This window comes from Pezoporus wallicus, unplaced genomic scaffold, assembly GCF_028554395.1.
Source record: "Pezoporus wallicus isolate ANWC-B61680 ecotype Strahan unplaced genomic scaffold, APGP_CSIRO_Pwel_v1 contig_7673, whole genome shotgun sequence".
In the NCBI taxonomy this organism is placed as follows: domain Eukaryota; kingdom Metazoa; phylum Chordata; class Aves; order Psittaciformes; family Psittacidae; genus Pezoporus; species Pezoporus wallicus.
The window spans coordinates 104,408-165,355 of record NW_026639532.1 but is presented as its reverse complement, the minus strand read 5'-3'; the positions used below and the strand labels follow the sequence as shown (position 1 = coordinate 165,355).

The 60,948-nt window shown below is 38.1% G+C and overlaps 3 protein-coding genes and 1 long non-coding RNA gene across 4 annotated transcripts in view; 1 reads left to right on the top strand and 3 right to left on the bottom strand.

Moving 5' to 3' along the window:
• The first annotated feature begins 741 nt into the window (after positions 1-741).
• LOC130602189 (uncharacterized) lies at positions 742-3,048 on the top strand. The gene is made up of 3 exons (XR_008972842.1): positions 742-835; positions 1,369-1,579; positions 1,971-3,048. It is a non-coding gene; the product is annotated as an uncharacterized LOC130602189 (long non-coding RNA).
• Positions 3,049-11,730: 8,682 nt separating this feature from the next.
• LOC130602187 (uncharacterized) lies at positions 11,731-38,512 on the bottom strand. Its single transcript, XM_057414812.1, has 9 exons — positions 38,168-38,512; positions 36,300-36,401; positions 32,256-32,366; positions 30,404-30,582; positions 17,523-17,680; positions 16,628-16,670; positions 13,674-13,860; positions 12,731-12,866; positions 11,731-11,992 (listed from the first exon to the last, which is right to left on the bottom strand). Exons 1-9 carry the CDS (start codon positions 38,340-38,342, stop codon positions 11,893-11,895), a joined length of 1,191 nt encoding a protein of 396 aa, XP_057270795.1. The 5' UTR covers positions 38,343-38,512; the 3' UTR covers positions 11,731-11,892.
• A 1,859-nt stretch (positions 38,513-40,371) lies between these two features.
• On the bottom strand, positions 40,372-48,527 carry LOC130602181 (uncharacterized). The gene is made up of 4 exons (XM_057414791.1): positions 48,290-48,527; positions 44,825-47,284; positions 42,458-42,640; positions 40,372-40,388 (listed from the first exon to the last, which is right to left on the bottom strand). The coding sequence occupies exons 1-4, from the start codon at positions 48,525-48,527 to the stop codon at positions 40,372-40,374; spliced, it is 2,898 nt and encodes a 965-aa protein (XP_057270774.1).
• Positions 48,528-59,011: 10,484 nt separating this feature from the next.
• The window catches only part of NUDT12 (nudix hydrolase 12), a 12,895-nt gene continuing 10,958 nt past the window's right edge, over positions 59,012-60,948 (bottom strand). Inside the window, exon 7 of the mRNA XM_057414811.1 lies at positions 59,012-59,237. Coding sequence (XP_057270794.1) covers positions 59,127-59,237 — 111 coding nt within the window. The 3' untranslated portion in view covers positions 59,012-59,126. The remainder of the gene's footprint in view (positions 59,238-60,948) is intronic.

Here is a 60,948-nt window from a genome sequence, read left to right as displayed (position 1 = left end):
ATTCTGCAGCGTGGCCTACCCTATCACCTTCTTGTATGTCTTCCCTGGCATTATACTTCACTTGTACTGTGCTTCCCTGCCATCTACAAATTCTCCATTTACTTTTATTTTGCTTCTGTTCCTTGGTCTCTCTCTGCTCCTGATGCTTCTTCCATTTTGATATGCATCTTTGTCTCCCAATAGTCTTTGATGACACTTTCTTTTATGCAGTCCCTTTGCCCAGGATAGGTCCCTCCATCTACCATGTGCCCTAGTCATCACTGAATCCCTTACAATTAATTTTCTCCAAGGAGCTGTTCTGATTTATTTGCCTCATCTGTAGTCTTGCTTCCTTGTTTTATTTGGGTGTCTGTCCTCTCCCTTTTCTATTTGATATTTGCTGTGGGCCCACATTAATCTGGGTTTGTGAATCATATGCATGTTACTAAAGGCTGTGGCAGTGTCACGGTGCTTTTTCTGCCCTTGATCCACCAGGGATACAAAGCTAATATAGCTCCAGTCAATATTTCATGGTTTTAATTCTGACAGTTCAGTTCAGTCAGTTGGCCAATGCAGCAGCTGACACACACATATTTACAGCACTCCTGTAATTGCCACCAGTAGCTGTTTGATCATGGAAGAATGTGTTGGTCTAAGCCTGGCCCTGGTGAAGTTGTTATATAAAGTCCAGTAATAATTGCTTCCTCCTCCCACTTTCTTACTTGATCTTTCAGCACACAGGGCCAGAGCAGTCTGTTGTTGTTCACATACTGGGACACCAGAGGAAGGTGGAGGTGCTACTGGGGCCAGAAGGCTGAAAAGCTGAAGCTGACTTGAAAGACTTCTTACTGCATCTGTAAGGTACCTTCGTTTCTTTGAATACCCCCTACCCAATCCTTTGTACTCTTTGAAGCTGACATACAGTTGTTTCATTTAATGATGACAATGCTTATGTTTAGATTTCACTTTCAAAGTTGTGTGTGAAGTTCTGTGTACACAGTATGTGTTTAGACAGTATGTAATAACTTTGAGACTGGCACCCTAGCTAGAACTACTCGTGTGGAAACCATTATGCTTTTTGTTTATAGCATGTATCTGAGTTTAGCTGCTTTTGCTGTATGAAGTTATTTGTTCCTGTCTTACAGTCTGAATGCATTTCCATGAACTACTTGTTCTCTGACATTCATTGTATGTGCCCCACATTTGACTTGAAAGCTTTTTCACCTCTGAGGTGAATCCTTTTCCTGCATGCTTAAGAGAAAAATGTTAAACTGCTGCTGCTCAGAACCTCCAGGAGAAAAATCTGTGGAGATGCTCATGAGTGTTTATTTGTATAAGTTACTTTAAGGTGTGATTTAGTGCTTACTCCTTTCTAATTTTCTCTTGCAGGAGAACAAGTAAGTAACAGGAAGAAAAGTCATGTGAAGGCAAAAAAACCAGCAAAAGCAGTGAGTCTGTGCACAGTTAAAACAAAAAGCTATTCCTGATGCTAATGCAGACAAAAAGAGTGATTTTGGTGAATATGATACATGAGATACTCTATGACCACTATTATGAATAGTGACCCTGAGAAAAAGAGCCCTGGAGGCATGAGCTTTTGGTATGATTGTTTCATGGCTGATGTTGAACCGCACTGTGTTCTCCCATGCTATATTATCATAAAAGATTTTTAAAAGCTTTTGAATTTTAAATAAACGTTTAAATTATTATAAAGTCTGTTGGTCATGAATAGCAGCAAGAAATCAGTTTAGGAAAGAAATTACTCCACCTGTCAGCATTTAAGTGCCATTTGAGAGCCCTTTTAGTGTTTCAGGACACCTTTTATGATTTGACTAGGTGAGCGCTAGCAAATATAAAAAGTTGCAGCATCCTATAAAGCAAATGTTTTAAAATTTCTTTTCCTCTGAACTTCACTGATTACACTACATTACTTGTCATTGCTGAATACTTCTTCAGTGACCAACCCCAATACTCGTTACTTTACATTGCAGTCTTACATTCTTCAATGTGAGAGCTTTATTTTTCATTGCAGTGCCATTTACAAGATGTTAAAAGGCAAGCAGCTGCACACTGTGGATATGTATGGATATTTTTGCTCTTCGCTCTTCCACTGATACAGCAATTAGGCTGAAGCTGCAAAGGGTCAAGAGAAGAAAAGCTCTCCCTATGCAAGTCTATCAAGCTACACATCTCTGAACCTAAATTTCTGGGTTCACTGGTTTTGTAAGAATGCCATTTTGCATTGCAAACAAATGAGCAAATAAACTGAAACCAAACAAATTCACGCTTTCAATTAGGAGTGGTCCAGTGTTCTATTATTATGCATTTTTCCTCTCAGCAGCCAGCATAGAGATCTTCAAAATGTTCCCTTGGGAGTTTCTTGGTTGAGAGTTTTTGTTCTGTTGAAAGGCCCTTTCTGGGCAGTTATCTCCAGAGAAAATCATGTCTGAGCTACTAGACAGTAAACAACAGCACAGACCCACAGGGTACAGAGTGACCTGAAAAGGTTAAAACTAAAGCTAGTGACAGCAGTACAATCCTTCCTGAGTGTCTGTGTACATGTACATGTATAATGTCAAATATAAATATTTTAAACACCCTTGGTCAAACCTCAAGCAAAAGAACTTACAAGACACTATGAAGTATAGGATGTTTTTAGTATCAGTTTATTTTTATGTGCACATATAAAGAAATTTGGTTAGAAATGTTTCAGGGTATGTCTTTATCAGTAGTTCCAAGATTTTATACCACTTAGTCTTTTCATCTGTTCTCCCATTGTATCTAGTGCTCCATAATGTTGATGAATGTGACAACTTTATATATCCAGGATTCAATTATACAGTTACTTACACCTACTTCCTGTTCTTCATCTCTCCTTCCTCCTGTAAGCCAAATAATGGGAGATTTCGCCTATACTGCATCAACATCTACAGCTCAAGCAATTCTCCTTCATTCTTTTTCCCACTGGCCTTATGTGCCTTGGTTGCTGAACAATTTGTTTTTACTAACAAGTTTTCTTTTTACTGCCTGTCAGTTGTCACTACAATGCTCCATAACAGGTTTAATAACTGTGCTGAGTCCATTTTCAGTTTTTAACGGAAGAATCTCATTTATTGAATTTCTAGATGCAGCATCTTAAACCTGTTTTAAAGGAGACCACCTTTCTTTTTGTTAACAGGAAACATGTTTAGCATCTGTTTATAGTGGCCTATAATCTCCTCCCCAAAGAAAATACATTTTACAAACTTTCAATTCTTATAAACACTATTGAAATATACCCAAACGAGCCACAGTGCTACACAAACCAAGCTACAAAACTAGCTCTGGCTAGCCAAGATGGCTTGTAAGTAGTATGCTTCAGGGGCAGCATGGCAGCCTGTACAGTGTATATCCATAAATCCTTTTGCATAGTTAGGGGGATTTCACCACTTGAGCTAAGAAATCAGTGCTTCTTCAAAGCTGTTACCTGGCTATTCTTTGTGGATCACAGTCAATTTAGCAGTAGTAGGCTATTACACTGCTGGAGAAGAATCAGCATATTGTGGTTACTATTGTGATACACATAATAATATATAATAATAATTAATAATAATAATAATAAATAATGCCCCACTCTTTCACTGCTCAAGACTCTGGCAGATAAAAATAGAAAAATATAATATGTAATTGCTATGTGAACCTGAATACAGTGTTCTGTATAAAAGTCCTTCTACAATACAATATCCGCTTCATTCTACTAACTGAAAAAACAAGAAAATTGAAAGAGAGAAAGGTTAAACAAAATGGAAACATGACTTTTGAAACTCTTTTTTTTATACTTTACCTCTCACCTGAAGTCTCTGAAGCTGGAGCAGTGCTCCTGTCAGATCTCAGTAGCTGAGAACAAGTGATGAAATTTCATGCCCAAACGATGTCAAAATAAGTTTTCTGTGAAAGCTGCATGGCCTTCTGTAACAAAGGATGCTGTTCATCTGTACAGCGCTGTTATCTGAATGTCAGAATATTTTTTAAATGTCTTCAATAGACATTCAAAAGCAGACCTTTGATTTTTCTTTTTTCTTTTTTTTTTTTTTAAGTGTAAGAAGGTTTCTTAGTGAACTTGTATGTTAATTTCAGTTTAATCTTAGAATTTTTTTTTGCTAGGCAATGTGAGGAGATACTGTCTGTGATATAAACACATAATTTTCATTTTCTCTCTTTTTTTGTTGTCTTATGGTGTTACACAATACAAATATATCTTTCATATTAGATTCTCTTTGTGTAAATAAGCAGATTCTATGCTCTAAACAGTGTAAAATAAAAACGGACTATACAAACAAAAGGCAGTATTATCTCTGCTAGAAAGACAGAAAAATGAGAACACCTTTATTATTGACTATCCCTAAAATTTGGTTTGGAATTGAATGAAATGCTCTGTTCTCTATTATTACAGTCTTTCTAATACCCATCTCCATACATTCCTTACACTCTACAGGTAAGTACTTTCAGCTGGTCTTACAGACGATTAATAGATAAACACCCTTACTTCTTGTGAGCAGGATTCAGTATGTGTGGGAGCACACACATCTTTGAGACGCCTGCTCTTAGTGTACCAGGGGAATGCCTTGTTCTCCTTCACATAAAATAGTGCCTTTACTAAATTCTTCTTTTTTCGGTGCTACACAATAACTTAAGGGTTTTATTTTTTCAGAGTCTGTTGCACACCATCCTTGTAAAGCTCTCTAAGGGTTCATCATGCAATTAATTTTCTGTCACTCCTGCATATTTGTGCTTCTGTGAAGAGGACAGGAGGGTCTCTTGCTGACTCCACTTTGCCCACTCGGCGAGGGTCCTTGATTCAAATCAAGATCTTTAATCTGACTTACTTTTCTGCTTGACAGAGAGGTAATTGTTCTCTTTCACCTTGAGTGTATTCTGTGGGATTATCTCGCCTGCACTGCCCTGATGTGGGTGGAACTCCAACACGTCCACCCATTGCCACCAGCTCAGTGGCAGCATTTCCTTTTACTTTCCTGTTGCATTTACAGCCTACATTTCTTCACAGAGATGGTTCCTTAGAATGATTTTTAAAAGCATCTGGGCATATTTCTCCACTCTGTTATTACTACTGTGATAATATATATTAATCAAATAATATACTGTGTGGGTTGGAAGTAGATGATCTTAAGGTCCTTTCCAACCCTAACTATTCTATGATTCTGCTATTGTACTTACTGGTAGTACTGGGATTATGCTGTATTTGGCATGCACTACAGATAAAAATGGTAATAACCTAATGATCTAACAGAGTAACTGCAAATAAGAAGTCTTTGCTGTAGTATCTTCTGAATGCATGGCAAAGAGTGATGGTTACATAAATATGTAAACTTTTGCTTTGCTAGCATAGGTATTTACAGTCACAAAGGTGCAGGAAGCTGGAATTCAATTTTTCAGGGGTTATGGGTATTTGTTATGATTTCCAGCCTGTGCAGAGATGGATGCCATCTTGTCTTGTGTCTGGTAATATGAAAGTCAAACTAGGGCAGATTTCCCTACCCCTTGTATAACCACATGTTGTGGTTTAAACCCAGTCAGGTAACTCGTTCACTCACTTCCCCCCCTTCTTGCCCTCCCCCTACTCCTGGAGGGATGGAGAGGAGAGTCAAAAAGAATGCAACTCCCACGGGCTGAGTTAAGAACAGTTTAGTAACTAAGGTATAATACAAATCACTACTGCTACCACCAATAATAATAATGATAAAGGAAATAACAAGGGAAGAGAATACAACACCTCAGCACCAGCCGACCGATAACTCGGCCCCCCCCCCCCCCCCCCAAGCCCTTACATCCTGGGCATGACGTGCTGTGGTATGGAATACCTCTTTGGCTAGCTTGGGTCAGGTGTCCTGTCTCTGCTTCCTCCTGGCTTCCCCTTCTCCCTGGCAGAGCATGAGCCTCACAAGTCCTTGGCCAAACCAAAACATCCTTGTTATCAGCTCTGTTCCCAAGCTGAAAGTCAAAACACAGTGCTGCACCAGCTACCAAGGAGAAAAATGACTGCTACTGCTGAACCCAGGACATTATCCACCCCTTATTCCATACCATTCACGTCATGCTCAGATCCCACATTTTCAATATACCATCACTCTTATCTTAGTGCATGGACCAGTCCCTATAAAGCTGCTGAATCCATCTGGTCCATAATGTCAGGCTCCATCTCTTGTAACAGTCTTCCAGAGCAGGAGAGACTGCGTGCAGTGTTCACACCCGTGAATAACCTGGGCAATAGCGTCCATTGCTAAGTCCACCCCTCGATCATGAGTCCATCTCTATGTTGCATCTCTGCTCTGATGGCCTGAGGTGCCATGGGCCCACCAGGCTTAAAATAATTCACTGTCCCCTTCAGCAGTTTCTGCAGCTTGTTGCTGGGGACTCCATACAGCTGCCTTCCATCTTCAATGCTTCCAAAGCACTGGAGGGGCCCAGTGGACTAGATACTTGCCCATACTGTCCCACATGCCCTGCCACTCATGACTGTCCAGCCTTGGAGAAAACCTCTTGGTCCCCCTATATCATCTAACCCCAGACAAGACCCAAACCCGACTCTGCTTAACTTTTGAGATCAGACAAAATGGTTGTGGGTAGAACACAGTCTGTGTGTGTGCCAACATGCTGATCCCCATCACAGTCAGCAGGCAGGTCCCAAGGGTACCCAAAGGCCATTCAAAACCTTCAGAACTCTCAGTTGATGCTGCTGTACTTGTCACTGGGGCTGGTGTAGCTGCTGTGCTTGCCGGCTCTCCCACCACCAGCTTCTCTTTTCCTGAGTCCAGCTCTTCCTCCTCTGCCTTGCTGGGAAATGCGGCATGGTCTCCTGCATCCTCCTGGGGCTCGGCGGGCAGCTGCCGGGGAATGTTCTCGGCTGTCACAGGGCTCGGCTCCTCCGCGGGGCTCGGCTCCTCCGCCGCCTTCTCCCTCTGCTCGGCAGCCGCCTCCTTCCTCTCCTCGACCGCCCCGACCTCCTCCACCGGCAGCCGTCCCCTCGCGGCCTCCGGCCCCTCTCCCGCCGCCGCTTGGTCCCGGGGTCGCTCCCTGTCGGCTCGCCGCGGCCTCACAAAGACGGAGGCGAGGGCGAGGGCCAGGACGGTGAAGAGCAGCCGGATGGCCAGGTACAAGTCCACTGCCACGTCCGTCCCCCCCTGCTGCTGGAGCCCGCCCGTGTTACAAGTCATTGCCATAAAGCACAGTGAGACAAGAACCTTAGCCCAAGCCCCACACTTGATAAACACCAACACAGCGAATACCAGGGCTAAGTAAGTTACAGCATTCTGAAACTGTGAGATCAAGAGGATCAACTCTGAGAGCCAATAAATCAGCATTGTGACGAGTGACTATTACTCTGGTTGTAATGTGTGGGGTTTGTTCATCAAGAAGTTTGGGGGGAGGGATGCTCTCTGTGGCTCTCGCTGTGTGGAACCATATTCTTTTTGTTTTGTAACTGTTGTACTCCGTGCGTTATGGGGGGCGAGGTCAGTTGTATTATTGCACAGGATTGTGTGAGGGAAAAGAAGGGGTTGGGTGGCTTGAAGTTGTGTCTTGTTGCAACATATGAGGGATGGGGGTTGCAATGGTAAGGAGGCTGGCAGTGGACACTTCTCAAAGCCTCTGGAAGCTTCTCGAAACTTCTTGACGATGAGGCCCCTGCAACAAAGGGAACCAATGGGGAAGAGCCATGTCAACATCCGAGTGAGGAGGGGCGGCAGGATTGGCTGGGGCCTTGAGCCGAGACGTATAAAGGACCACCTCCCAGAGACTGTGTGCGCGTCTTGGGCAGAGAGGAGGACTCCCCAGTGCACCCAGCGCTGTTTTATCTGCTATCGCTTGCTCAGTTTAATAAAATTTATACTTTAAACCCAAATTGGCTCTATTATTGATAACAAATTCGTGCTGTGTCTCAGATGGAGAAATCCTGATGGGACTCACATCCTAGGTGGGGGCGCCCCACTCACAGAGTGGCCCCCTGTTTGTGGTTCATTCCGCCAGCTTCTCCACCGACAAACCTAAAATTCGATAGCAGATAAAAGGTGAAGCCAGCAACCCCTTAATTTTTGTGCACGAAGCCCGAACGAAGAGGACAGAAACGAGGACGTGAGTATATTGCGAAACTGAGATCTGTTCGGTTGGGGTTGGGATCCCGGTGTGTGCATGAGTGAGACGTCCAGGTACGGACGAAGCGAGTGTGGACCTCTTAGTAGTGCGGTTCCCATCTCCCGCGAGGGACTGGGCCACGAGGAGAGCGCCTACGAAAAAATCAACCCAACAAAAAACTAAAGTATTTCCTGGTTCTGTCAGCATGTGAGTTTTTTCTTGTGAAGTATCTGGCTCAGCTGGGATAAATTCCCCTTGAGAATATCATCTTGAGTAAGAGATGCCAAACTCTATATACTGCTGAAATCCATCCTCCCCACTCACATAAAATTAGTATGACATCTTGTAAATAGGTTCAATGCCATTGAAGAGAATCAGCATAAGTGTCCATGTGTCAAGTGAAGTCTGGGTACGAGGCTGACCGATTTCTGTCCTAGAGTGTTGCAAAGTTTTGGCTTTGGCTAATGTGTATCTCGTCATTGCTATATTTGAAAGATGGATTAACTCTAGAAAATTAAAAGATGTTTTCCACTAAAATGAGTTTCAGCTCTTTTAAAAGAGATTCTGAGGTCTGGGAGAAAGAAGGTGAAAAAGTAACCCCAAAACCTTTATCCCTCAGAAACACGCTACAAAAGGGAATTACACACTTTATAAAAATATTTTTGTGGACTCAAAGTATTTCCTGCTAAATAACTCAGGCCTTTGTGGAAAATGCCTTGGTGACCTTCTGCAGCTTTCCCTCTGAAGAATCTTGTACATATTTTCTGCTGAACAGGGCAGAAAATGAGCTCCATTTGGAGTGCAGCAAACCATCTGAATAAATCGTGTTTCAAGTACATGACCCAATTTCTTCTCAGTGGAATATCATACTCTGCTAATGGAAGCTTTCTGTTTTCAATACAGTTGTCTTTTTCTGGGCAGCGAAAGGAAAAACTTTCTCTGGCAATAAAGTCTTCAACGCAAACAATAAAATATAATATCTTAAACGCAAACAACAGAGCCATAGTGAGATATTGGCAAGGTAGTAATTGCACTGCTGTACTGACATGAGACACAGCTTGCCATGCTTCCTCCTTCCATGTTTTCTTTTGAAGGAATTGCAACAAAAACCAAAATGGGGCTAAAACTTTGATTCCCAAGGGGAACTTTATAGAAAGTTTTAAATCTAAATTGCATCATCCTTTCGAGAAATCTGGATTTGGGGATGTCATGGCTGACCGTTATTTCTTTGCTAGCTAACTCAAAATTCTATTTCATGTCAAAATTTGTATCTCTGAGTGGTTTTGTTGTTATTTCTTTTTCTTTTTGTTTTTAAATTGTATTATCTAAGATGTGTCTAATTGCTGGGGAATCTTTTTTCGTGATTCTTCAGAAATATTTCCAACCTACTTCCTTGAGTTCCCATCTGAATTGTTGTAAGTATAAAGACCATTAGTGAAATTACTGAAACAACTTGAAGTCTGGAAAAAGTAACATTCTACTTCATGTTCTTTCAGGCAAAGAGTGTATTTCTTTCTTTCACTCACGGGAAGGCCAAGAAAGACTTTCATTTCTCAGGGTGGAATTGTTTTCTCACTCTTATCCCAGCGCTTTTTCATGTGAAGGTAAAGGTAAAGCTGCCAGCAGTCATTTAAACTATGCCAACAGACTTTGCATGAGAGAAAATGAAGAACTATCACACAATTCTTCTGGATCATTAAATGTGTCATTTTAACATGTATTCCTCAAGTGAGAATGGCAGCAAACACCTAGGGGTAAAAACAGCTAAACTGCCACAGTTTATGCAGTTTACTGCTGCAACTGGAGAGAGGATGCATCAATGACAAAACACAACATTATGATGCAAGACCAATATGTCCTTGGACATTTTTGTTTAATAAATTTAACAATGATGCTCTTTAAGTTCACAAATTCATGTTTTCTGTTGTGCCCTGGGCATCACCAGAAGTGTTTCAGTTAATTACTATTTAAGTATTTTTTTAAAAAAACAAGCACTTCTATTTATGCTCTTAGTGTTAGAGAGATGCCCCTCTGCTCATTTAAATATTTGGGGTTTGGGTTTTGTTGTTGGTTTTATTTATGTGGTTTTTGTTTGTTTGTTCGTTTGCTTTCCAAATGGCAAACTGGGAAACACACTTTCATTATGTTTGCATTTGTTTTTCCTATTGCTTGTTTTTCTGCTTAGCTCTGAACCACCACTCTGAATTGGGTAAATATTCCTTAGGAAACGTTATTAATCTCAAGTCCACAGCATTTGTACTTGACCTACATGTGTTATTTTCTCCACTGTGGAAAAGAGTAAGAAGAAAATTAAGTAATTTATACCTACTTCATTACTTGTTCTCAGAATTGTAGCAGATATACGAATTTTATTTCTGAACACAAAAATTTCAAAATACTAGCAATAGATGTAGAATATGACTGTGATGACTGTTTGTTTTCAAATTCAGTTATATATTTTTGCTCAGAGCACAGATTTATACAAAGCAAGTGCATTAACATATTTGGGGTTGGGTGCCTGTTTTCAATTTCCAGAAAATTGGTTGCACTGTTTAACCAACCATTCTCATTTTTGAACTAAATAACTCAAATCACTGTACGAAACCATTTCAACTGTTTAACAGCTTTCTATTGGTTTGAGCATCTAAAACTAATCAGTCTAAGAAAATACCTTTGTGGTGACTGGGGGAGCATCACTTGCTTTTACCTTTTTATTACGTATGTATAATATTTCCCAGGCTAATAATAAGAGCAAGCAAGTAGTAGAGGTTCTGGTGTGTTCTAATGTTCTTAAGGTCAATGGACTGTGATAAGAAGACCAAGGCTTCATTAGAAAATCTTTTGTCCATGTTGGGTGTGTATTCTTTTCACTTCTGTACCTTGCTGCAGCATTAAATTGTACATTTTTTGGGATGAGATATTTAGTTACCCCATGACTTCAATAAATAAATGAACTAACATTTGTTACTTTATTAAGTTAGTATTTTGGGAAGCTTGGAAACTGAAAACCCAGATTTATTCATGGAAGGGATTATTTTAATGTTATAGAATAATGTTAAGCCCTATCTATATGATTGGCTGCAATAATCACAGATGTATAACCCTGTGATGCCTGATGAAGATTTATGGTGCTGTCTCTTACTGCTACCTTTGGAGGAAACTGTCTTTAATTTGTGAATTGATTTCTCTCCACAACTGTACTGTGCTGTGATAGCAGATGGCTGAATCAGAATTGCTGTAAAATTAAAACTTAAGTGAGAATGTACCAGAACAATAATATTCGTCCAAATCATACAAATTTATTCTGTTCCCCCAGGTGTGCTGCAATATGTATGTAGCTGCTAACCTTTCAGTCGGCCCAGCCTGTCCCAACTTTCAGCCTCACACCATATAAAGACTTTAAGGAAAAATCCACATATGAAATTTCTGGATGAAAAAGCAAAAGTTTTTGCAAAGGCTACAGGTGTAAACCATCAAGAAGTACAAAGTATATGTTGAAATACAGTGCTTTCTCTTTTCTCCATATCAGATAAATGTTGATGTCTGTTCACTGCTCTAAAGCAGACTTTATGCTTAGTCTGAGTTGAAGTAGAAACACAAAATAGAGACAGCCACAAAGAAGACAACGTTGCTTTATGTTTATTTACTAATGCTTACAAAAGTTCTGAATGTATAGCGATGCTAAACATTAATTGCTGCTAGATTATCTTTTGTGATGAATCCTAAGATGTAGCATGGAATTTTTAATGGGAAACAGAAATTGAGGGAAGAAAATAATCTTTCTTCTCACATCCTTGTCTCCTCCAGTGGTCTATTCATAAAATCTTGGATTGCTTGGTGTAGCGGTAACCATTTATTAATTGAAGCTTTCAAAGCTGTAATCCACCTAGAAGAAATGAAAGACCAACAACTGTCCCTGATCAAATGTTATGCAAGCATTTTTATATTCTTTGAAACACACCTTTTATAAATGGTGTTATACGGCTGTGTTACTATGTACACTAATAGTAAGTGGATTGGAGAGGCACAGGAGGTGGAGGAGTTGACTATAACAACAACATATCTTAACACTGATTTCCAGCATACTGAAAAGCTTTGTCCTTTTTCATTAAATTAAACCCCATATCACTTCATTAGTAGGCTTTAGATGAGACTAACACCCACTGAAAGACATAGGATTTGGCTGCATTATGATGAGGGAATTCACCTTCAGAATATGATTTCATAGGCCAATTTTTTTTTTATTTCTAATGGTCTAATTGTTGGAAGTAAATCATTCTTGAGAATGAGAAGAATATAGTTTCCATTTTCTCTCATGAGAGGTACCATAGCTTTTATGTTTACTGTAAACACCCACATATCATTGTGAAAAGCACCTTATTCCTGTTTCTTTCTGAACGTCTGCAAGCTATCCTTGCTGTAGCTGCAGCACTGACAATAGCAGATGACTCACATGTGCCAGCATGCTGTACTGCAGTTTGACTAAACCTACAAGCAAAGGGAAATCTGGGGGAAGAAGTGAAACAGAATGAAAAGTTTTCACTAGATCTTCCCAAGCTGCAGTGTTCCTGCTGTCCTAAAGACTGGCAAATAAAATTGTGTGTGTATGGAAAGTTTGGTTTACCTTTTGTTTTCATTTACATTCTCTGCACATAAGTAGAAAGTTTTAAATTCTTCAGATGGAGGTTTGAGTTCAATTACAGACCTCTTGGAGCCCAGCGACTGTTCACTCACAGTATAACCCTGGAGGTAAAGGCCACCTAAACAGAATAAAATCATCATGTATATCGCAGACACCATTTATGAAATTACTGCCAATTACAAGCAGAGCAACAATTCTTGCAAGGTGGATTCTCAGATGCCTTGTGCTGGGTGTTTCAACAGAGTTGTACAGAGTTTATATGTAAAATAGAGTTGTATTTGCAAGCTCTCCTCAGTGCCTGCAATTCATCTCCTCTATACTTGCAGTTGATCTAGGTAGCCTCATGTTGCTGCTTTCAGAGAGTGGATAGACACCCAGTTCTGTTATGGGGAGAGCAGTTAGATGGGTTCTTCAGCCCAAACCCTGGAGCACCAGCCTCTGCTGGTGTAGGGACATTCTACCTGTTGCTGCATGGACTAGCTTTGCCAAGGCCATGTGAAAACCTGGTAGTTGCAGGGAAACTGAGTTTATGCTGTCCCTCCCTCTGAGAATGCTCCCTGACACACCGGAATTGATAGCTTTCATTGGACTGCCATCAATAGGGCTGGCTCAACCACTGTAAAGTACTTTGGAAGGGTGGATCTTTTCTCTGACACTTGCTCCTGGGGTAATGTGCACAGATCTGAATTACCTCCATTGCCGAAAGAAAAATGCAGACCATGGCACAGAAAAGAAAGAATATTCGGGGGGAATGAAGTGGCTATTTTATGAAAAAAGACTGAGACTGGTCTTCCTTCACTCACCTTCATGGAAGAGAGTGAGTTTGCTAAGAAGAAACAGCCATTAATGGTAAAAGTTCTATTTGGGAAATGCAGTGAAACATTTCCCCTTTAACAATCAATTGGAATCCAGCAGCTGTCCCTACCTTGGGCAGGTGTAGACCGGAGAGTGGCATAAAAATACAAACAGCCATCCTTCAGAATGCAGTAGTGCTGAATCCAGGTGTCTTTGCTTCTGTGCAGCTGGTGGAGAAGCCCCAGGCACTCTGGGTTTTTGATAGCCAAGGGTGGAAGCGTAGTGTTATGCAGTGTGACATCTACCCACACATGGTTCTGTGAAGTAAACATGTAACAGATATTTATGGCAAGGTTTAAGGAAGCCCTGCTGCTTATGGTAAGACACTAGCTCCAGTTCAGTGCTAGGAAATCAGCTTTTGTTGTGAAAATAATTTGAAAAGTGTTTTGATTTTGCCTGTGATAATAAGCTCCTTGTAGTAGCTGGTATGTGGCTGTGTTTTGGATTTGTGATGTAAACAGCTGACAGTATAGGGATTTTTCATTACTACTGAGCAGTGCTTACACAAAGGAAAGGCTTTTCCGGCTCCTCACCCCACCCCACCAGCAAGCAGGCTGGGGGTGCACAACGACTTTTGGGGTATACAGATGGGACAGCTGACCCCAATATATAGGTATTGCTTGCCAGATCATGTCATGCTCAGCACACAGAGCTGGGGGAAGAAGAAGGATAGCGAGGTGTGCAGAGTGGTGGTGTTTGTGTTCCAATTAACCGTTACCTGTGATGGAGCCCTGCTCTCCCAGAGATGGCTGAACACCTGCCTGACCATGAGAAGTGGTGAATGAATTCCTTCTCTTGCTTGTGTGTGTGGCTTTTGATTTACTGTCTTTATGTCAACCCATGAGTTTTGTCACTTTTCCAGTTCTCTCCCCCATCCCACCAGGGCAGTGAGTGAGTGCCTGTGTATTGCTCAGTTGCTGGCTGGAGTTAAACCACAGCAAAAGTCAGTGCTGAAAATGCAATTAGAAGAACCTGTATTTGATGGGAAATGGTGATAATCTACTTTGTTTTTACAATGATAACATCTTTTCTTACATCTATTTTGTTTTTCAGTACAAATTCTGCTGGTAAAAATAGGGTTATTTCAAAATTGTCTGAACAAGCTTTTTTATAAAACTGTCTTGTTGATTTCCAAATTAAAGACTGATCCAGCAGTCTTTACGGTGTGTAGTAGGGAAGACAAAATCCAGCATCCACCCTCTGGGCTCCAGAGCAAATAGTGCCCTATGAAGCCAGAATACAGCACTCAGACTTGGATGGAAGCACTACCACACATAAAGTGTTTAGAGATGCCTTCCCATACCATTCCAGAAAGCAGAGACTTTTTCATTACTAAAATTTTCCCATTGTCATTTAGATGTGAAGAAAAAACTCAGCCCATGAAATATTGCCACTGTATGGGCCATTTGTACGATAAGAGAATCAAAAAAGAAAATCAGAAAAAAACCCAAAACCCTGTTGTTTAGTAAGACCAAATTTCCAATATGAAAGTAAAGCATTTCTTCATCTCCTTAAAATCTGACCGGCGTTAGGAACTCAGACTCTCCTAGTGTGTTTTGCTCATCTGCAATACATATTTTGGGTTCTACATCAACCAGTTTCACTGTCATTCAAAATCCATGGGGAGAATGTGTGCAATATGAATAGCATCCTGTTTGTTTCCACAGCGGGTTTCTTTTGCATTTATTTACGGTATTTGACAAGGCAATGATGAAAAGAAGACCTGGCACAATATAGCTAACTTAATTCTTTGCTATATATAATATAAGCCTTATATTGTTTGATTTATTTTTGCTGCTTTAAAGTATGTGGGTTCCTTTTTATTCTTTTAAGAAAGACTGCCAGGTAGAATACACTTCGAAACAAATTCGTTTTGGACTTACAATCTCATCTGAAAGCTGAAGCCACAAGAAATGTATGTTGGATCAATTTTATTTCAGTGGAAAAGGAATTACAGTAAACACCTCCTTTCACTATTTGGAAACCCATCACTAAAGCACACTGCTGAAGGACTCACTCATGTGTCCTGACTTAAGAGGAGGAAAGTAAATTTCTTTTCATGTATCTATTTACTTACTTACTGCATTAATTCAGGTTATAATTTTTACCTTGTATTTTTTTATTATTGATGATTTTATTTCAAAAAGGGCAGACTTTGATACTTTCCCTGCATTTGTGCCTCACATAATTTCTGCTAAAAACCAAGCTGTTTCAGTAGCTAAACCTTTTTTAAAAAAGATTTTACAGGTCAGCATCATATTTTTATAAAGATGTTCTGCGTATAGGACAGGATAAGAATCATGGGGTCAGGAAAGGGCAGGCTAAAGTGGCTTTGACCCCTATGCTTCAACCCTGGAAGTACTAAAATTAGCTTTGCAGTTCTTCAGGGGCCAGACAGGATTATTCATACTAAATTATGCTGAGGTGAGCAAGGTCTCTCTGGGGCAGCTCAAGATCAATTATGGCTATGTTTCTCCCAGCCATAGGGGCGAGCAGAGTGTATATAAAAAGATAGAGAGATAAGTCAAAGTTTATCAACTAACTTACCTTTCTTCATCTCTGAAAATACACAATAACTCTGCAAACCCCCTCTCCATTCTAATATTCTGTCTGAAAAAGCAGGTAGCTTGCAACCAAGGCAGACTTGCAGAAAATACTTAGAAAGATAGATCCCTTCTCTCACTTTGCTCCAGATAGTATCACCCAGAGAAGATCATGTGGACATGAGTCATTGCTCCCATTCCTGTCTTTCCATTACTGTCATCTTAGGTTATGGTTTTGAACCACCTTAAAGCTGCTGATATCTGGAGAGGGAGCATCTGACTCCGTCTTATGACAGTAAAGCTGAGTCACAATAATGTCTGTATATGGCTTCTAGATTGGAGCTGATTCACGTCCCAGCAGCAAAAAGTATGCAGCTCCAATGTTGCTGTCTGTGCCTGAGCATGCACAAATGTATTTATTGTCTCTCAGTCTTCTGCACAATCTGCTATACACATGCTTTTAATATAAATAAAGCATTACCTGATGGACAGGATGCACTGCTTTATCCATAGCCTCCAGCCACCTATAACATGAAAAAAAAATGAGAACTACTTAGCTTGGTGGAGCAGAATAAATGTGCTTCACTGCCTCTTTTAACTCTTACTGACATAGCATCTAGTGGATGTGCAATTTTCAGGACACATTCAAGGCTTCAAGATAGAAAAGTTGTGTATTAAATCGAAACAAACATTGATAAATCTCAGAAAATAAGTCTCAAAAAAGTTGTTACGTGTGTTTTGGGTGATGATTTAAATCTCTTTGTTTTATCAGCTACAGTTGATAGGAAATGCAAAAAAAGTATTTTTTAGGTCTAACTCTAAGTCAAACCAAACTCACTGACTCTCACAAGAACCAGTACGCTTTTTGGGCATACTTGCATTTTAACATACCAAAACAATAATATGGCAGAATGACAGCAGAATAAATGGAAGATGATATTGTATTTATTTCTAACACTGTCCTTGTTGGGCAAAAGAGAGATTGTTCATGTGAAATGACAGATAAGCAAGTTTACATCCACAAGGAAGATTTAAATTTCCCTTTGATATAACAGTACAGAAGAAGGTATGAGAAGATGGGTGAATTTTTTTTTTTTTTTGGAGGTAAATCAGAAATTCAGCGGCATCTCGAGCAAAGCATGAATAGTAAAGCCTTAATGAAAAAAACCATAAAAATAACTATGAAACTGAAAAACAGTTTTTGAAACTTCTGCAAATTAAAATTAGAAACACTATCTTCCCATAAACGGCTGACAGATTTGTTTATTTTTTTCCTGCTGATAAAGGTAGGTATTCTGAACATCCTCTAAAAATTCAAACTCTCTCTCCCCAAACCAGAATAACAAAACAGACCCTGTAAATGAAAGATCACTTACCTCTTCATTTCTTGGTTGGAAGTTGCACAAAAATAGAAAATCCTGTTTCCACTTTGAGGTACGCATTTAAAAACAAATGGTTTACCTAGACTGGTGTCAACGCCAATTTCTGCTCCTTCCAGCTTTGTTACTTCCAGAGGTCTGCACTTCCCTTCATCCTGCAATTAGAGAGAAAGAGGGGCAAGGTTCAGAAATAACATGAAACTGATGTCTGTTAGATGGGGATAAATTCAGGAAATACTCAAAGATGTAGAAGCTGGTGACAAGCTCTTATGCTTTTGAACTATCATATGCTTCAAAACTGCTCACGTGGTTATATCATACAGTTCATCTCTGCTCTCGTGAGACCTCATTTGGAGTTTTGTGTATATTTCTCGTAATTCTAACATAAGAAGGACATGGAGCTGCTGGAGTAAGTCCAGAGGAGGGCCATGAGGATAATCACAGGGCTGGAGCACCTCCCGTATGAAGAAAGGCTGAGAAAGATGGGGCTGTTCAGCCCGGAGAAGAGAAGATGCATGGAGAGCTCATAGCATCCTTCCAGTATCTGAAGGGGGCCTACAAGGATGCGGGAGAGGGACTCTTCATCAGGGACTGTAGTGATAGGACAAGGGGTAATGGATTAAACGTACACAGGGGAAGTTCAAGTTACATATAAGGAAGAAGTTCTTTGCTGTGAGAGTGGTGAGGCACTGGAATGGGTTGCCCAAAGAAGTTGAGAATGCTCAGTCGATGGTAGTGTTCAAGGCCAGGCTGGACAGGGCCTTGAGAAACCTGGTCCAGTAGGAGAAGTCCCTGCCCACGGCAGAGGAGCTGGAACTAGATGATCTTAAGGTCCTTTCTAACCAAAACCAGCCTAAGATTCTATGATTCTATGGTTTAATGAACCGCAGACACAGAAAATATAATGCAGTCACAAAAGATAAACAAGTGTAGTGGTTTAAGCTCAGCTGTAAATCATGCAGTCGCTCTCTCACTCCCTGCCTTCCTCCCTTACCCACTCCCGGAGGGATGGGGAGGAGAATTGAAAGAATGTAACTCCTACAAGTTGAGATAAGAACAGTCCAGTAACTAATGTATAACACAAACCACTGCTGCTACCACCAATAATAATAATGATAAGGGAAATAACAAGGGAAGACAATACAACCGCTCATCACCCGCTGATAGATACCCAGGCCGACTGAGCAGCAATCTAGCCCTTCCGGGTAACTGCCCCCAGTTTATATACTGGGCATGACGTGCTGTGGTACGGAATACCTCTTTGGCTAGCTTGGGTCAGGTGTCCTGTCTCTGCTTCCTCCCGGCTTCCCCTCCTCCCTGGCAGAGCATGAAGCTCAGAAAGTCCTTGGTCAGAGTAAACATTACAGAGCAACAACTGAAAACATTGGTGTTATCAGCGCTGTTCCCAGGCTGAAAGTCAAAAACACAGCGCTGCACCAGCTGCTAAGAAGGAGAAAAATGACTGCTACTGCTGAACCCAGGACAACTCGTCAAACACCCTCTAAACTTTCATTTCTATTTTTGTTTCTTAATTGTTTTTGGTTCATCAGAAGTCATACCTGCATGTGAAAACCTTGCTAGGTATTTGCAAATATTCCAGCTTCTGAGGGTACAGCTGAGTGAGAGTGCACCAAAGAATTTAGGAGCATGAGTTTCTTTAGTAAGCAATGCTACTTGAGTCCAGGTTTATGCTGAAAACCTCACCTTGTATATACACATAGAGGGAACAATGGCTCACATTCAGAAAATAGCATAATTTTAAAAGATGCATTTCAGTTCTTTTAAGAAGTTGCCCTAAATATCGTTAGAGTCATAAACCTTTCCATTAATTTCAGACAACTTTCAATGAAAAGCATTACAAAACCTTTTTATTTGTTCCTGATTGAATTAAAGCTCTTTGAGACTGAAGGGCATTGTCTGTGTCTTTCTCTGTGGTTAGTTATAAGAAGCCATTAAGCTTCTTAATGTAAATAGGTAGGTAAAGCAGTTCCTTGCCCCACTTTCCCAGCCCAGGTGTCCTCAGGCACATGCCTTAACACAAAATAAAGGTGCACACTTCTGGACAGTGAACTGTAGCAGTGTTATAAACTGTATCTTAGCCTCCTTGCTTTGAAGAGCTATGACTAGAGCTCTAACAATTCTATGAAATTTGGCAGCAATAAAATGGAAAAATGAGTTAATGCTCGGACATAGGAAGAGAGTTAGTGCCATTTGCAAAATACACAGATGGTAGAGTTTCATAGAATAAGATCAGTTGATGATTGGGAACTAATTAAATATTGTCAGTAGGAGCTAAATTGTAAATGCCCCATTTCATTTCTTTATTAGCCCAAAAATCAACATACGTATCCTTCCATGAACAAAACAGGCACCTGCGGCTAATATATAGATAAATACTTTTTTAATGCTATTTGGCACACATGACTATCATAGAATCATAGAATGGTTAGGGTTGGAAAGGACCTTAAGATCATCTAGTTCCAACCCCCCTGCCATGGGCATGGACATGACACACTAAACCATGTCACCCAAGACTTCCTTGTTATACAGGAATATTCATGTACATAATCCCTAATACTGAAAACCAGTATATATAAACATTCATGAATGTATTTCCTAGATTCTTCTGCTTTCTTCTTACTTTTTTTTTTTTAATTCAAAAACTAAAGTCAATACAGAAGATAAAGGCAATTCTAAAGGTCATCAGTGCTGTGACCTACATTACTTATAATAGCTTCAGGCACAAAACCACATTGAAAAACAACATAACCAAAATATGTTTTAAGGCTCCAAATCTCATTCCTAGTGTGAAGCATAATAAGTGCTAGGTTAATGAAGTGTTATTCAGCAACGTCCTGTTCATGGTCTGTGTTCTGCTGACTGTCCTAGCCTGAAGGCAGACACTGTCTGTCACTGCAGACACTGAAATGGCTATGTGACCACTCTTATTGCACATTGCTATGAATTCCTTTTCTAAACACTTTCTGTGCTGTCTGGAATGAATGCAGATACAGCTCTTGCCATCAAGAATTATTCATGTCCATTCCCTTTCAAATTTATATACCTAGGAAAGGAATAGGATAGATTTGAAGCATTCAAAGCGAGATGAAATGTCCTTCATTGACTAATAGGCAGCCATAGACCCCTAATTCTGATGTCAGATGTGAGAGACACTTTGACCATGTGGCTTTCATGAATAACATCTTGAGAGCATTACTTTGGCAAGTATCTCTTTGATACAGAAAGTGCCGAAGCTATATTGCTGGAAAAAAATACAGGTAATTTCTTAAGCCTGTGACTAGAGAGTAATCCACTGATGATACTGTCTCTATGGAACTTAATATAGGTGATGCTGTTTGAGCTGATGATATGTATCATACAGATTTTAAACTCACTCAGATATTACCTACTACTATTCCATTCTCCCCCTAAGTAGAAGAGACTGTTTTCTCAAGGTTTCTATCAACTACTTCATGGATTTTTGGCAGTCTCCAGGATCTAATATGGATGAAGTCCTCTGGGTGGAAGGCAGAAAACATATACTACTTTGGTAACTGTTGTTCTAAGAATAATACAAACATCTGAAGTAACCCTTCCCTTGCTGTTAGTTTTCTTAAGATAGCCTGAGTTTTAGGATAATGGTTCTAAAAAAAAAAGAAACCCCAAAACTCTCCAGGAAAACAAACAAACCCCAGTGTGTCACTTAGTGAGACTGTAATAAAGGAGAAACAAGAATTGAAAACTACACATATCCTTCCTTTATGTATGAAATGGTCATTAAGGTATTTAATGGGGATTCGCCAACCAGGCCTATTTAATTTTGTGCAAATACTTCCAGAAAATAAATGGCATTTGTAGTATTTCCTGAATGATTCATGGTGTTCAAAGAATTTTGTTGAGCAGAGTTATATTTGCTATTCTAGTAAAGCTTCTTTGTCTATTAGAAAGAAGCTGAAAAGATGAACATCTCATGCTATGTGCAGTGAAAAAAAGAAAAATAATATATGAATACCTATGAAAAAAGATTAAAATTAAGCTACACAAGAAACTGCAAGTACTAGGAAAATAGAATAAAAGTAACTTCTCAGAAAACAAGGTCAAATCTTAGACGAAAAAATAGAAAAAAACCCCGTGAAACACAATGTGAAAACTGAGCAGTGCTAGAAACCAGAAATTAAAGACTGGATATCTCAGAAGACTGGCAGTCGAAAGTGTAAGACAGTTGCCCCTAGGTTACTGGCTCAGACTGGCCTCAGGTCAGTAGTGGCATGAGTGAATTTTTGGCTGTCTTCCATAAATGTCTTCCTGAGGAGTCCCTATGTTCTTAAACTAGACATCTCTTAAAAGAGACAGGAAAATAAACTGTTTCTTTTTCCTTCTTATTTCTCATTCACCACAGTTGACACAGCCACAACTGTGTGTCATGGTTTAAGCCCAGTCGGCAACTCAGAACCACGCAGCCACTTGCTCGCTCCCCCCCCGGCTTCCTTCCACCGCTCTCAGAGAGACAGGAAGGAGAATTGAAAGAATGTAACTCCCATGGGCTGAGATAAGAACAGCCCAGTAACTAAGGTATAACACAAACCACTACTGCTGCCACCAATAATAATAATGATAAGGGAAATAACAAGGGAAGAGAATACAACTGCTCACCACCTGCTGACCGATACCCAGGCCAACCGAACAGTGATCTTACTATTCCAGGTAACTGCCCCCAGTTTATACACTGGGCATGACTTGCTGTGGTATGGAATACCTCTTTGGCTAGTTTGGGTCAGATGTCCTGTCTCTGCTTCCTCCTAGCTTCCCCTCCTCCCTGGCAGAGCATGAGGCTCAGAAAGTCCTTGGTCAGAGTAAACATTACAGAGCAACAACTGAAAACATCGGTGTTATCAGCGCTGTTCCCAGGCTGAAAGTCAAAAACACAGCGCTGCACCAGCTGCTATGAAGGAGAAAATGACTGCTTCTGCTGAACCCAAGACACTGTGGCACTCAGGCTTGCGGCATTTTCACCATCTGTTATTTTCTGGTTTTCTTTAACCAGTTTCTCCCTGAAGCTTGATGATGATTGCTTGATAGTATCTCTAAAATATTCCCTTTCCTATTTCTTCTCTTAATCATCATGCTTTGTGGTAGGTTTGTTTAGAAAATTATAGCTAGAGCCTGTTCGGGCACAGTTTTGCAGAGGAGAAACTAAGGCATTTATGTATTTTCCCCTACATCTTTTTCTTTTTCCCTTGAGGAAAAGACCTGCATATTCCAGTAAACAGAGAGCTCTAGACTCAACAACTGTTTGTACGGTATCTTTCGCCAGCAGACCTGAATTATTTATTTTGTTTTGCTTTAAATGATTTATGTCTAAACTAGAGAGAGTAGAAACATACTGAAGAGCTAGATAATAGGTGAAGGAGATGTAAAAGCTCCTCTAATTTGAAGAACATAATTATCCTACACCTAACTTTGTTAGCTGTCAGATGAAGTACAATCAGTTAGTCTTGTGATATGCCTCATCTTCACATTCCAGTTAGTCCTTTCATTAATATTGAGTAATTTACTGAAATTAGTTGCACAAGCAGTGTGTAGGACAAAGCCTCACAGAAAGAACTATTGATTGGTTAAAATCTGGAAGAACTTGAATCAGGTAAAATAATATATCTGAGTATGACTCTTTCTCTGGGTCAGGGTATGCACTCTGTTAGGAGGCCAAAATTAACTTGCCTTAGTACCAGCCAGTGTTGTTTCTTATTTTTAATAGAAGTAATAAAGTGCAAGTATTGGAAACCTTGGACTCAGCACCTCCTTTAATGTAAATTGAAAAATATATCCTGGAGCTATGGGAGTCATGAAAAACATAGAGCAGAATCAGATTGTATAGGATCTCTAAATAATGTGGCAGCTCCCAGACTGTGCTGATAAAGCTCCAAGCACGAATGAAGAACAAATAGAAGTGGTATCTTTATGAGCAATGGCTCAGACCTAAACCTATTTATAGCTAAGCCTTTTACATAAAGTGCTTAGGCTTAGTGTTGAACACAGGCTTGCTCAAGAGAACAAAGGACTAAATGTCTGTCACAGATTGAAATAATGTGAAGGGTCCACACATGGCAGGCAGGGGATTTCTTTCTTGGATAATAACTGGATTGAGTATAGGCCACAGAAATAAGCAATAATTTAAAAGATTTTTTTCCCTCTCTCTTCTATTCTACTTTTATACTAAATTTAGATTTAAGGATGCATACAATCAACCAGAAGCATGTATTGTAGTGTCTGAGCTAGACAATTTTTGTAAGGACACTTTCTGTGAAATGCCCTGTTCCCACGTACAGAGAACACAACTGTAGTAAGAAAAGGGAATATTTAAGTTTGCATTTAAATTTCCTCTTTGTGTCAAGAGAGGGCTTTTCACTTGTTCTGTGGGGCTTGGGTGCACAGTGATGTGTCTTGTCGTGAATAAACGGTAATTAGAAAACTGGTGTCCATCTGGCTATACAAGGTGTGTAAATGTTGGTGTTAAATCTTATTTGGAAAAAAAAGAATTAGCAAATTTTAGTACAGTTTCCAGGCATTCTGAATCAGGCAGAGGGTGAGAAGAGAATAATTTATGAACACAAACATATCCTAATAGAGACAACTATTTTCTTCAGAAAGACATCACTAATTAAAGAACGTTCAATGAGGAAAGTATTCTGCTGTTGAGCAAAAGTGAAGGTTATGGACCACTTTGATTGGTAAATAACACTGTGTAAATTATTTGAGCATTACTTAAACGCCAATGTGCTAGCTGCTTTTAAGTGCAATAAAAAGAGAAGACAAGATTCTGTTGCGCTGTTGAAATGGATTGGTTTCATAATGGAAACAGGAATACAGACTTACATCTGATCATTTAGGTGATGTAATAGCTGTTTACCAGGCTAGGGTCTAATTGCTTTTGGATGTTAAGCATTCCCATTGCCCTCACTTCAGCTTTGAGAAACTTTGCCTTAGTCATTCACACTATGCCTGTGGGCTTCCTAAAGGCATTAAACTTCAGAGCCTAAGAAATGTAAACCATAATTCTTTTTTAAATTGACATTATTATATATAATCACAATGAAGACTGTCAAAAAGCACAAAAGCACAACCCCTCCCCCATGTAACTGCTGCCACTGTGTTCAGTGAGAGTACTTCTCAGGAGTATCCGTTGAAATTTTCTTACAGTGTGTTTCAGAGCATTACAACTTAACTATTACGTCCAACTTAACTGCTCCTACTTCTCTCCTATTACAGCTTCTTCTTAGATTTTCCTACTTTTAGTCCATACAAAATGCTGGCAGCAAACCTGTACCCTTAAGGCTCCTGATTACTATTGTTCCACATCATTCTTAGCAAAGGAAATTGGAGAAAGAAATGGAATACATGACAAATGTAACTTAAGGACCTAGCAGACAGAACTGACTAGACTATATCAGACTGACTTCTGAAAAGGAAGTCTGCAAGGGAGATGTATTGATAGCACTTTCCAGTTAGGAGCCAGTCATCTTTATAGCTTCTCCTAGACCATAATCTCAATGGTATTTGTTTCATATTTTTTCCTTTTCAGATAACAGACTGGTTTATCTGTCTCACTATCTTCTTTTCCAGGGTCCATTTATGGCAAATGGACAGGAAGTAATTCCTAGGAATATAGCAAGACACAAACCAGAGAGGAGCTACGGCATTGTTACAAACATGATCTTCTGTAAATTCTACTTTTTTTTTGACTCTGTCTTCTTTCACCCACAAAATCACTTGTTAAACATGTTTTTTTTAACCAGCCCTACATAGCAAGAAAGCAACAATGAAAGGAAACTAGGAAACTGTGGCTTGGGATGGCATTTTTAGTGGATTTGTAATCCTCAGCATCTTTAATTAGCTGAGGTCCTTACATGACAGATATTTGTAATAAGGAATTTGGGGAAATATGTTCTTGGCTATAATGCTTTATTTACCCTTGTGCTTTCCTCTTGAGCCTGAACACTGTTAGCTCTCTAACACGTATGCCCTCACAATAAAGAACGCATGCTCCACAGCCTTTAAGCTCCTTATTGGTCCATTTGTTCCTAGATTCAGGAATTATATTCCTTCTTTTTAATGGGTTTACAAGACCAGAATTTTTGTATCTTGAAGGCCATAGCATATTGTGAGGTTTCCAAGTTTGCTTTCGGGTTCTAAAAGCAACTTTGTGGTAGCATCTCAGAGATCTATGTGAACTTATTTAACCCGATGAAATGATGCTGTACTGCTGTGGCTAGATGGCTGTTATTATCCTACTGGTCTCATTTTGGAGTAAAGAAGGCTCGGGGTGACCTTATCACTCTCTACAGCTACCTGAAAGGAGGATGGAGCCAGGAGGTGGCTGGTCTCTTCTCCCAAGGAACAAGGGATAGAACAAAAGGAAACTGCCTCAAGCTGTGCCAGTGGAGGTTTAGACTGGATATTAGGAACAATTTCTTCCCTGAAAGCGTGGTCAGGCATTGGAACAGGCTGCCCAGGGCAGTGGTGGATTGTCCCCAGAAGCGTTCACAAACTGTGCAGATGGGTCCTCAGTGACATAGTTTAGTGGTGGCCTTGGCAGTGCTGGGGAACAGTTGGACTTGATGATCTTAAAGGTCTTTTCTAATGTAGTTTATTCTATGACTCAATGATTCTAGGGTTTCTCTGTCCTACACTGGAGTCTTCACCATAGACATTTCGTGGTGACTTTGCAGTCACTTTACTGTGCCGAGCAGCACGTGTTAGTTTTAGAGGAGGAGACACTGCTATCTGTAAAGAAACAATCAATGTTGACTATGTTGATACGCTTTCAGCATTATTTAAGAAAATGTTTAAGCTCAAGCACAAGAAACTTAATTGCTTATACTTGCCTTAGGGTAGGACTTAAGTGAACATCACTGTCTATCACCTCACAATGTCCAGATATTTTTCCTAGGAGAAAAACTGTGCAAATTAGCAAAAGAGGAAATAGCACATCTGAGAGGATCCAATAGTCTGGACAATGGGGGATCAGAACTGTAGAGGGCATAGTGTAACTCTACTGTTCCTAAGTGGAGGCAAAAATGTTATAAATCATTATATCCCTGCTGATCTCAGTAATTCACACAAAAGAAGGCTCTACCCCAATGTGCCCAATATTTCTGCTATGAGTTGGCAAACATAGCCACATGTCCACTCAGGTAAAAAGTGTGTTTTATTTACCTATATGGATTGTGGAATCAAAGTCATTGGCAGTATCTGTTTAAGGGAGAACAAAATTACCTTGTATGTAAAGTGTCTGAACCTGTTGCAACAGCTATCACTTCACCAATGAAGCGATATGATTGGACAGAGGTGAGTCTGAAACAGCAGCATTGAGTCAATATGAAAAAAGCCCTAGAAACAACAATCTCTCTTTTAATGTAGGTGGGAAAAGGAAAGCTCAGGTTGGAGAATTTTTTGGCTGTAAATAGCAATGATGAGGAAATGTATTCACTGTATTTGTTGGTATAGTCTAAAACAGAAGATGAAACACCCTTTCCTTTCTCCATGAAAGGAAAGGTATGTTATATGCACACCTTCAGGCATAAGTAAAAGGCCAGGTTGTCTTCTTGCGTAGGTGGAAATCAGGCATAACCTTGCTGGAGCCACCAGAATTACACCAGTGTAAATTGTTCTTAGCGCCAGAATCAAGAACTGATAATTGATGACTGGTTAGTTTATTGGACACTGACATAGAGATTATACTGAATTATTTTTTACTCCCTGAACTATTCTTGACCTCAATGAACTGTTTCAAAGAACATCTTATATCCACTAAGTGGAAAAATTTTTCCTACTGAGTGAGGCAAGGCCTGGAAGATATTGTTTCCAACTTAATCACACATCTGACATGTAAATAAACGCTGTGTTAAACTAAGAAGTTTATCTGTAATTCTCTCAGAAAATAAAGTCGGATGAGCAGCATCTGTATGTGTTGTTCTTCTTATGTCCTGATAGATATCATACAAAAGAAAGATGTGCCAATGAGTCCATTAATTTGGGTATTGAAAGAAGCAAATTTGTATTTAATTATGTTTCTGCCTTACTAAAAGCATTTTCAGAGTACTCTGTAAGCAGATGAGGCAGTGAAGAAGGTCCTTGTACTTTCAGGTACTAAGATAACACTGCAGTATTTCAGTGTATTCTTTGGAGTCTAGAGGCAGAGAGAGAGCAGCTGGCAAAAATTGACATGAAACAATTAAAGAAGTGGTTGAATGGCACTGTTCTTGGATAAAGCCAGAAAACAAGCAGTAGTTATTACTATAATATGCTATGGCAGTGCTTAAAATTTATTTACTCCTATTAAACAAAAACAAATGCATGCTTTCAGTAGCTAAAGACCCTACTATCAAAACATAAGGTTGCTATGACTGAAATAGTAACTTTTTCAGAGCAGTAAATAAAAGAAAGCTAGCTAGGGAAGAAAAGATAGGCTTAAAATGAAATCTGCTATTTGAAATAAATAAAAGAAAATTTAATAAATATTAATGAATGGAAGATTATCAGGCACCTTCTAATCCTCAATCAAATTTATCTAACACTGTTTTCAGAGGTACTTAATTGAAAGTGGAAAGTAAAAAGTGGGGAGTGTTTAAAAGGCTTAACTAAATTTTTGATTTACACATTTCAGGAGTTTGATGAAGGACCTGACTAGGATAAAATAAAAAACTTTTTTCCAAACAGATGTTCCTATATGTTTGTATCCCTTTTAGTGTGTGTTTTGTTTGTTTATTTGTTTCTGTTTTGAGACAAGTATAAGTAGTTTTGAAATAATGTCAGTGGAAAGCCAGACTGCTTTATTGTATACCCAGTGGTTCTGCAGCATAACCCTGATTAGAAGGCTAATGTGTATATTATGGTATATGCAGATAAATAAGCCTACCAGTTTCTACTGGAAATGTCATGTGGATAGAGAATTGTAGAGGAGCAAGCTCTTTCTGTTATTTATAATTACCTTTCACAAAATGTCTTTTTTCCCCAAAAGATGTTTGGTTTTGATCAAGAAGCTTAAATATTGAAAGCTTGATTAATTTCAGTTTAGATAGGAAACTGCAGTGCTTCACGTGAATTTTTTTTTTCATCATAACAGTATTGTGAATGAAAACTATACTTAGGATCGCCAGGAGGGGGGATCAGAATGTATTGTTGTATCAGAGACCTTGTGCTGCAGAGAAAGACTAACCTATGGAGTTCTCAAAGTACAGCTCTTGGTAGATACTGTGTCAGCATTTTTCAGGTAAAAATAATTTGGTTTCTAGTATTTACAAAAGACTTTAAAAAAATCAAGTGAGGCTTTTACTGGAGTGACTCTACTATTCCTGTAAAAATGAAGAAACTGTTGATATATATGAGCAAAAAATGAAATACATATATGAGAGATTGATGTATGAAATAGAGATGATAAAGTAGAAGAAAAAACAAAAAAAAAAATGGATTCATGATCAGGAGTGAAGCCTGCAGTAATAGCTTCTGTATTGTTCTTCTGTGCAGTATTAGCTTCTGTACTGTTCTTCTGTTGATTGAACTTCCTTAACACTATTCTGTTGCCTAGATTATATTTATATTTATTGCAAAATTGTGCTGGTGTGTCTACATATGTATGCATGCACATGTACATCTACATCCTTCATATACTGAGTTGACCAAAGGGTGTGTGACCATGTTATCAAAGACAAAACTATTTACATGTCAAGGACTCAGTGACATGCTTAGGCTCTCATGCAGTTTTTGATGAAGGGTGGACATGGGTGTATTTCAGCGGTATGTGTTCAAACAGTGCATTGGAAGCAAACCCATTTCTACCTGTTTCTAACCAGCTGATATTTTAGCTGATGCCCTTCCTAGGTTATCCAGGAGATTCACTAGAAGCTACATGGGCTTCACCTAGTGATAAATCCCTAACCAAGGCAAATTTTCTCAGCTTCACTGTTTTCTTGAAATGATAAAATGAATGAGAAGTGATGACTCAATCTTTTTTAGAAGCTGTGAAAAGTTTAACTGCAAAAAGCCCTGACTGCAGTCTTTGAAATCAATCCGTTTGTTTCTATAGATGTAACTTGATTGTGAATAACTTCATCATGAAGCTACATCAGGGAAGGGATTAGTAACTTGTAAGTACATGCATCAGCCACTGAACCATCTTGCAGGCTATTGGAAAATGCTGCTGCAGAGCAGGTGAATTCATGGGCTCATGGCCAGGGCCATGAGTCATACCACTGCTTGCTGCCTGCTGCCCACATCCCCCACCTCTGGAGCTAACCACTTCAAGAGAAAAATCCCTTTTCTTTTTCCCTTTTTTAAAGTATGATGTCTATATTCACTTATTTAGTGGCAAATAACTGTATAGAATACTCAAATGTAGCTAACCATGAAATAAAATGAGATAACCACAAAGCCACTGATTTAGGGCCATTAAGACTCATACAACCAGGGGGTTGTAAATTATTACATATATAAATGGAGCCTCACACAAAGAAATCTCATGGTCATACCTATTTAAGAAAATACTTGTAATGGTAGAGGGAATTCAGAGCTTCTGCACATCTGAAATTACTTCATCTCATCCAAACTTCTATAGCCTATTCAGTTCAGAGTTCTTGATAATCAGAGCTAAGAGAATAAATGTGAAGCCATAAAACATAGACAGTGTCTGTATCTGTGACTAAGATATAGGAAGGCAGAGCTACTTGATGAGTCCCTGCTATATACACATACAAAAGCATCTTTAGTGCTGGTGTTATTCTGTAAATACTACAAGTCAAATAAATATCTGTAAATATGACTAGAGTACTGCTGCACTTCGTGGTTCAGGACACAGCTAATTCCTTATCAGCCACTCTCCTTACCTTCTTGTGTTTGTAATACTGTAGGTAGCCATTATGTTTCAGCACAAACCATCTCTTTCTCCAGCCCCTCAGTATTGCTGACTGTGTTCGTTTATGCAAATATCCTCGGCAGGTAGGTCTGGGGGTGTTAGGGTAACGGCTGATATCTGATCCCACTGTCATAGTCAGGATATCAGGGCCTAAAATATTACATGAAGAATGTGAAAGCACAGGTCAAAACTATAATCCAATATGTCAATATTTTTAAATACCCTTGTAGGGTATGGAGCAGGAAGGCAGTCTTCTATCCTATATGCCCTTCTCTTCCCTGTGTCACTTCTAGAAGCAGCAATGAGCAAAGCAGCCCTGAAAATAGTGAATTAAATCAAACAACATTTGGCTTTCTTTTACAGAAATTCAGGAATGAAAACATTTTTTTGTGTTGAGGACTAGTAATGGAACCAAGTATCTGAAGACACTTCTTAAAAAAGCTATCGTGACCTACCTTTGCAAGGGGCATCTTTGGTGCTTATATATTTTACCAGTTTAGGGAAGCAGTTGGATTTCATTGCTAAAATGAGTCTGCACAAATTAAGGCTTAGAGACAAATTTCTGAGAATGTTCTTAGGGGCATTTTCAGTCTCTGTTATCTTACATATGCTCCTGAGAATTCTTTCTTGTTCATGTCTACTAACCTTTTGTGCTATCTGTGCCCCTCAGTGAGGGGCTGTTGGAAGCTAACCTGTGCTAAAGTTTTTACTTATAATTTGCAAAAAGTAAGTGCTCAAAGGAGATGTTAGGTTACAAGGCTGTCTAAAATATGTTATTTTTATCAGCAGTGAGGTACAATTTCACAATATTTGCTGATGCTATCAATGCATCTAAGGCTTTGACACCGAAGGCCTCAAATTCTGATTATGTCAGATACTACTTCAGAATGGCAAAGCCTTAAAGAGGATCGAGAAATTTGGCTATGACACATTTCCATTTGCAAGACTTTTGCAGGATTTCTCCTTTAGGTACAGCTGACTTTGCAAATGCTGTCTGCGTGTCAAGACTTAGGCCACAGGGTGTTCTCGGAGGAGTTACAAAAATCTAATATTCAGAGATTTATCTACTAAAAGACTTGATATACTCTTAAATATAATAGTGTGAATGTCACCTCTATAATTAAAGAACTTGGTATGTGTCAAATTTGTTGCTGTCTTATAATTTGAATTTATTGAACTTCCCATCAGCCCTTGTCAAAACCATATTTGGGATAAAGAATGTCAGTAGACTAACTTTCAGCATGCAAATGTGTATCTTTGGGGTTTAGTTATCACGACTCTAGGAAGAACACACACAATATTACTGACTCCTTGGTTTTGGGGTGCTGCAAAAGGATGCCTTATGAAATAACATCTCTGCTATCCTGTCTAGATTTCAGGTCTTGGCATCACAGAAAGAACTACTGGATGCACTGAATCAATCTGTGAAGTCTCTCCCTGAGGAAGCATAAGGCATAAATAAGGTGTCTTTGCAGTCTCTTGCAGGACTTTCTCAGTCACTTTCTTAAAGGCAGGAGAGACAAAAGGTGTCTCTGCCCATGGCAGAAGGGGTGGAACTAGATGATATTTAAGGTCCCTTGCAACCCAAAATATTCTATGATTCTCTGTGCTCTTTGGGGAATATTTTGCATGTCTGTTTTCTTCTGTTTTCCTAGGAATGTCTAGATCAAAATGTGACTTAGGCAATAGTACTGTATTAAATACTAATGCATTAAACTGTTAAGATTGCCGTTGTATCCATCATCCAACTTGTCTGGATGTATTTGGAGCACTTTACAGAAATCCTGACCCATCTATGTTATATACTGTGATCTCAAACTAACCTTTCCTTGCCAGATTGGCAGCTTCGGAATGTGGCATGTTGGTGACATCAGTTCCATTAACTGCTATCAGAATATCCCCAACCTGAAGCCCTGCTTCTTCAGCTGCACTGTCTGGAATAAAAAACAAACAAAAAAAAACCACCAACCAACAAACCAAATCCTTTTACTTAGAGTTAGGATATCAAGTATGTCTATATGATCAAGCTTTTCTAGCAAAACAGATGTCTGTCCAGCCAGGCAAGGATAATGCTTTGGGGCCTTTGAGATGTAAACTTAGAGGTCCAGAAAGTTTTTCTGAGCAACCTGTTAGTCATCTGTAAATAAAACTTCAGGATTGAACTGAACACTGTCTAGTGTTGAACGGGTTACCAGATCAACACTAGATAGTCAATGGCAGTGGAGGAATTTCATTAAAGATGCCATTAGGACTTAAATGCTTTAAGATGCAAATAGGCATTTCAGTCTGAGGGTTTTGTCCTTAAAATGCAAACAAGTATCTGGTGTAATGTTCAGTAAAGTCAATAGAAAAAGATTTTATTATTCTGCTGAGTTTTGGATTTAAGGCCAAAAGACTATTTTCTATGCTGATGTTTCTCTTGCTGGTTAAAATAATTTAGCTATAATATTTTGTGGATTTTTTCTGTATGAGGAAATAACATAGTAAATTAACAAAGGGTCAGTGAAAGAGGCATTGACTCAGATTTATTAAAATATCAACCTTTTGTTTATTTGTTAACTGTTGCAGAGCACATGTGCTCCTAATAGTATAGGGCTCAGGTGGATGCCAGCAGAAATAGAGGCAAGTTGGGGAAGTGATAAATATGCTCCATTCATGAGCAACATTACACAGTCACTAAAATCCCAGTTGCAGATTTCATGGACACATTTTTTTTCCTTCTCCTTTATAATTCAGCATTCTGGCTGCACTTTGAAAAAAATGTTTTGAAAAAATATTGCTTCAGGTCCATACTATTTAGTGCATATCTTTAAAGATTTCCTACCCATGCAGCAAATGTGATCATTCAGTATATTTCTAAGGAGCCTTAGAAATTGTATGGAAGAGATCAATAAAAGCTTAATGAAAAAAAAACCAGACACAAAAAAAAGACATGGTTTACCTTTATGTATATTATAAATCATTTTCAAATTTGCAAATGCCAGAACATTTTGGTTTGTGCTGGTCTTGAGGATCTCATGATCATAAGTGGTCTTTAAAATATTAAAACAATGTCTCAGTGTGCAAGCAACAAAGGATAAAAGTGTAATTTTTATATCTGTTTTAATAAAATGGCTCATATTTTGAGAAAAAGAAGTTTTATGTGAAGATTATCTTTAAAAGAAAGAATATTCTTTTTGTTGTTGCTATTTTAAAGCAACTGCATTTAAAAACATAGCATACAAATAAAGTTAAGAGGAATGATATACAATATAATTAGCTCTATTTAATTAGTAGGTTACAGGGTTACACTGGTAGTTATTAGGACCAATATTGCATGCATGACTTATGATTTGTTTATATTTAGGTAAAAATCTTTTGCATCTTCTAATTTGAAAGATCTCTTCTGAGATTATACTCTTTGATGTAGGAACACTAAGGGAGTCTGTATGTTTGAGAAGTAATCTAAAACTCTTAATGCTAGAAAGAAGGAAGATCCCTTTGCAACAGAGATAACCTTTTAGCAATAGGTGCTGAAATTCCCAACAGACAATAACAGATAGTCATCCCAGCACACACACATCATCACAGTTGTGCTATTTAGACAAATTATAGTTGATTCCAGTTATTTTTTTATCAAAATCATCAGCAATGAATGATAATGGTCTTTAACCTTGCAGTCAAAAGTAACATTCTAATAAGATAGGCAGAACAAGTTTTTTCATTCAAAATTACTTTCTCAGATTCACTTAAATCACTTTTCACATGAGACATGCTGTGAGTACTATGTAGTCTGAAGAAATATTAAAAAAAAAATATTCTGGACTAAAATTAGGCAGATGTTCCAGGATGAAGAATATTACATAGCCACTTTAGCAACAATTTAGTCTTACTAAGTCATTTGTAGAGGATACTGGAGGGAAAGGGTTTTTTTTGACTTACATTATTGGCAAATATTCAATTGAGAATGGAAATTCCTGATTGCATTCAGACATGTATAAATACATGATAATCTCTAGGATCCAGGTCAAAATCATATTTATTTTAATGTAGTTTACAATAAAATATTCTTTGATAAAGAATAAGTATAGCCATATAGAAAGTAAAACAACCACTTTCAACATTTTCTTGTATTTCTTTTGAATAGGTCTATCCTTTGCCTGAGTGCTGATTTTGGATGGAGGTCTTTAAAGTTAGCATGACTTTTAGAACTGAACTGTAGAATCATGCAAAAAGCATGACTGTGGTGTAAATCTAAATATCTTGAGATCTTAAGGGATGCATGGCTTTCTACCACAAGTCTTAGAGCTGTGAAGTGTTAGTAAAGTTGTTGACCTTTAGAATGGTTTTGCTTGGAAGAGACCTTAAAGATCATCTGGTTCCATCCCCTCTGCCGTGAGCAGATACACCAGCCACTAGATCAGGTTACTCGAAGTCGCATCCAACAAAGACCACTGCCGTACTAAATGAGCCATACAAAACCAACAACAGCTCCACCCCAAATTGGTTGGGAAAACTCCAGTGAAGAGTCTAAAGAACAGGTTAGATGGTTCCTGTCCAAAATGGTTTAGGCATAGTTGGTCATGCCTTAGGGCAAGGAAAAGGGTCATGCAGCCTTAGAAGAAACACAGCATCCCTCTCCATCTCAGAGATGTATTTTGCTTTTTCTCTGTGTTGCTCCTTTGCTCAGATTTCTGACTTTTGTGATCTTCCTTAGTGGAGTTTAATGATGAATCTATTTAGTAGCTCAGGAAGCAATTTTTAAAGTGGTGGGTTCAGCTAATGGATTCACAGGACTCTGAATTCACAGGCTTTAACAGTGATGTCAGGAAGCTGGACAATATAATACATCAGGCTGGTAAAGTGACAGAGCTATTCTTGGATGCCTTGCTAGAGGGCATGCACTACCATTCTTGGTGTAGGATGACATTTTTTATTATATCAGAATGAAAAATATAGTAGTAGAAATCTATCAGACTCTGCTGTACCTTCTCCTCTAAATCTGTTGTGCCTGTCCTGAGATGCAGAGAGAAGCAGAGCAAGCAATGCTCTAGATTTGGGTTTTAGGTAACAGCAAAATGACTCTGACTGCTTGTGCCTCATTTTCACTGCTGTTACTGACAGATCTTTTACCCAGATTTCAAAGCTGCCTTTGAACACAGACAATTATTTCAGAGATCTTTCAGTGGTGACTCAGAAGATCTCATTCCTGAGCATAATTGCCAATACCATATTTTCCATCATGTAGGCATGGTATAGATAATTTCTAGAAGCATTTTCATCTTATCAATTTTGCATCTTACTTTGAATCTTTGTTGAAACTCATGTGCCACTTTTTTTCTCACTCACTCAGGTTTTTAAGTTCCTTTGTGAGTTCCTTGTAATCATCAGACTACCATGCAGAATTAACAGTACGCTTGTTAGTGCTTATAGATGGTTTGATGGAAATCCATCCAAGCAGAAGTATCCCTAGCTAATACTGCATTTAGAAATGTTGTTATGAGGATCACTGCACCCTCCATTTCATTCTTAAAGGTCTGTTGTTAACAGGTGTCAGTTCCCCAAAGTTCTAGACTTTACATGTGGAGTGAGGCTGGATGCAGACACCTGCATAATTTATCAACTGGCATGGAAGGACATAGAACATTGTCTGGTTAACCTACAGGCAACTGGCTCCTTCAGATAGTTTGTCATGAGCAGTTTAAGGACACGTTTTTTAAACACCTTACACCCACTAATTAGGAAATTATTTATGTACATCTATCTTATATACTATTATAAAACAGATGATCTATATTAAGTAGATAATATTATATCATATATTATATTACCAAACGTTACATAAGTATTTTTATATAGAGAAGTTAACTAGCACAAACACAACTTACTTGTGTCAACTTCAGTCACAAGGATAGGCTTTGAGAACTGGATCCTGAAACCCCAAGGGTAATTGCCAGTTCCTTTAGAGATCTTCACAGTTCTTTCACGGACTGCAAAACAGGAAAGACATCCCTTTTTCTCTACAGGTCAAGTTCAAATTAACAGGCAGCAGGTGATTTTTAAACTTTTTATCTGCAGGCACTGACAGTTCCAGATTCTGCAAATGTCTGGGATGGTCTTCATCTTTTATATTTTAGAAGGCCTCTACCCTTTGGATACCAATTGTTTCTTTTCCTTCCATTTACCCTCCCCTGTTGACTGCCTGCTCCCACTGACTTTCAGTCCTCTGGCATCACCTGCAATCAGTGGCTGTACCCATGTGAAATGTCTTTCATGTCATTTTCAAGTCATAAAGGTAAAGGGATCACCCTCAGTAAAATAGGAAGATCAGGGTCTAATTGCCCATTTCCAACTTTTTCTTAGGGTCTAGTATTATTACTATGCCTCAAATGGTCTGGCTCGCTAGTAAATCTTATACTTATGAAGGACTTCAGGTAAATTTGAATTCTCAGTGTGTCTGCTTTTGATCATTTCACTGTCTTACTGTGTTTGTTTAATGGAGACAAAATTAATAATAATTTATGACAGCTGTTTTGCTTCAAATTGTGTTGTTTGGAAAATAGGAATTGCTTTAAAGGATATAAAACTTTTAAATTTAAAGGATAATAGTAAGCCAATTGACATTACCTGTCTGAAAGAGTATACATACTTCAATGCCTACTTTTACTATCTTGTTGGGCTTCTGAGCTCTCCCCTGGGAGAAAAGGCAATCAAAATGGCTCTCCAGAATACTCTCATATATTCTAAGGGAGACTTTTCATATCTGGAGATTTATAGAGAACAACTGTTTTCTCTCATATAGTGAATGATATATGAGCTCCACTAAAGAACTGTTTTCTGAAAAGTTACAGGTGTGTTTTGGTTTGTCTTAGTTATTTGAAATGTGTTACTTTTCAGCAACTTAACATTAGAAAAGTGAAGTAAAACCTCCCATCACCCTACAAAAGTTAGTCACTGTACCTATCTGTATGACAGGGTTTAAACTACGAATAGAAGAACATTTCATACCCTAACAAAATTGATCTTTTTTCTTTCTGGATCTACTATGATTGAAAGCTTGATGGGCAACAGATTTTAATTCTAATACTATTTATAATACTAATAAGTATATATATTTATATATATATAAATATATATATTTATATGTACATAAATATATATAAATATATATATTTATAATACTATAATACTATAAGACTATTATAATACTAATAAGTATATATATTTTTCTATATAAATATATATATTTATATGTATATAAATATATATAAGTATATATATTTATAATACTATAATACTATAAGACTATTATAATACTAATAAGTATATATATTTTTCTATATAAATATATATATTTATATGTATATAAATATATATAAGTATATATATTTATAATACTATAATACTATAAGACTATTATAATACTTTATGTCCATAAATAGCTAAGAATTTGCCATGCTTGAAGAAGTTACAAAATTACATTGCTTGTACTCTTATAATGAGGTTTAATTGTGAACTTTTACCAGTATCAGTTTTGTCAAGCAATTATGACATTTTGCAAGACAGTGCTTAATTAGAACTACTTTTTAATAGTTTTTTAATAACCTTTTAGATTATTGGGTTGCTCTTTTTCTCTTCTTCAGCATAAGCATCCTGTGTCTTCTCCAAAATGCTGATCCCCTGGAATCCTCAGAGTGCCCCAAATAAACACAGTTTTATGACAATTATTAATTACCGTCTGCTTTAGCCAACTTACTTGCCACTGGTCTAGGCCTTTTGCTGAGACATCTAGGACTATTATTTGGAGAGACATCATCTCCTCTGAAAACCCAGGAAGCAGAATGAAAGTTTTCTGTATAAAACCCTCCGTCCTCATTTTCAGAATGTAGTCCCAGATCTACTGACCGAGCATCCTCTGAATTTACTGTCATGAGGATAAACCAAGTAAAAGTAATGTCAGTAGGGAAAATGCATGAAGAATACTGGATCTCAGCCAGTCAGCATGGAATAAATGCCACAAGCTTCTTAATGAACTGCTTGTAATGTCTGTATATAGTTCTGCAATTTTGCTGCTGCTAAAATGGCAGTCTGTAAAGATATCCAAATAGAAGATCACAGTATTGGATGTTACTGTGTATTGAACTTGAATGCCACATGAAGTCTTAATGAAAATAGGAAAAGCAGGAGCTGCACCTCTTTAAGAGAAGTTTGGCTTTATCCAACCATTAAGCTTTCTTATGCAGCCCATTTTATTTGGAAATCAAATAAGTTTTCTAGAAGTTTAGAATGAGTTCAGTGCATAAGAGAAGACAAAAGAGAAGCTAATAAGTAACTGGCATGACTCAGGCAATGATGACCATATGAACTGTTTGCCTAATTGTAGCTCTTCCAAATGTGTTTGTTTACTTTTTATTAAAAAGGAGGTGATGAAATAAAGTTGAATTTCTGTTGTGGGTGGTTTTGCTTGTTTGTTTTGTTGTTTTTGTTTGTTTTTTTTTTCAATATAGAACTTCTGGCTTGTCATAGGCTGTTGAATATTTGTATGATCTCACATGTGTTATGTGGATTTTAGGTTGGATGGACAGTGAGAGTGCACCCTCAGCAAGTTTGCCTATGACACCAAGCTGTGTGGTGGAGTCAACACACTGGAGGGAAGGGATGCCATCCAGAGGGACCTTGACATGCTTGAAAGGTGGCCAATGCCAGCCTCATGAAGTTCAACAAGGCCAAGTGCAGGGTCCTGCATCTGAGCTGTGGCAATGCCAAGCACAAATACAGGCTGGGTGGAGAATGGATTGAGAGCAGCCCTGAAGAGAGGGACTTGGGTTGTGTCTGAGGACAAGAGTTGGTTGCTGAGAAGCTCAGTGTGCGCTTGAGCCCAGCATCCCCCCATTTGCTGGGCTGTATTCCCAGAGCATGAGCAGCAGGTCAATGGAAGGGATTCTCCACCTCCACCTTGTTTGCTTGAGACCTCCCACTGCTGTCCGGCATCCAGCTCTGGACCAGCAACCCAAGAGGGAGGTGGAACTGCTTGAACAAGTAAAGAGGAGGCCACAAAGGTGCTGTGAGGGCTGGAGCAGCTCTGCTCTGGAGACGGTCTGAGAGAGCTGGGCTGGTTCAGCCTGGGGAAGAGAAGGCTCCCTGTGCCTAAAGGGGCTGACTAGAAATCTGGAGAGGGGTTTTTGACAAGGGCCTGTAGGGACAGGACAAGGGGAATGGCTTTAACCTGACAGAGGGGAGACTGAGATGAGCTCTTAGGCAGAAGTTCTTCCCTGTGAGGGTGCTGAGGTGCTGGCACAGGTTGCCCAGAGAAGCTGTGGCTGCCCCATCCCTGGCAGTGCTCAAGGCCAGGCTGGACAGGGCTTGGAACAACCTGGTCTAGTGGAAGGTTTCCCTGCCCGTGGCAAGGGGTTGGAACTGGATGAGCTTTAAGGTCCCTTCCAGACCAAACCAGTCTGTGATGCTGCGATTCTCTGCTTTTCAGATTCATATTTTATAGTAATTTACATTCATAATATCTTGTAATGAGTCCACAGGGTAAAACCATGTCACCCAGATTAACACAGAAGTGGAGGGGAGCTCTAATTCTCTGCTAAAGGAAAAGGCAGTAATCTTCAGGCTCACAAGGAGATAGGAGAGCAGGCCACTGGTGTGTGACAGGCAGGCTATAAACAGCAGTTAGACTGTAGAGAAGAAAGATATGCAATAGCATGACAATTTCCCAAGCAGACTGGGAGCTGGAATGTCAAAGCTAAAACTGGAGGGTGAAATGTACATAAAGGTGTAAACCATCAGTCTGCACTAACAGACTGAAAAAAAAATCCTTAGTATGCATTGTCTGAGAAGAAAAAAACAAATCCTGTTCCTCTCAGTACAAAATGCCTGGTATAATGCAGCTAGATTTAATGCAGCTGAAGAAAGGATCTGTTTGTTTGGTTTATCCTGTGTTTGATGGTGCAATTATTCAGAATGAGTTCCTGTTTCAAAACAGAAAAGATAAAAATTAACCTTTATTTAGTTTTGTTCATCAAGTTACTTCCTCAATACATCTAAATGGCAGTCTTTTTTCACTTTGACAGTTTGCTTAACTGTGTCTGTGTAGACAAATACTCCACAGCCACTCGTTTCTCCCTTATTATGCAGAAAGTACGAGATTGCATGATTTACTGTATGAAAATCTACCAGTAAATAAACAAAAATAAACAATAAATAAATATTACTAGGCTGATGTGTTTAAAGTACATCTTGGATTGCTAACATGAATTTATAAATTAAGGAAATCTAGACCAACACCAAGCAATTAAGCACAGCACGGTGTTTTGCCAGTTTAATATTGAACTGTTATAATTGTAGCAGAGATTAAAATCTGTCAAGTGTGCAAAAACAGTGAAATAAATATTGCCACATTGGCATTATGAAGTTATGAGAGAAGTTACGAGTTATGAGACAGTTGTCTCAGGCCTGTAGCATACAATCCAAAATTATTAGATACTATGATTTGTGACAGAATTGTCTGTTCACTCACCTGTTCTGGAGACCACTTCAGGTTCATGCCATGTACCACCAAAACCTTTCTCTCAAGGAAACCAATTCTAACTCTTGCAACTTTTTTTTTTTTTGTGTGTGTGTGTGTGTTTTGGTTTTGTTTGTTTCTTTTTATTTTTTTCTTTTTTCAGTATATTTTCTCTGTGAAACCGGTGGGTGTCTCATGTATTAAAATTCATGGACCAACTCTGCACTCAAGAAATTACTGTTGGAATCAATGAACAGTTTATCCTGGTGTATGTATCCCTTGATTGTTTGAGCACTGGTGGTTTGAAATGGTAAATTTCTCATCTTGCTGTCAGCTTGAACCTGTTTTAGGGCAAAGAATGCAAACTGCTACCAATAAACAGCCTTTTCTTTTCCACATGAAGTGTCAGTCATCTCTGCTGCTTTGTTAAGAGGCATTAAAAACTTAACAATTGACTCAGTTATCTGAACATAGGCGGCTAGTACCATGTTAGAGGGCTTAGTGTATCTCACTTGCCACCCAGTTACTGCTTCAAAGAAGCATGGTCTGTGGTAGTCACATACCTTAGAACCCTATAGGCATTCCAGCTGGTAACTGACACTTATGTTTAGATAGTGAATTGAGACTCTGCTGAGGTAGGACCTTCAGTACAGGAATAGAACATATTTACAGTTATCTCGTACTGGACCTGCACTGAAGTCTTCTACAGGTTTGCATTTAACCTTCTTTAAAAAGGAGACTTTACACCTATAAAAAAAACTTCCACACCAAAAGTAACCATTATAGCACAAAATATTTCCACAGGTAAGTGTACATTTCTTGATCTGCACAAAGTACTTCTTAGTACTTCTTACATTACTAAAATAGCAAAACAGGAGGCAAGATGCTGTGAAGTAAGAAGTACCCCATATGTTCTCTCCTAGACTGCAATCCTTGCCTGGGGACTCCATCTGCATGAAATGGAAATTCATTAAGCAGTAAATCTTTAAAATTCCTTCCCATGCAATTTAAGCTGATGAGTTTGGTACAGGCTCAAGCATATGGTGAGGTGACAGATTTCTTAATGAGGCAGTTACTGGAATAACTTTCAGTAACTGGAGGGACAGTGAAGAACAATCTAGGCAACAAGCCTGAAGATACAAGGTGAAGTAGGTGGTTATCTTAGTGAGCAGAGAACTTCCAGCACACCATGGCTTTGACATAAGCAAAGCAGGCATCAGGATTATGATTTTTGTTGCACCCTCAAAGCTACTACCATTAGTGATTACCTGTTTGTCTGTGCCTAGAGCTTAACATTTACTGCATAGGGACAAGGATAATACAATCAACTTTTTTCAGTCAGATTATTTACTTGGTTATATAAAGAAGAGTGGATATTGAGAAATAGCTCAACTGAATAAAATATGCTTGCTCATGACAATGAGTAAGAAAGGGACTCAGGTTATGAACTGAAGATTAATTTCCTCAGCTGAAAACCCTGCAGACTGTCAATCACATGGAGAAAGAATACAATCCTAAGAGTAAAGTACTCACTTGATCCCTCAGTGATTGTGCTGTTTATAGAGCTTCCTCCAGTTGAACTGCATTTTTTGCTATCTTTGAACTGTTTCCGTCTTCTGGCCCACTGGTCTATTGCTTCTTCCTGGGAACTATCACTGGCTCTGGTGTCTTTCATCAAAGGTAGCTTTCTGGTTTTATTCATTTCTGATTTCAAGTCTAGATTATAATCAGACATTGTGAGGATATGTGTAAGACAACTTAAGCAATAATACTGTTAAAAATTTCTGCAATCTAAACACAAGAATAATCTAATCATAGAAATGAAAATACCAAAAAATACTGAATATATTCAGAAAGTGTATATTTTAAACTGAGATCTTCATGCACAGAGAAGCACGTGTGATTGCCTTGTGGCAGTTGTATCTGTAGGTAAATGCCTAAATAGCCATTTGTATGGCACCCTTTTTATGTAGAAACATGTAAACTGCTCACAGATTTTATATAAAAATGTTCATACTTTTTTTTTTTTATATATACTTTGCAGTGGTGAGGATGCAAATATATCAAGTGATACTTAAATATTAAAAGTCTTGCAAGATGCATATTTGTCACTGAGCTCTTTTTCCAGGGCAGCTGACTTAATGAGACCCAGGAAACCAATTTCTTGTGGTGTCCTTTGCATGAGTCCTTGCCCCTCTGATAATAATAAAGTTCTCATAAGACCAGCAGAATTCTAGATTGCCTGAACTCCTCTCCCCCATTCTGTTTACAACATTTGCATCCATTTTTCTCCTCTATTCTAGGTGCTCTCACTCATTGTTGAAAAGCCACATCTTCTTTCCAGTGTGACTGAATTACCAAGTACAGGAAGTCCTATGTTGCACCTAGTGCCCAATGTCTTGACTAAATAGGTTGGTATTCCCACATTACAAGTAGACTTTGATTCATATAATGAGTTTTAAAACTCTGAATGCTGATATTCCTCTCTGGATGTACATATTTACGTATTTAAGGCAGGACCTCCATAGCACTGCTAAGAATAACAGATGGAAAATCAAAATATAATCATACGGCCAAAGTTACAGACCAGATGAAGTGATGGATGAGAAAAACTCATAGATAATTCTTAGCAAAGGGCAAAAGGGAAGAGGAGAAAATAAAATTAAAACACACCTCACTTCTGTGATGTGTGTTTATCCACAGATGTCTAACGTATGAGAAGTCAAGGTTTTTAGCATTCAGGCTTCCTTTGGGGTCTTATTTCTATACCTTGTTCTAAAAAGAACTCTGTTTAAGTAACACTCTATTTATTTTAGTATTTTAGATATTGATTTGTATAGCAATATCTACCTGTACAGTATATCTATATAGTCTATATAGACCAGGCATTTTTGAAATTCCCATTATTAGTGCCAGCCAAGAAAACCTTGAAGGACATATCAGAATTTTCTGCAGATATCATGAACTACAAAGACTGTTAAAAACTTTCACACGATTTTTAATAATATTTTTGAAGGCATTTTCCCATAATAAGAAAGTATGTATTTTTTACCAGTATAAACCTCCTAATCTGCAAACCTGCTGCAAACATTCTCTTATGGAGAGGACAATCTGTGTTACATTCACATATAACTTGATTAATATTAAAAAATTAAAATTAAAGTGTTTGGAGCAATATTTAAAAACCACATACATATATATGTGTGTGTACATATTCACAATGTAAAAAGCTAACATTATAGTATGCAGTGTCCCTGTACAGCTTTACATTTTTATGATTCAAAACATTCCTTTTAAAGACTAGTCATGGATATGGGTAGATGGATTACAGAAGAGAAGAAAATAAGATTTTCTAAAGGATTAACTATTAAAAATAATTCTTTTTCATATGCAGTTTTCTTAACTACTTGAAGGAGGAGAAAAGAAGGTTAAATGATACACTTAAGGTCATTCCATGACATTTAAAGGCTTAGCCAGAATTAGGACTGAGATGTACTTAGAATTTAGTATTTGCTTTTAGATCACATGGATTCCAAAAACAGATCTATGTGGTTTTAAACATTGACTAGAGCTCTGAGTTCATTCACATGGCAACTCCAAAAAAACCCTCCTGTTTTGTTGTTTGCTTCTTTCACTAGATGTACACGGTGAGTTGATTGTTTGATGTAGAAAACCTAGTTCTTGAGCAAAGCTGTATTAAATTTTTCTTTATTTATTTAGTAAAGATAGCTGCTAGGATCCTCAGCACAATAACTGCTTATTATAACCAAATGGCCAAGTATACCAACATTATCTCTTTGAAAGACAGCAATATGCTTTCATTTTCCCCAAAAAGACATCACCAAAGCACTAAACCACCTATGTAAGTGATACCAACTCCAAAAGTCTTATAACACGTACCTTTCTGACTAATATGTTTTACTGATGATGGGGGGATATCTGCATTCTGATGAAAATCTTGTTTCATTTCAGTCTTTCTCTCAACTTCATTAGAGCTGGATTTGACTAACTGAGGCAGTTGATGTGCTCCAGGCTCTCTCCTTAAGCTATCATCAGTTGACTGTTTACAGCAAATGTTCTCTGGTCCTTCCTTGGCATTTGAATGTTCTGTGAAATTCTCCTTGTTTTCCGTATATGCTGAAGAGGTAGATAAAATGGCATTCACTGCTGAGTTGTTATGGCAATCGGAGTCAACAAGGATATTCACAGATATGTCTTGTGTCTCAGAAAAGCTTTCTGATTCATTATTAATGTCATGCTCCTCAGGATATAATAACAAGGATGACAGGAAGGATTTTTCATCTATACTGCAGGGAAGTTTAGGCTCCTTTCTCACTGCAGAGCCAAAAGAATCAGGTATCAATTTAGTCTCGCCTTGGACAAGTCTTTGTTCTAGACCTCCAGTTATCACAGTCATTACTGACCCTCTCCTTTTCTTTTCTACCTCAGTCTCTGCAGTGGGTAGGTATAAACCTGAAAGCTGGTTTTGAGCACATTCTGTAGATGTGCAATTAGTACTTTCCTTGCCACTAATACATTCACCTGAAGGGCTTCTAGAATATGGAGAGACCTGTATCAGCTGAGCTTTGTTCTGCAATTCCTTGTGATTTTCTAGATGGTTGTACTCTGGTGTCCCTTCATCTAAAGCATCTTCAGTAGCCTCAGAGTCTTCCTCCCATATGGCCAGGTTTCTCAGAGGTCCTTCATGCCCATTTTCTTTTTTCTTATTTACAATATCACTGGAATGAAGACTCTCCATTAGAGTTTCTTCACCTTGCCCCACATAGCCTGCAGAATCATTCAGTAAACAAGCGTCAACTAGGCTTTCCTTGGGTTCAGATGTATAAATGGTAATATCATGATCAAATGATGTGAAAGCATAATGATATGAAGACATAAGACCTTGCAGGCTTCTCAGTGAGGAGGTCAAGTCAGGACACTTACCAAGTCCTATATAGCTGGTGTGAACAAGTGAGTTCTTGTTATTAACATCTGTTTTGGTCTCCTTAGGAAATACTTTTAAGGATGGCAATGAATAAAACCCAGAACCCCTTCTAGGGTGCACTACTGATGGTACATCAAAGGTAGTATCTGGGAAAGACTTTCTTCTTCCTGGTTTTTGCCCTGTATTTCTACATTTATCACAGTTTTTTATTTTTTGACCTAATATGTTGTTCTTACTGATATTCTCCTTCCCAGAGTTTGAGTTATTCCAAGTATTACTAGCTACAAGACAATTTGTGTTATCTATTTTTGAGAAAAGTATTTTGTCTTTTGAAAAATCTTCCTTTTCACTGGTGTGCTCTCCACAGTCCTTTTTGTTATGTTTACAGAAATAGCTTTCTTCCTCAAAATTTTTCAAAGCTGGAGAAAAGCTGTCAGATTCCTTTTTGTCACTAATAGGGTATAAAGATACTCTCTCTGCAATTGTACCCAAATGCATTTCATCACAGTCAGCAAATTCTTGAGGTGGAGGTAGAAGTGTACATCCATCTAGGAATGTATAGCCTACTTTTTCACGGAAGCTAAAAGATGACTCACAATCTGTATTGTGAGGCGCCTCTGTTACAGAATAATCTGTTTCACTCCAGTACGTGTCTTCGTGTTCCCTGTTGCAGGGTTTGCTCTGTGCCTGTTCACCAGGTTTGATGCTAACCTTTAGATTTTTTTTTCTGCTGGTAAATTCCACTTCAATTTCCTTTGTGTCAATGGTCAATTTCAGGGAAGCATTTTTGTTGACGTCAGTTTGAATTTTATGTTTAGAGAATCCCTTATATTGCTCACTGTGTTCTGCTGAGTGGTCAGTTAAAGGGCACTGGTACTTTGAACATTTTGAACACTGGCTTTTCTGGTATTTCCTTTCATGACAATCTTTATTGTTCTTTGAACTTTTCTGTTTTCCAGCTACAAGATTTGTTCCAGAATCAAACAAAGAAACATTCTTAATTTCTACTTTCACACTAAAAGAACCACATTTTACTTCTGCAGTAATTTTCCCAGTAGTAGAGCTAACCAGCTCTACAGGGTCTGGCTTGCCCCATAGTGTAATTTTTCCTGTGGATGAGCCCTCTGATTCACCAAAAGTTACTGTAGTTAGGATCTCATCTTGCTGAGGAGAGAACATTTGAGGAGAGTAGTTCTTTTCCGTCTTTCCTTCTTTTTCGCTGTCTGATACATTATCAAGGTCTTTATCTTCAGATGTGTCTGAGCTACTCTGATTCTTGTTTTCATGATCTTTTCCATCTTCTTCAGTACCCTTTACATCCAGTGGCTCAGTGAAGCAAGCCAGAGCCTCATCTGCTTTATTTTCAAGGCTTCCTACATTTTGCTGGCATTTACAAATGGGTGACAACTGTTCATCTAATTTAAGGTAAACAAGAGAAAAAAAAACACAAAACATTTTTCCTATGATTTGGTAAGCAGTATCACAAATGTATGATTATCTTTGAGGCATTTTTTCTTAAAAATGTCTATTTTATCTTTAAGGTGAGTGTATATTTTTTAAATTTTTTTTTTTTTCATTTCAGTATTAACTTCTCTTGTTTTAATTATCTGATGTAATCAGATAAACAAGGTAGGCCATGTTAACTCACTCTGATTGGAGTAAATTAATATATTAACAACTCTTTTTTTTCTCAGAAAGTTTTACAGTTGTTAGGGGATAAGGTATTCTATTTGCGTATAGAAAGATCTATCCCTTTTACTTCCATTACTTCTCTCAGTATTTACTTTGTTCCTGTGAAGGCACTGGGGCAATCAGTATCCCAGTGCATGTTTGCAGTTTGGGTAAATTACATGGAACTTGACTTTTATAACAATTTTACAGATGAGTAAACAGAGGGGTTAATGGATTTTATCACAATCATGTAGCATATCAGTGGCATGCTGACAGAGGAGTGAACCACAGCTCCCTGTTCCAAGAAGAAAGATACTGTTTCCCGGTGGGAGCTGTACTAGGCAAGATTCCATGGCATTCATATAATCACATAAAATTCTGCTTTGCTTAGGCTTTTTTCTCTTAGGTTATATGCATTAGAGGATAACAGTATACAGTAACATCTACTTAAGTAGGATTAGAAGACTTAGGCAATATTGAGACATTTACAGCAAAAGTGCTCAAAATTTGAGGCAATTTGACATCACTATATTTGGAAAGACTTTGCCAGAGATAGCAGTTCAGCTAAAATAAAGCAGCTAGCTTCATCAAGACGTTACCTGTACGTACCCATACATGAGTGTAAATATTTCCAATTTGACAAAAAGTTTTGGGCACAAAGATGGAATTCTGTCTTGATGAGTAAATGGAGTGCAAGCACCTATGATTCTGATGTTTTTACTTCAGATTAAACATTTCTGTAAACTTACATTCTCTGGAATCAGAGCTCTTTCTGCCCTTGCAGCTTTTTCTTCTTTTTCTACTCATTTCTAAGAACTGAGGGCATCTGGGTTGCACTCTTCTGTCTGGGAGGGAAAACATTGGATAATGAGGAAGTTTATCTGGAATTATTTTGCTCTCTAACTTTCTCAGGCTCTCTAACTTGGCTTCTCTGCTGCAGAAGAACTGACTGGTTATAATGAAAAGCAGAAAAGTGCTAAAGCCCATGCGTCTGTTTTCTTCTCTTGAGGTTTTTTGTTGGCTTTTTTGTTTGTTTGCTTGTTTGGTTGGTTCGTTGGCTTGTTTTTTTTTTTTTTGACAAAATTTTCAAAGTTTTCCAAATAAAAGCTTGAAATCAAGGTCTGATGATCTCAGCCATGGGGCCTGAACCAATACTCTTTAAAGTCTGTGGGAGATTTGGGCAGTGGCTGACCTTTTCCAGCCTATGATTTTATCCGATTCTGAGTTTTAGAGATTAATATTTTCTTTAAAGCATTCATTTTAAATTCCATCTTATTTATACACATAATAAAATATATAATAATCATTGTTTCTTAATTAAGTCAGGCTTACTTAATTAAGAGAATAAAAGGCCTCAGCCTTGACTAACTGCATAACTGAGCTGCATGGAGAGTAAACCAAGACCAATCTGCATCTCACAGTTTGGGCTCTCCTTTGCATTTATTTGAGGGAAGAATAAAATTTTCTTTGATTATTTTTTCAAATATAGGGGAACTTGTTGTATGTAGAATCAATTGATAATTCTGGCTTAGTACTGAAGACCTACTCCACTCAAAATTAAATGGCAGTGGAAACCTTCTAACAATTGATGTAAAGATGTTTTTCATGAAACCGATAAAATAAAACCAGTTTATTTGTGTTTCTCCAGAGGCCTGTGGGAAATTTCATTCTCTGAATTTAATGGGTGTTAAGAAACACGGTATCAAAAAAGGCTCAGCCCAAGGGAAACATTAGGAATGCAACTATTTGTGTACTTTAATAATTTGAGACAAATGAAGAATCCCTAAAACCTCAACAGGGAGCTGAGCCTTGCATCCATGCTTAGTTAGGCAGTCATTTTCTTGGTGCTTCACTGAACTGAGACCTTAAATTTATATTGAACTAAGCAGAACAGCTAAAATCCAGAAGTTCCCTATCATTCCTATCATGCAATGGGGCTGAATACTGACTGATGGCATGATAGTAATGGAAGAGATCTGTATACCATGCAGCAGGGTACTCTGTAGAGGCTATTTAACCAGTTAGAATTGGTAGCATTTTCTGGAATTGATGTTTCATTGCAAAACAGACCAAACCTTACAACTGCCTTTATTTATTTTATTTACTGTATTGAAATAAAATGGAAATAGTCAATTTTTAAAAATAAGTCAGAAGCAAATTAGGATTTGCTTCTATTTATTTAATCCAAACATTTTCTATTGTATTTTTAATGATGTTGGAATAGATAATTCACATTGTTTGAAATCAGAAGTATTTGAACTAGACTCTTCATGTTTGACAATTGTATAACTGTATGCACTACAGATTACTTTTTACTGTAAAGAAAATCTGAATTTTACTAAATGCTGAACACACCTTACATGGTAGGAATCTATTTAGTACATAACATGTTCAAGGCCCATTTTCAGAGAAAAATAACAGGCATGACATATTGCACATCAGTGCAAAGGAAGATCATATTCATTTAAGTTTCTCCTCATAGTTGTAATGCATGTTTTGCCAGGTTTTGTCATGGCAAAACATTATAAAATTTTGCAGAATAAATTCTAGATCTAAGATGGTCAACAGTTCTACTATTATTGAAATAGCACTCAGTGACACGGGCCAACCTGAAAGTACTGAAGGCAAATAAGTATTGGTTCTCTGCATGCCAGGATTATGGGAAACGCTCTAGTACCTTCTAGAACTTAACAATTTGAGCATGCAGCTGTGAAACCATCAGTAAAGACAGCCCTGGGTCAAAGCTGCTCACAGTGGTAGGATTATACATTTTGCTATGTGGTCAAAGATGTAAAACCTAAGTGAACAGGTTGATTAAGCTGTTATATTTTGGGTATTTTTTCTTTAGTTATTTCTGTAACTGGTTGTAAGTAGATCAAAATAATAATTTAGAATGATTGTTTGCACTGTTCAGTTGTGATTAGATCTCTCAGATGTTAAGTTTCATATTTGTATAGGTCTGATTTTAGTTGTACATGCAGTGTGTTAAACTGTTGATATCTTAATTTTCAAGTAAGCATTGTAAAGAACCTTTATCATGCAAATAGCTTTGTTGTCCCTTCTACATTTCCATATGTTATTTTATGCTTTCTCCCCTAAGGGAGAAAGAAACACATAACAACACACATAAAAAAGAGACATCAGTTCTCTGTTTTTCAGTTATCTTTGATGTGTGTTTTTCTTGCATATCTTTGCCTGTTCTTGCTTTGTTCGTCCTACAGTTGAGGTGTGCTAACAGAATTAGGAATCCCATAATCTTTAATCCTAGTCACATGAGCAGACCCATTGACCTGAGTAAGGATTAGTTGCACGCATCAGGACAGCAGTGTAAGACCCTGCATTAGGGACTGTTCTGTCCATTGCTGGACACTAGATGAACATTAGTTCAATTAGCTTAAATAAGAATACAGGCACTCAGCAGTTCACTGTATGGAAGGCAACATTCAATGACATGGTGCTCTATGCGGCAGGTTATTCTTCCAACAATCAGCAGTGCTTGGGTTAGCTCAGAATAACAGCTTCTTAATTTTGAGTGAAAGATCACTCTCCACCATAAATACAGTTAAAGCTCTGTCTAGAATGTGTTGATTTTCACCATGAATAACATCTGTAATAGTATTTCGTTCAGGATAATGCAGGTGATGACAAGCTTTGTGATAATAAAGGCAACAAAATATTTTTCTAACGTATGACTCTAAGATCACCTTGGTGGGTATGAAAAGTTGCCTTGAAAAATGCTGTCTGGAAGTAAAATTGAAAATACGGGAGTTATTTTACTTTGCTTTTATGAATCTCTATAATGGAGATTTTATGTGTTTTCTTAAGTTTTACAAACACGCTTGTTCAGAGAACCTGTACAGTAATGATGAGACACTGGAAGGAAAAAAACAACAAAAAAAAAGGAACGGAAAATATGGAGTAAATATTTATAATGTTGAATTAGAATGGTGTGGTGACACAATACATTTGCAAAATATTTAGTATTCTTTCAGGATAATATTAACTTCCCTTTTAGATGGTAATTGTCTTTCTTAAAATTTCAGTATCCTATGTTGTAGAAGACATGTCACTGTGGGCCTCATCTACATGAGTTTTGAACAGTTCCAGGGATGGTGATTCCACCACTGCTCTGGGTAGCCTGTTCCAATGCCTGACAAGCCTCTTGGTGAAGAAATTTTCTCTACTATCCAATCTAAACCTCGCCTGGCACAGCTTGAGGCTGTTTCTTCTTATCCTATTGATCCAGCCTGTCCAGATCTGTCTGCAGAGCCTTCCTGCCCTCCAGCAGATCAACACTCCCACCGAACTTGGTGTCATCTGCAAATTTACTGAGGGTGCACTTGATCTCCTTATCCAGATCATCAATAAAGATATTAAACAAGACTTGCCCAACTACTAGGCCCTGGGGAACACTACGAGTGACTGGTCACCAACTAGATGTGACATCATTCATCACCACTCTTTGGGCTTGGCCAAAAGAACAATGATGTCACAGAACACGCCAAACCCTTCTTCTTTATTTCCTGTCTTTACAGAATCCTACTTTTGTCCACATTGCCCTAGATACCTTTACACCAAATTTTGTTCTCATTGACTTCCATTGTGTCTCTTCTTTTTTTTCTCAATATTCTATTCCACCCATATTCTACAATACTATATAATAACTGATTTTTGCTTTATTTCTCAAGTCAATAGAAACATCATTAGAATGATTTGTGCATGAGAGCCTGTTGGTTCCATACAAACTAGGCAGAAAGCGTTCATCATTGATTTACCTCTTATTTACCTCTTATTTACCTCATTCAAGTACATTTTACTCAAGTGCCTTCTGTTTTCTGCCTTTTTTCTACAAAGTTACTCCAAATCTCTTTATAAAGCACCCACTATTACCTTAATCGAATAATTTCTGAAAACCCATTTCTGCAGTACCATTGCCAAAGAACGTATTTTATGCCAAACACATGCAAAAAAAGTGATGCATTATCAAAAATGCCTGTCTTTAGAGTATTTCTTACTCACTGCCTCAGCTGGCAGGTATCTTATTTTCATTTGTTTATAGTTTCTTCTATGTATTTTCCAGAAAAGACTGATCTTCAAAAATATTTTTGCAAAATGTGCAGAATAAATAAACAAGGCAACCATTTACAGGGGCTGTAACAGTACTCTAAAGCATTTTACGAAAGTATTTAAAACATGATTTATATGGCTGCAATGAATCAGCTTCCATTAGAACGGAATTCAGTAATTATCTGGGAGTATCCAATTAGCTGTAAGAAGAGCATATTCAAATGAAACACTTAGAAAGGCATGGATAAGTGAAATGAATCTACAACAGGTATTGTGTTAGTACTCGGTGATCAACCTCTTTTTTCCATTAAATGTGCTGGGAGACTTTTAATGAGCACACTGAATCAGGATCTTGCTTTTTCAGATCACGAAAATACAGCAAACACCAGTGAGTAATATTTCTGATTCTCAAGGAAGGTTACTGTCTAAGCAACCAAGAACATCACTTATGACATAGATAAGCATATTCAGGAATTCCAAACCCCATGTAATGATCTTTTGCATTATTTTTGACTCTTCTATAAACAACCAGTGACACCAAAGTGTTATATAGGCTTTCACCAATCTTTTTTAAATGAATATTGGGTATACTATTCTCACTATTATGTTAAAGATATCTCCCTGAGGAAGGATGCTCTTCATCTGTAAGAAAGGCTAATAAAGTAACAAAAGCTTTAAAAATTACTTGAACTGACAACTGAAAATGCAAGTGACAAGAAATTCATAGTAAAAAATAGTTCAGCTGTCACGGGCTGTATATGAACAAGCATTTCTGCCTTTTTAGGGAGAAGTCAAGTCAGGTTCAGCTTTCAGTTCTTAAAATTCTCCAAAACCATATCTAAACCTAATTTTATTACAAAACTTCTGCCTACTTACTAAGCTAACCTTGATGTCTGTTTATTTATCTTGAGGTTTTGGCACAACAAGGAGAAAGAATGTATTAATAAGAATAAGCATTTATTTCATGTTTTGGAGGTATTTCACTTCTGCATCAACGTTTGTCATTTCTACCCTCATTGAAAGATATACACTGTTTTTCACTGCAACGAAATGGAAAACCATTAGGTAGCCTCTGTGCTGTAAATGGTTCATGCAGATCACGTGATGATTTTAACACAAGTAGTGTATAATGAATATTTCAACATAATGCTCAGATTTTTTCCAGTGCTATCAGTTTAATACAATGGATGTTCATGAATTTATTATTATGTATGTAAAACCATAGTTTTAGAAACTGGCATATAGAACATACGTTATTGGGTGTTATAGTTCTGCTAATACTGGATAATATAATTTTGTCGTCAGCAGAATTACTGAAAATATATTAAAAAAAGGAAATCCCATGAATTGCCACTTTTGTTTGCACTGTTGGACCTCTGCAACTCCTCTTTTGAGACCAAAGGACAACTGCTAATTTGAATGATAGCTGGATTAGCCCTTTTCTTCTCCATGAGTTTGTCATTCTGGCATTTAGTGTGCTATCTTGCATTTTTGTTTCTGTTTTGGCATCAAATTCAGGATTTGTCAATACCAAAAATGTCTTTCAGATGTGATGTGGCAATTGGTCATGAAATTAGTAGACAGCTTAGTATAACATTTCCAATAATGAAGTATAGTTCTGTAGTCAAAGGTGTTATGTTACTGTCAATAAAATACAATTATTTTTTGAACTGAATTATTCAACTTTTTTTGAGCTTCAGAATTATTCGTCTATCATAATAATGTAAATGCAAAAATCTTTGATTTTACGTGAAATTCAGCTCACTAAAAGAAACTTGCTCAATAATTGTACTCTTAACAATTGTCTTTGAAAATTAGGTAGTTTTAATGTCTATGACTACAAATCACAATTAAGTGACAAAAATCTTAATTTCTCATAGAATGTGGCAAGTAAGGGCCAAAAAAAAGGCCTATCCTAGCTTCTCTGATTTGATTTCTGTTATCTAAAGGCAGAACCTTTCATACCATATTTTCTGAATATGCAGTTTCCATGCAGGGTCACTTTCTCTAGAAAACACACAATTTATACTGCTAAAATTAGGAGTAATTTGGGTTTGGAATGCCAAAAAATTGTATGTTTATTATATCACAGGCTCTTTTTTAGTTTTAGGAGGTATGTTGAAAGATGCCTATGCCTTCACTGACCTGGGAGAGCTCCATTGTTAGAATGGGTCTCTCCTTAAAGAGGAACTGTTAACAAAGAACTTTATCAAAGGCAGTTTATTGTGCAGGATGATGAAAAGGTAGGGAAAAAAAACTACTACCAATGCTTATTTAAGTGCTGCAGGCTGAGTTTATAAGCGTCTCTATCAGATGCAGATGGACAATACAAATAAATAGAAGTCCATTCAGGTAGGCTTTCACTTCCAAAATTTTATTCTACTACACTTTAAATTCCTATACCCTAAAATGAGAAGATACACACAGTCTTAGGAATCAAAAATCCATCTTAGAAATCCCTTCTACTTAGGAAACTTATCATTCTTCTCTATTCAGAAAACCAAACTACATACTGAACTGTAACTGAAATTCTTTAAACTGTATCTCTGTAAGAAACCAGCAGAAATCCTGTCTTTTGTAAAAGCTGAGTTCCATCCATCAGTAAGTATAGAATGCTGACAGCTTATCTTTAAATAAAAAAAAGTTTGTACTTACTGTTACTACAAGCAAGTATTAATTTTCCTCAGATACGTGCATGCTGTTATGGCCTCTCTGTGAATACTTTGCTTTTCTAAGCTCACAAAGGATGGGCTCACTGTCTTGGTAAGGCTTAATAGGATAAGTTCAAATATTTTTTTCCTTTGGACTTACCCACTTCTGTAATGTCAATCCCAGTCAGCAATGATATGCTATAAATACTTATCATTTCAATCACTGAAGCAATAAAGGACTAATAGTTATTTAATTTTTAACACCTAAAGCAGAGGAGAAAAATAACTTACTTGGGTTTTATAAAATGTCAGCTTTGTCTGAAAAGTCTTAACCAGATTACCTAACTAGCAGTAAAGATAAAAGAGGGAGCAATGTTGCTTACAGCCTTGTGCCACTTCTTTTTCTATTTCTGTCTCCTAAGCTCAGAATTGGATTAGTATATTTAATTCCATGACTGGTCTACCTTTAATTAGCCCACTGACATCCACCCCTTTTTCCTTCACTTGGCAATATTCCTACACAAACCACAGAATGTAATTTTAATTATAGTATCAACACTGGAATGATGTTATTTTTCAAATGTTTACACATATCCAATGTAAAAAAAAAAGATGAAAGTAGCATGCTTACAGTGAAAATGCAGTTTATAAAATTATCACAACTGCTATTGTGTTTACGTTAAAAACACGTAAGAAGGACATGGAGGTGCAGGAGCAAGTCCGGAGTAGGCCACAAGGATGATCAGAGGGCTGGAGCACCTCACGTATTAGAACAGGATGAGAAAGTTGGGGCTGTTCAGCCTGGAGAAGAGAAGGCTGCATGGAGACCTCATAGCAGCCTTCCAGTATCTGAAGGGGGCCTGTAAGAATGCTGGGGAGGGGCTCTTCATTAGGGACTGCAGTAGTAGCACAAGGGGTAATGGGTTAAAACTTAAACAGGGGAAGTTTAGATAGGATATAAGGAAGAAGTTCTTTACTGTAAAGGTGGTGAGGCACTGGAATGGGTTGCCCAAAGAAGCTGTGAATACTCCATCCCTGGCAGTGTTCAAGGCGAGGTTCGACAGAGCCTTGGGCGACATTGTCTAGTGTGAGGCGTCTCTGTCCATGGCAGGGGCTTGGAACTAGATGAACTTAAGGTCCTTTCCAACCTAAACCAATCTATGATTCTATATGTACTTACATAATATGTAAGCTCTTGTTATCACATGAGCTTTCAGCTTGGTTAGTGCTATCATCTATTTTGGTTTGTGTTTAAACACCTCATCATATTTTTTTTATTACTATTTGTAAATTATTATAATTTCAAAGCCAGGTAAAATACGTATTTACAAATTATATACTGAAGTTAATTCTCTGTAGTGTATAGAGAAATTACGAGAAAAGGCATCCCCAGAATTTTCTGCCTTGTCCATCTATAGGTAATGAGTATTCTTTTTGTTCTGGCACCAGTATAGAAGCAAGAGAGAAGACAGTGAGACCATTATTAGAGAGTGTGAAAAAAACCCTCTGTATTTTTAGGGTTTAAGGAATACTGCAAATCTGCAGCCTTTTGGATAAAGTAAATAACTGAAAATCTTATGGAGCTGTTGCTGTAACCACACTCCAGTTAGGACTGCTACACTCTGCTTAACCATTGCTAAATTTAATTTGGTTCTTTTCTAAATTGCTGTAGTTGCTAAATAACTACAGCATTTAGCTCTTCCAGGAGGTTTTCATACGTAATCTGCAAACAATATTTATTCTCCAGAAAACTTCTATGCATAGGTATTTTCAAACTATAACTCAATCCCATAACCTATAAACAGGCCAAATTAAGCAATAAAAAGCCAGGAAAAGTTTCACTTTAAATAAGAGATTAAAATTATAAAATTACTTTTTTTAAACAAAGGATATTTGTCATGTACTCTGTGAATGGTTGATCTATTGGGAGGGAAAAAAGTAAAGAAAGCTTGAAAAGGACGTTCGTGTAGGTTTTAAAAATGTATATAGATTAAAAATTGTTGCAACACCAGCTGTTATTAGAGCTGAAAGATCAGTAAAATTCTACTTTCAAACTCAGAGATTATGGAAGTGCTTTCTTTTTCAAACTATTCTTTTTGACTTTTTTCATGAAGTAAAACAAAATTTTTCAAATTATTTATTAGCACTGTAATTGCAGAAATGTATTGTTTATACAGATTCTCAATTAAAAAATAGTCTGATTCTTAGTATCAGTATGGATATCAGTATGGTTATGGATACTGAGTTTCATAGTTATAGGAACCCACTATAATTTCCTACATGAAAAATTAATATTAGGATAGGTCCTCTACATGTATTTTTCAGTATCCCAATGTCATAAATACTTTATGGTAACTATGCTTGCTCTTTATCTTCCCTTTTCCATCTTATCCTCATCCCTTCCTTGTTCATCTTTCTTAATGTACATAATTATACAGTACTAGCTAAAATTCCTTCCATTTCTTAGTTTCCATCACTGTTCCCATGCGCTATCCTTTACTTGTATAAGCAACTGCAACAAGGCTTCCTTAAGTCCCACTGATTTTTAAAAGATTAATTCCACTGATAACATGCAGTCCCACTGGATGCTTGTCATGCTTCCCCTTAAAAGCAATTTTTAAGGGAAGCAGTGCATTGCTTCCTTCTCTTTTCCAGATGGCTCAACAGACAACCTGATTTCCTTCACCTGTAGGTGCAGACGAAACAAGAGAGAGGATCAGACAATGTAATGATTTGTCAACTGTTCCAAATCTGTCAGAAATGCTTCTTGCTTTAAAGTCTGATATGCACTGCCTTAGAAAAAAAAAAAAGCTGAGTATAGTATGACACTGTATGGCAAAAAAAGAACCATTAGGATTTGTAAATTTTTTTACCGATTCCAGTTTGCAGAGCATTCTGAAACAAATCTGATATCATTCACTGATTAAAAAATATTCAAATTACTTTGAATAAACCAATTATCGTAATATTTACAACTATAATTGTATTTCCTTTCATTCACTTGCATTTTATCACTGAATCATTTTATCAATGAATGCATGATCAGACTAGTGAACCATTACATAACATTAATAATAAATATACTTTTATAACCTTCCATTTTGAAAGAATATTAACATTCGATAACACAACAAATTAAGGCACAAATCTGAACTGTAGTATTAAATATAAATAAGTAAATATTTTAATTTCTATGTTGCTTTCCCAGTTTTAGAGCTGGGGTTAATATATTTCTTTCAACTGTAAAATTCCTAACAGTAGTAACAATCTTAGTGTCTTCATTTCCATGAAAGAACTCTGTACTTATTTTGAAATATTATGAATTGTTTAATTAGTCTACTTTTCTCCTCCACTACTCTTACATTTCCAATTATTAGAAAATGAAGTAATTCAGTGCTTAGGGTCAGTAAGCACATTATTCTCTTATAAAAATACCTAATATTTAGGCTTTTGAAGATGGTTCTCCAGTATCTTTTTCATAAACAGAATACTGTGTTGCACCTTTAAATTCAGGCTGATGTACAATTGGGTAAGTGCAGGTTAAATCAAACAGGGGGAGTAAATACTCTTAAAGGGTTACTGACATAAAAGATAGAAAGTACTACATATTCACCATTTAAGTATGCCATTAGCTTAAAAATAACCATAGTTGATAGGACTTTCAGCACTAAATGTTGATTTTTATGCCAGGCAGAATTTAAAGAAAGGATAGGAAAAAACGAGAATGAAACAATTAAGAGGACATAAATAGTGTTCAAACAGGAGGGAAGGTCAGGCCTTTTAGTAATGCTGTGACTCATTCCAGTGGTGGACAGAAAAGGCCAAATCAAACATTCAGAGCTTAACAGCAGTAAATCACTTATTAGAATTAAAGATTAGCATTTATTCTAATCCAATGTTTTATCAACTGGTGTGCAATAGCTTGACTCAGTGGTACAAAGAATGACCGCTGGTTTCCTTTGACAAGAACTTCCATGACCTGCAATAAAGACAGATTTTTTTCTTTTTAGAAGACAGTATTATAAAGTACATCGAATCTAACATTTTATGAATGCAGGAATACTCTAATAATCAATCTGTCTATTGTTACTATAGCTAGTAAAGAGCCACTACCGTATTCTCCAAGACAGATGCAGAGAAAAAACACACGTGGTTTAAACCCAGTCAGGTAACTCGTTCGCTCACTTCCCCCCCTTTCTTGCCCTCCCCCTGCTCCCGGAGGGACGGAGAGGAGAATCGAAAAGAATGCAACTCCCACGGGTTGAGATAAGAACAGTTTAGTAACCAGGGTATAACACAGATCACTACTGCTACCACCAATGATAATAATGATAAAGGAAATAACAAGGGAAGAGAATACAACACCTCAGCACCAGCCGACCGATAACTCGCCCCCCAAGCCCGACCAAGCTCCGACCGATACCTCCTCCAACCCTGCAGTCTCCCAGCCCTTCCGGCTAACTCCCAGTTACATCCTGGGCATGACGTGCTGTGGTATGGAATACCTCTTTGGTCAGTTTGGGTCAGGTGTCCTGTCTCTGCTTCCTCCTGGCTTCCCCTCCTCCCTGGCAGAGCATGAGCCTCACAAAGTCCTTGGCCAAACCAAAACATCTCTATCAGTTCTGTTCCCAGGCCGAAAGTCAAAACACAGCACTGCACCAGCTACCAAGGAGAAACATGACTGCTACTGCTGAACCCAGGACATTATCCACCCCTTATTCCATACCATTCACGTCATGCTCAGATCCCACATTTTCAATATACCATCACTCTTATCTCAGTGCACTCTTATCTTAGTGCATGGACCAGTCCCTATAAAGCTGCTGAGTCCATCTGGTCCATGATGTCAGGCTCCATCTCTTGTAACAGTCTTCCAGAGCAGGAGAGACTGTGTGCAGTGTTCACACTCGTGAATAACCTGGGCAATAGTGTCCATTGTTAAGTCCACCCCTCGATCATGAGTCCATCTCTATGTTGCATCTCTGCTCTGATGGCCTGAAGTGCCATGGGCCCACCAGGCTCAAAATAATTCACTGTCCCCTTTAGCAGTTTCTGCAGCTTGTTGCTGGGGATACCATACAGCTGCCTTCCATCTCCGACGCTTCCAAAGCACTGGAGGGGCCCAGTGGACTAGATACTTGCCCATACTGTCCCACACACCCTGCCACTCATCACTGCCACTCATCCAGCCTTGGGGAAAACCTCTTGGTCCCCCTATATTGTCGTCTAACCCCAGACAAGACCCAAACCTGACTCTGCTTAACTTTTGAGATCAGACAAAATGGCTGTGGGTAGAACACAGTCTGTATGTGTGCCAACATGCTGATCCCCATCACAATCAGCAGGCAGTTCCCAAGGGTACCCAAAGACCATTCAAAACCTTCAGAACTCTCAAACGATGCTGCTGTACTTGTCACTGGGGCTGGTGTAGCTGCTGTGCTTGCCGGCTCTCCCACCACCAGCTTCTCTTTTCCTGAGTCCAGCTCTTCCTCCTCTGCCTTGCTGGGAAATGCTGCGTGGTCTCCTGCATCCTCCTGGGGCTCGGCGGGCGGCTTCCGGGGAATGCTCTCGGTCGTCACGGGTCTCGGCTCGGCCGTGGGGCTCGGCTCTTCCGCGGGGCTCGGCTCCTCCGCCGCCTTCTCCCGCTGCTCGGCAGCCGCCTCCTTCTGCTCCTCGACCTCCCCGACCTC

Bases quoted from the DNA above. Each gene is read 5' to 3' on its own strand.
- LOC130602187 (XM_057414812.1), bottom strand. From the start codon at position 38,342: ATGACAGTAAATTCAGAGGATGCTCGGTCAGTAGATCTGGGACTACAT. The intron at 16,671-17,522 runs GTAAGTGATCTT...TTCATGTTATAG, and splicing joins TCCAACCAAGAAATGAAGAG to GTGGCTGGAGGCTATGGATA. The intron at 11,993-12,730 runs GTAAACCAAACT...CATTTCTTCTAG, and splicing joins AATGTAAATGAAAACAAAAG to GTGGATTACAGCTTTGAAAG.
- LOC130602181 (XM_057414791.1), bottom strand. From the start codon at position 48,527: ATGGGCTTTAGCACTTTTCTGCTTTTCATTATAACCAGTCAGTTCTTC. The intron at 47,285-48,289 runs GTAAGTTTACAG...ACCTTAAATTAG, and splicing joins GAGCTCTGATTCCAGAGAAT to ATGAACAGTTGTCACCCATT. The intron at 42,641-44,824 runs GTACGTGTTATA...ATTATAATCTAG, and splicing joins AAAACATATTAGTCAGAAAG to ACTTGAAATCAGAAATGAAT.